We start from the raw sequence: 61,353 nt of genomic DNA, 5'->3' as shown, positions 1-61,353 counted from the left end.
TAAATTTTCGAATTATTTCGAGGACCCCTTATAATATTATCCTTTCGTCCCCGCTGACTTAAAATCTTGGCTCCGTCACTGATTGTTAGTGGATATGTATAATCAAATTACCCATAAACTCTTCCTACAAACCTACTAGGCTACTATAGATGAGTAAACAATGAATAAAACACTCTAAAATAAAATTGGTAAATAAATAATCGGAACGGAGAAAATATAAGATATTTTAAAATTACAAGGGTACATCTCAGAATACCAAACCTCTCCCAATCAACAAAGGACTCTTATTCATTATTCCATGTGTGAAGAAGAATGAAGAGTTTAAACTTGAAGGCCTCGTCTAGTGTAAATGTGTAATGATACAATAATGATAACAACGGATACAAAAACTAACTCAAAGTTTAAATCACAAATTAGTCCAATGATAATTAGTAAAAGATTGATGAAGATGTTTTGAAACTTGTAGTTTTTGGATGTTAACGCTACAAGTCTACGGCTATTCTTGGAATTGAAGTTGGTTTTAGTAAGACAATAAATAAGCAAAGATTGGATCTTCTAAAATTTACGTACTTGCTACTGTGCCTTTTCTGGGAGTCAGATCACACGGCCCGCACTTCGATCAACTCGCTTCAAACAATCCAAATTTTGCATTCATTCATTCAAATTTTGCATTCATTCATTCATTCATTCATTCATTCATCTACTTCTCCCTTCTATTTATCGGCATTCTTTGAAAGAATTCCAATATATCCGTCTTAAAATTAAAACAGACTAAATATCATCCATCATGAAATATAGGACAAGTCTTTTGCTTTTCTTTATACACTCTCACATGAATGGATATCTCTTTCTTTAAACCTCGTATGATGCAAAGATAAATAATTTTTTAAACCAAACACGGTAATTGTTTTACCGTACCAAATGATTTTTTTTTTTCGGGTCAAGGATATTATGAAATAAGACAATTTGAACTGTATGTTTCATTTACGAAAGTTTTGCGGTTGGTAAAATCAAGAGGTGTGGTAGTCATAACTTAGTTCAAACTCCGTTAGTATTATTTCGCTCTTGTGAGTCTGTGACTTCCTTTATACTCTTAAAAAAAAACTATAAAAGTCTGTTAGACTTCACTAGTGTAATAGATCTGAAAGTTTTAGACTTTGTCTCTTGTCAAAAACAAAAAAAATAGTGTGAGAGATATTGCTATTTGATTTGAATCAAGCAAAATAATGGGTCATTTGATTCGCTAAATGAATTGAAGTTTCCAGGAAGTAATAGTTCTCACGGTTTTGTAAATCATATGAATGGAAAAAAAAGTGTGGTTGGAATGTGGAAATTGAACTCCACGGGATTTATTACTTACCTAGACGAACTTACATAAACAACTTCCCCCATTATGAATGAATTATAGTATCTATAAAACTTTAACTAAACCTGACAAACGGGTCAATCGGATCTGATTTGGGTCGGTCAATCTCGGGTCAGGTCATTTCGAGTCTGTAGACTTCGGGCTGGGTTCAGGTTCAGGTCATTTTCAGGTCAGCTATTATCAAGTTATTTGTGGATAATAATCAGTTTGCAACAATAAACATTCGGGTCGGGTTATACTTGGTTGGGTCAATTCGGGTTCGGTCAAGTTTGGGTCTTGATTCCAGGTATTGGGTCGAGTTATTCGAATCGGATCAATTTTATCAGGTCTAACTTTAACTCATATAATTTGGGCAAACAAACAACCTACCAAATTTACAAATATAATGAAATGCAATTCATGGATTAGATGGCGCATGTTCGGCCCAAAGATACATGAGCACGTTTTAATCTGATTGGGTTACCGGTTACGTTTCTTTCCTATGTTTAAAAGGTATGAGCCTTTAAGGCACAAAGCTGTGTTAGCAACATATTAACGGCCCACTTTATAACAAGAACATATCAATAGCCCAATCCTTACATGGATACTTAGTACACTATAGAGTTTGGTTGATAGGGTCACAATTAGGGATGGCAATGGGTAGGGTCTGGGTTGGGTCCACCCGAACTCGGACTCGAGATTTTCCCTTTGGATCCATACCCGACCCAGACCCGCAAGGGTCTAAAATTTGAGGACCCATACCCGGATCTATGGGTAAGGGTCGGGTCCGGGTCTACCCGCGGGTCCGAGTTTCAACCACTTTAAAAACATGATTAACAGCTATGGGTCTATAATATTTTAAAAAAAAATTCATACTATTTTAACATTATGAGTTTATTAATCTCTATTGTACACTACCAAATCTAATATACATACCAAAGAGATTAAGAAAGACAAAAAAGACATAAATTAATTTTGCCTCCAAATACACGTGAAAGAATCAAACTCAGAACCCTAAAATCAATACCGTACTTAATAGCCATCTCCATCTGACCGTCGCTTGCCGCCGTCAATGGTGGTTGTCGGTCGCCGCCACGTATCAATGTTGTGGTGGTGGTTTTTTTGTGTCAGCGGTGGAGTGGTGGTATTGTCAGAAGAGTTTGGTTAGGTTTTATCACAGGGAAGAGAAAAAGACTTTAGTTGCTTTGGTTTCTACGGTTGCCAGTATTAATTAAAGAAAAGTTGTGATTTTTTTTATTTTTATTTTTTTAAAAAATAAAGGGTCTAAGGATCGGGTATGGGTCTAATAACTTAGACCCGGACCCTAAGACCCATACCCGTTGGGTCTGAAAAAATGAGACCCATACCCGACCCATTAGGATTCGACTCTCAGGGTTTGGGTCGGGTCCCCAACCCACTGCCATCCCTAGTCACAATATACATTAACGGACCACTCATAAATGGGTACTTAACGCATAATAAACATTAACGGGCTAGTCAAAAAATTTGTTTCTACCAGCACTCCCTACAAGCTATAGTCTCGTAGGAGTGATAATGAGATGAGACAGATTGCGAGCAACATGAACTCAGCTTGATTAAAACTCGGTTTTTGCTTGAACTTGTACGATTATGGAATATATTGCTCTTATTTTATAAAAATATTTACATTATGATTATATCTTTGTATCAACGTATCAAATGATCTCATTAATTCGTTTAATATTTTTATATATAATCTTCGAAACCTGTGATTGATAATATGGAAAGAAAAAAAAACTTTAATAGTTATTTATGGGCTCGAGCGATCTCTGGTTTAAACTCGCATACTTGATAATGAGAATAATTTTTTCAAGCTCGGATGAACTTGAGCTCGAGTTTTGCTTGGTAAGCACAAGCCAAAACTCGTGCTTGGCTTATCACCCATAATCCCTAGGATTCAACTTGGATCATGTCCCTTCTATCACTAATCCTACAAATTTGTATGGAGCTTTCAAATTAGATCGCTTTCTACATTCAAAAGAGAGCGTTTCAGTTAGTATACTCTTTCTGATTCACCGAAATTATACCATTAACTGAATATATGGGTGAGATATTTTATTCAAAGGTACACTTTCAGTTAATAGGAGGGAGTATAATACTACTAGTCACAAGAAAAATGTACATATACACACATTGTAGCAGTCCGACCTTGTTACTATTGTGGACTATATGGTGTGTAGAGTCTCTTATAAATATATCATAAGTTTCTCAATATGAGATAATATTAACCTCACAAATCTCTTGGGATGTTATAACTTTTGCACTTGAAGAACACAACATTTTCGTTTCGTAGAGTTGCTCTAATACGGTCTGTAGTAGTCTGAGCCAATACCGTCGTAAAACACCCTAATAAGATAAAATTTCACTGTTAGGCCCATATATCTTCTCTAAAGCCCAAAAGTGCAATGTTTTGTTACTAATGTGGTGAGTACCGAGTAAAATCTCTTATAAAGATACCATTAGTTCCTCAATTTTCAGATGTAAGACAACATTAACCTCACAATCACTTGAGGTGTTACACACATACCTAAAGTTCTATGGAAGTTCGTACAACAACCCGACCCGTCACCGTCATAACACAATATCAATAAGATGGGATGTCTATCTTTGGGCCCATTGTTTGTCTTCACTTAAGCCCAAAAGTACAAGGTCTTGTTACTAAGTGGTGAGTGAAAGCCCTTATAAATATCTCATAAGCCACTCAATTTCCCGATGTGGGACAACTTCCCTCTCAATATATTGGGCTGTTACAAACTTCCCCACTTAAATAACACAACGTCCCTGTTGTGCCCGGAGGCTGACCGCAGCCAAGCCCAAAATCCTCCCCCGCTAGGTGGGTGACTCGAGTACTCTTGACATCAGACTCACCACACGGTCGCAGAGTTGCTCTGATACCATTCATAACAACTCAATCTACCACCGTCGTAACACAACCCAAAAGCACTTAAGCCCAAAGCACAAGGCCTTGTTACTAAGTGGTGGGTAATTAATTTCATCCACCAATCAACTTATCTTAATCTGGATAAACCTAATAAATTCAGAACAAATCTACGAGATTTCTTTCAACTCTCAAACCTCAAAACTGTACCCTATTTCCTTTTTGAGCTACGCTATCCAATACTCTAAGTTCCCTTTCCAACCCTTTATTCCACCTTCTCCTCTCACACTCATTGTAGAGAGACAATTCTTCTTTTTGGCGTATACCATCCGGTTTAGTCCGGATTCAGGTCGAGTAGGACCAACAACGATAAAGCCGCCATTAATGAGTTTCAACACTACTACATTTTTAAAGCCCGAGTCCAAATTCTTTCATAAAACAATCCTTTATCAATTAATCTAAATACTCTGGAATAGAAAAACACTTCTCAAAAAGGTTAAAATGAGAAATTGGATATTAAAATTGTTCCTTTAATAATCCCTAATTTTGGACCTTATTATTAGACATGTTCATCCTCCCCCTTCTAATCTAATCTAAAAAAAAAACGTCAAAAGAAAAACAGTCTTTTGTTTCACATTGTACATGTTGCATCCCTAGATTTAATTTGTGTTATGTATAGTTAAGGAGAGAGAAAGGCACGATACACAAGACACAGTTAGACAGTCACCAAATATCGCAATTTCAACCTTCCATCCACTTTAACTCAAACTACCTACATCCATGGAATTTTAGGTACTTCTCATTTTATTTTACATTTCTTCACTTTTTTATTTTGCATATTATTATTATCTGCATAAATGTTGTTGGTAGAAAGACACATAAATTATTTATAATAATTTTATGTTATATGTCACATTCTACTGTCGTGTTGGTGTGACCATTTTTGTAACCCTTACCAGTTGATACTGACATACCAAAGCCTCACAGGGCAAAACCCCTTTTTCCGTAACACAAATTATAGAATAAGATCGTCTTAGAGTGTGAACGATATTTGATAGTGTTTAATCATGGGCATTACTTGTTTTGTCATGTTCATTTGTTTACCTTTTATTTATAAAGAGTATTTTAATCTAGGTAAACAAATTATTGAGACGGAAGGAGTACAAGATTTCGTACAATACCCAGATGTTATTCTAATGCAATTACAGCTGATAATTTTAAATGTGCAATTATACCTTTGTGAATGTTATGTGAATGTGTCTTCTAGGTTGATTACAAATTTCTATTTGCTAAAATGTGGATAAATTTAGTTTTAGGGTTTAAGCTCAATCTGCTTTTAAATTTTTTTGGTGGTTGTTTAATTTAGGGTTTGAAATTTGGTTGTCTATGTTGCAGAAAATTAATTTGTCCTAGGTTAATTTATGTGGGTTTTACATTCACGAGTTGTAGTATACTTGTGCTAATTATGTGAAATTTACTTGCACACTTGTTACTAATCACTGTAATCCGTAAAGCGTATCACCTTAGGTCGATGAAGATCTCTCTCAAGTGGACTTAGTTTTACTGTTGGAACTGTTTAGATGTTGCATTACCTGAACTCTCTATTTCTTTTAAGAAGAGTAGTTTTGTTAAAGAGATAAAAATCTAACAAAATTAGTAAAAAGGAGTTAGTTGAGAGAAAAATAGGATCTATGATCGAGAGGGAAGATATTGAGGACTGAGGAGCAACTGATGTTTTTGTCAGGGTCGTACGCTTCTGGGGCCATACCCTGCTTTGAAGCTCAATTGTGATAGACTATTGTTGACCTATTCTGCATAATTTGTGCCAACAATGAAGGACGTAGGAAAGGGTTTCATTTTGTGGTGTAGGGAATTTGTTTTAATAAGACTGTTAAACAGCACACATGATGAAATAAAGCAAAATGGACCTATTAAACAGTCGCGCTTCTTGTACTGTGAAGTAGCATCCAACCGATGCAATTCCCGACACAGTTATCATTATGGATCATTGAAATCGTCTTTTTTGGGGGGTAAGGTTGAGTGCATCCGGCCCCATTATTGTCCTTAGGTGGGATCCCTTGATACACTGAGGTAAAGCTGTTGTAATAAACTTAGTCTCAGTCATCTGTGGTGTTGCCAGGCAGATTGTTTTTCTCATTAAAATTGAGTTTGATTGAGATTCTCTCTGGCCAGATATATGACTATGTGAATACAATCGATGGCCTTCCGATTTTGTTGTTGCTGATATGGAACTTCTCGCTTGTTCTGCTGTCTTCTATGGTGAGAATTCTTGTCACTCTCGAGAGAATTCAGTCAGAGTGCATGGATTATTCAGAGTTGAACTGTACTGAGAATACTAAACCAGTGTCACGACTGTCACCCGCAGATAAGAAAGTCGATCCGTCTCTTGCGAGTGTGAAGGCTGTTATGGAACCAATGCAAGGTAATGTCCAAGAGACGGTTGGAGAACCTCTTATGCTAAATCTGATTTCCAATTGTAACCCAAAGTTTTGATGTAGGTGAAAACAGCCAGAAAGCTGGAGAAATTTGTGATCATGAAAATAGCTTAGAGGAACAGAATCAATTCAAAGAAGCTTGCCTTGATTTTCATAATTCACATGTTGATGTTCACACAATTGACAGTGAGCAACTTGGTGACAACAAAGATGAAGAGTTGTCTACTTCAGCATCCAATTGGCCGGAGCATGATGAAGCTCTGGCTTTATGGGTTAAGGTATGGTTTCTTAAATTCCTAAGATATGTAAGTGAAGATTGCCGCCCACAACAACATGAGAGTGTTTTTGTTAGTTACTTCTTAGTGGAAACATAATGTGTTGATCTGAGTATCTCAACAAGAGAAGTGTATTAATTCCAAACGAATTAAGGGAGTAATTACAATGGTGCAAGTCACATGTTGCATTCATCTTTCAAAAAAAAAAAAAGAAACCCTGTAAATTTTTTGACTTGAATGGGGAAGAGAGAGAGAGAATCCGAAAATAGTTGCAACACTTGGAGTCTGCACCCAATTGCACCCAATTTCGTACCAGTATATTTTTTCTAGCAGCTCTGCCTTTTTCTGTAGCTTTTCTGTTCAATTATGATATGTTGTGTGATCCTATCAGTTCGAAGATAATTTTGTTCGAGGAAATGAAAACAGGAGCTAATTTTGTTTCTTTGCATGCTGCTATTACTCTATTCTGCAAGTATAGTGGAGAGGGAAGTGGCAAGCAGGTATCAAATGCGAGAGAGCTGATTGGCCATTAGCAACTGTTAAAGCAAAGCCAACCCATGGAAGGAAGAATTATATTGTCATATTCTTTCCACACTCGAGGAATTATTCTTGGGCTGATACACTTCTTGTCTGTGCAATTGACGAATTACCACAGCCTATTGCACACCGGTCGCATAAAGCTGGAATGCAACTTGTTGAAGATTTGAGTGTTGCTCGGCGCTTTATATTGAAAAAACTAGCAATCGGTGTGCTGAATATTGTTGATCTGCTGCCTAGTCAGGTGGGATTTTTATAGTCTTAATTCTGATTGTTTTTTCTCACTTGTCTTCACCTTTTTTTACTTTCAATTCTTTTGGACATTTTGACCTATTTTTTTTTTTTTTGCCACTTACAGTTCCAACAAACTAACCTTAGTTCCTAAAAAAATAGGATCAGCTATATAAAAGTTGTCATAGGGAAGCCGCTAAAAGTGGAGGCCATGCAATAGTTTATTACAACAACAACAACAACAACAACAACAACAACAACAGAGCCTTAATCCCAAAATGATTTGGGGTCGGCTGACATGAATCATCCTTTAGAACCATCCATAGGTGAACGTACACCTCAAAAAGCGAATAGAAAAGGGAAAATGAAAAATAAAAGGGGGAACGAAAATGTAATGGAAAGTCAAGGTAATAAACTTACAGGTTTTAAAATCGAATTTCAGATTTCTTTTTTAAAACTTAAAATTTAAATCGAGAGAAAAGATTAAAACGATTTTGAAAACCGAAATAGAGTTAAGAATCCGGAATGCCTTAAAAGTAAATCAAGTAAAATATACTTCCTCCTATTCTACATAACCGTCTCATTGTGAAAATGGCACAAGAATTAAGAAAGTGAGTTTAGACCACACAAAACAGACAATGGGACAGTTATGTGAATAGATGGAAATGGAATTGAATTTGGACCACACAACACTTACCAAAAATAGACAATGGGACAGTTACCCGACTCGACGGAAATGGACAATGGGACGATTATCTGGAATAGGAGGGAGTATAAGAAAGTGGTAGGTAAAAAAATGTAATAAAGGAGAGAAGAACAAATAATTTAATTTTTTAAATTAAATATAAACACTAAATATGTCAAAAAAATATCAAATACTAGAAATCAACATGTATCCTTTCCCTCCATTGTGCCCTCTCCGTCACCATACTCTCCTCAAGCCCCAGAAATCTCATATCGTGCTCTATCATTCTCAACCATGTCTGTCTCGGTCTTCCTGTACCTCTAGGGACCTTTTCTGTTCTCCAAGTCTCCTACCTTCTACAAAAGGCGTCCATAGGTCTCCTTCTCACATGGCCAAACCATCTTAGTCGGTTTTCCATCATCTTGTCCTCTATTGGCGCCACTTTTACCTTTTCCCTAATCACCTCATTCCTTAATCGATCTTTCCTTGTATGTCCGCACATCCATCTCAACATACGCATCTCCGCCACGCTTATCTTTTGAATGTGACAATGTTTCACGGCCCAACACTCGGAACCGTAAAGTAAGGCAGGTCTAATTGCCGTGTGATAAAATTTTCCCTTTAATCTTTGGGGCATATCTTTATCGCATAAAAACCCTGAAGCACCCTTCCATTTCAACCATCCCGCTTTAATTCTGTGAGCCACATCTCCGTCTAACTCCCCATCTTTTTGAATAATAGATCCTAGATATCTGAAGAAATCTGACCCCTCAACAACATTCCCATAAAAAATAATACTCACCGCCTCTGTCGATCTCAACCCCGCCACTTTAGTGAACGGACACCTCAAATACTCTGTCTTACTCCTGCTCAACCTAAACCCACGACTCTCTAAAGTCTGCCTCCACACTTCCAACTTTCTCTCCACCCCCTCTTTCGTCTCATCAATCAACACAATATCATCAGCAAACATCATACACCAAGGGATGTCGTCCTGAATATTCCTCGTCAACTCATCCATAACTATGGCAAAGAGAAAAGGACTAAGTGCGGAACCTTGATGCACCCCGATGGTAATGGGAAATTCTTCCGTTCTCCCAACATTAGTGCGTACACTTGCACTAGCCCCCTCATACATGTCCTTTATAAGGTCAATATATTTTCGAGACACACCCTTTCTCGCCAAAGCCCACCAAAGTATTTCTCTTGGTTTATTAGTTTTTTTAATATTGACATTCTCCAAAAATGTAGGAATTTTTTCAAACATATTGGCCTTGGAAGGATTAGTGTGAGGCCTTTTTGTAGATAATAAGGGAACCTAAAACCGCTCCTTTTTTACCAAGTGCACGGTGGGTAAACCTTGGACATAAGCAATAGCCTTCAAGCCATGTGTAATTGTGTATCATGTCAGCCACCAACGCATGAACTATTTTCTACTTTTTTTTTCCTACTCTTGATGATAGTTCTAGAGTGGATATACGAGTAAAACAACTTTAATTGATAGCATAAATGTAGAAACATTGCTAACATTTTGGAGCATTCGAAAAGGTTATGCCAAGCAAACTAAGGGATATAGGGGGTGTTAAGATTATAGTTAGCACTTAGCAGCATCTTGAAGTTCTTTTGTGATTCATTCGGTTTTCTAACTGCTCAAATAGTCTATTTGTCTGCTGTGTATTAACTGCCCCCAAGTCATTTTGGGATTAAGACCGTCATTGTTCTTGCTGTCTATTTGTTCACGATCACTTAAAAGGAATCAATTGTAGGTGTTGTCAGAAACTGCTCGCAATGTAGTTGTGTGGAGGGAATTTGCAGCAGAGGCTTCTCGTTGTAAAGGTTATCCTGATCTTGGAAGATTGCTCTTGAAGCTTCAGAATGTAAACTCCTCATCCAGTGATATATTTTGAACTATTCCTTTGTATGCTGGTGTGGCTTACGAGTGTGCTCTATTATTTTGTTTTATGACCGCATTTGGTTGAATTGGAATAATTAGGTACATGTAGTGTCTGACAATGATAAATTTTAGAAAGTTTAGGGGCATATATATCACTGAAAGGTTTGTTCTCATGGACTTGATTTAAGAAGGGTGGTGGAAGCACGAAGCCATTTGGGACTTGATTTTCATGGGTTAATTTTAGTAATTACGCCTCATTGCCCATTGCAAGTGTGGCTCCTTCCCATTGCAACCGTGTATTTGTCATCGTAAATATACGTTGCTTTTGATTTTGCTGCCAAATTACTCAATTCAACAACAACAACATTACCCCAATGTCTCAATGGCTCCCGCAAATTGCGGGGTAAGGAGGGGTCGGATGTATGTAGCCTTACCCTTGTGTTAGCAACACAAAGAGGCTGTTTCCGAATGACCCAAGATGAAAATTGCGTCGAGAACTGCATCGAAGGACCGCTACTTCACAAAAGAAAGAAGCGTAGCCACTTTAGTGAGCCATTTTGATTTATTCCATTATAATCCATAACCAAAGAGTAATGAGTCTTTGGCTCCATTGGAAATATGGAAAATGCCAAATTACTCAATCAAAAAAAAAAAAAAAAAATGAAAACAATGGACTAGGTAGCAGTAGCACTCGCAGTGAGATAGACTGCTGGAGTGTTGATCAAACCCATGCTCGGAACTGAAATAGAGATATTGATGCAAATTCTTCCTCTTTGGACCCCAGATGCCATGAGTGACTCAAAATCTGGAACGAATTGGATCTCACATTCTCACCCGAATTACCAAAATTATGTATTGATAGATGCTGAACACGTAAGTGTCATGATGATCTTTGTCGTTGCCTACATGAACTATCTACACAGATGTTGAACATGCATATGCCTTGACGATCCTGTGAATTTTTTTATCAAATAATGCCAAAGTATATTGTCTTGTGTTTGTCGATGTGTGTACGAGTTTAAAAATAGATGTATCTGTTGGTTTTATGTCATGCACTTGTTTGATGTTGCATTTACAGCTCATCTCTAGTCTGAAATGTGGCTCCTTGAATAGTGTTTGAGCTCCTTCATTAATGTGCCAAACTGCAACTTTGTCAGTTCCGGCTGCCGAATATTGTCACTTATAGATAATGAAACTCTTTTTACCTGACAGATGTTATTGCTGGAGTATATTGATTCTAACTGGCTTCAGCATTCTTTTCCCCTGTGGAAAGAGAAGTGCCAGAGTGCTCTCAGTGCTGATTCTATTGAACTTCTGAAGGAGGTATTTTCTTATTAAAATTCTAAGATGTTAATTGAAGCACTGGATGTAAGCCCAAATACCCGAATCCTAAAGCTAACCGGTAATACAAACATGAAAGAGGTAGGACTGTAGGAGTGTAAGACTGAAAGGAATAGTACTTGCATATGTGTGGTGAATCAATAATTTAAGGCTGTTTGGTTCACTGTACAAATTTGCAATACTCAGGGACTTATATCCATGAAGTTTGAAATCAAAAATAGAAATTTACGCACTACTGAAAGACTTGCCATCAAATAAAGTGGTAGTTAGTAAACAAATTCCTTTATTTTGGGGTTAGAAATTCAGACGATGCTGTTATTCTGGTATTCTTTGTCAACCAAACATATGAATTCTGATGCTATCTGTGGTAAGCCAAATAACCACTAAATAATTATAGTGTGTGCTATGTCAGTATTTCGTTCCGTCACAAATTAATATGAACTGTGTTTCAAATTCTGGTTGTGGAATCAGTCATTGAGACGTCAAATTGACCGTTGGGCCTTAAATGTAGTTGGTAAAGCCTCAAATCAGGTCACGCTAACGGTATTTAATCTCGGTTTTGTCTTGATCTCAGGTTGGTAGTTTTTGAGTTTCCAGTACTGTGCGGTGAGTCATGGCTTAAATGTTCCCCGAATAGAAAGTAGGTTTTGAGTTTTTGCCAGTGTGCTGCGATAATTAGACACCTTACGAGAGGACGTTTGAACCCTGCCAAGAGGAATGTCAAAAGACATTCTTCAAAGTCCGAATATGTGACATTGTCCACTTTTCAGTCTTGTGGTAATGGTTGTTGGGTAGTGGTCATATTTTGATGATGTCATGCAGTGTGGGAGATGGTGGAAGAGTAGATTACTGTTTGTTTTGGAATTATGGGGCACAGGTTATGTTTGCCAGGGTGAACAGTATGAGAGACGAGGCTACAGTATTTTTGAAATTGAAATGACTGCAATTTATTTTATTAAAGGCAAGACAGTAACAGAGTAGGAGGTTTTCGGAGTATTAAATGGCCGAGTTATTACAGGAGATGGAATCTTATAGTAAAGCTAGTTATTTTCTTTCCTAATTGATGTCAATTATCTTGATTATTATGTGCCGACAGAGATCAGAAAATCTAATAATCAGATATCTATTAATCAATATATTGAAATTAAAGTAAAAACTTTCGAATTGAGCATCTGGAACTTCCCTTGTATATCCTTTGGTTTTGACATAATTATGTGTCCAACATGCTCAGGAATTCGTAGAATGTATATTGTGGAGCAAAGTCAGCTGTTTCCGAGATGTTGAAGGACAACCTGCTTTGGGATCTGAATGGAAAATGTGGAAGCATGAAGCTATGAAAGGCTTCTCAACTACGGCTTCTGTGTCTGGTGGCGGAGACACAGAGCAGCCAGGGAAAAACATGATGGAATTTTTGAATGGTGATACTTCATTGATATTAAGTCCTCAGGTTAGCCGGAAAAGACCCAAACTTGAAGTACGTCGTGCAGAGGCTAATAGCTCACAACTTGAAAATAAGTCCCCTCAGAAGATTCCACCTGTGGAAATTGATTCATCATTTTTCACAGATATGCACGTTGTCACTTCTGACAATGTGGTTGTGCCTCCTAAGATAGAACTAATAAGCCAGGGAACTCCAGATTTTAACTTAGGAAATAGGGTGAATCGATGGGACGAGGATGTTACTGAGACTTTGAATGCACATGCAGTTTCTAATAAAGATGCTAACATGGAAGACGTGATCGTGAACGGAGTGGTTGAGGCAAAATCTTTCGTGTCCAAATTCAGAAGCCAGCAATGCAGTGCTTTTATTGAAGCTAAGGGAAGGCGGTGTGTGAGGTGGGCGAATGATGGGGATGAATATTGTTGTGTTCATCTGTTATCTCGTGTTCCATCGAACTCTGCATCAGTGGATACAACGCCACCGTCTAACACACCTATATGTCAAGGAACCACAACTACTGGCCAGAAATGCAAACATCGCTCGGTACTCGGCTCCTCTTTTTGTAAAAAGCACTGTCTTGATGGTGATGGAATGACATCTCCCACTTTACCCAGAGTTCATTTAAAAAGGAAACATGACGATCTGTCTAACATATCGGAGTTGAATTCATGCAAGGAAATTGTCATTGTTCGTGAAGCTGAACAACTTCAAGACACTAATTCTCTCGCCCTAATAGCAGAAAATAAAGTTAATGGTAAGACTATAGAGACATCTTGCTGTGTAGGATTGGGATTGGATGACGGCAGGACTATATGTCCGGATAGCCCTAATCGACATTCGCTGTACTGTGAGAAACACTTGCCTATCTGGCTGAAACGTGCTAGAAATGGCAAGAGTAGGATAATCTCTAAAGAAGTGTTTGTAGATCTCTTGAGAACATGTGCCTCCCAGATGCAAAAAATTCATTTACATCAAGCGTGTGAGATTTTCTACAAGCTTTTTAAAAGTATATTATCAACCAGAAACCAAGTTCCTAAAGAGATACATCTTCAGTGGGCTTTGTCTGAAGTGTGTAAAGATTTGCAGGTCGCCCAACTTTTAATGAAGTTGGTTTCCAGAGAAAAAGAAAGGCTTCATAGAATATGGGGAGTTGAGCTATTTAACAATGACAGGGTTTCTTCTGCTAATGTCGATGAACAAGCGTTGGTTCCTGTAGTAGAGGATGCCAATAATGATGGTAGTTCAAAGTGTAAAATTTGCTCTGTAGAGTTTTGTGATGATCAAGCACTTGGAGCACATTGGATAGATAGTCATAACAAAGAAGCGCAGTGGCTTTTCAGAGGCTATGCTTGTGCAATTTGCCTTGATTCTTTTACAAACAAGAAGGTTCTTGAGGCTCATGTTCAGGAACGACACCATGCTCAGTTTGTTGAGCATTGCATGCTTATTCAGTGTATACTTTGTGGCAGCCATTATGGTAATTCCGAGGAGCTGTGGTCACATGTTCTTTCTGTTCATACTGAACGTTTTAGGCAGTCAGAAACAGGGGCATTAGCTTCCGAGCAGAAACCCATTTTTATGAAACCTCCCTCCATTGAGAATAATGAGACCCACAACAGCGATAGAAGGTTTATTTGTAAGTTTTGTGGTTTGAAGTTTGATCTACTGCCTGATTTAGGTCGTCACCATCAAGCAGCTCATATGGGGCCAGGCACACTTAACTCGCGTCCGAAAAAAAAGGGTCTCCGCTTTTATACGTATAGGCTTCAATCTGGACGACTAAGCCGTCCCAGATTGAAAAAAGGGATAAGTGGAACATCTTATCGTCTAAGAAATCCGGGTGGCATGATGTTAAAGAAACGGTTACAGTCTGCTAATTCCTTAGGTGGTGGACGTATTAATATGCAGTCTCGTGTAGTGGATGCTTCTAGTCTTGTTAGACTTACAGAGGCTCAGTGCTCTGCTATTGCTAAAATATTATGTTCTGAAGCCCACAAAACAAAAGCGCGGCCCAGTAACAACGAAATCCTATCGACTGCTCGTTCTGCTTGCTGCAAGGTTGGCCTTCATAGGTCTCTGGAACAGAAATATGGAGCACTGCCAGAACGCCTGTACCTAAAAGCAGCCAAACTTTGTAGCGAACACAATATTCAAGTGAATTGGCATCAAGAAGGGTTTAATTGTTCTAGAGGATGCGAACCACAGGATGATCAAAATCAGATTCCGAGTTTGACTTGTAGCAGGAATGAATGTGGGAGATTGTATTCATCTTCCTCAATTTTCAAAACGGATGAGTGTGAAATGGATGAGTGTCATTATGTCATAGACTCTCGCCATTTCAAAAACAAACATTTCCAGACTACCATCATCTTGTGTGATGATATAAGTTTTGGGCAGGAAAAAGTACCAGTTCCCTGTGTCGTAGAGAGACATCTGATAGACTCGCTTCATATCCCAGAATATTCCTTTGATGGTAAAGTTGTTTTCCTGCCGTGGGAGGGCTTTACATATGTTACCAAGCCTCTATTGGATCTATCCCGTGATGTCAATACGCAGGTACCTTAATGTATTGCGATTCTAAACATTTATGGAATGTGAGTATGTGACACAATAACATTTGCATGATAAATGTTTTTTCTTGATATTTTGTTTCATGCATCTTAAGGTAGGCTCAATATTGTGGATGGTTACTTTCTCTTGCTTGATAGTTTTACTTCAAAGCTCGATCTTTCTAATGCTCTCTCACACATTATTAGTTAGTGGGAAATTGAGGGGTAGGGAAATGGAGGGTTCCTTTTTCCTTCTGACATAAAAAGATATGGAGGAAAACTCTCCATTACTCCATTCCCCTTCCCTTCCGTTCCTTCTCTTCCCCTCCACTACATCTCCATCCTATTCTTGGTCTAAAACACCCTGAGTTCTAGTGAGTCCTACACAACTATCATCTTATATTGCCTCGAACTGGGGCATTGGGGTTACATTAAGAGAGGGGTAAAATAAATAACCTAGTACGTTTTTCAGATTCCTGGGACAGCAGTCTCATATTTATTAATTATGTTTGTGCAAAGATTTAAAAAGGTTATGCGCAATTCTTAGTCTGTTCTAGAATGTTCTCTAGCATTTTGCTTAGTTTGTATAGATAGATCTGAGCTGCAAGGGACACTTCCAAGCTGAGTAAAATTTTATTTGATGCTGGCATCAGAAGACTTGAGCTTCCTGTAATTGACATGCAGACAACTTTGAGCTTCTGTGTTTAAACCAATAGCTACTAGAAAAACTAACATTCTGGCACAGGGAAATCTAAGTGAATGCAGTTCATGTTAGAGTATAAAACTGATCTTGGGACTCCAACCATCAGCTTAAGCTTTTGGTTGAGATGGTTACACTGGCTCTGATACTATGACAAGAAACCATCTCAACCAAAAGCTTAAGCTGATGGTTGGAGTTCCAAGATCGGTTTTATACTCACTATGCTGGAGGCACTGAACATTCTTGTCGTTTTTTGTAGCCACTTCAAGAGGCGGACCTTTTTTTTTTTTCAGTGTTTCCCATTAATTTTTTAAGCACAAAATTGGTCCAATGCTAAAAAAACTTAACTCTTTGGTGTCTGAAGGTCCTACCATGTAGATCCGCCAATGGCCCTTAGCCCCTTCCTCTTTAATAGTGAGCTGTGTAATAACTATTCAGTGTCTTGGTATATGTTTTATCTCCAGTCTTTGGATTCAATTATCCATGACTTCTGTATAGTGTTCCGATTAAACTCTGTACTTTGCTTTTGTATCCCTGTACACTTTTAGCCAGACACCATAGTGGCAGCAACTTTATTACAGTCTATTAGTTACTTTAGACTTGTGTTCACGTGTTTCCCTTATTGAGACCTGCTAAGAAGAATGGTTCAAGACAGTTCCTTTGTGATTTGAATATGGAAGCAAGAAGGCATTATAAATACCCCTAATTTACTAATGAATTTTATGAGCCGTGGTGTTATAAGTCTTTATGAAAAACTCCTGTTGTGGGTTGTAACTCCTTAAGATAGTCCTGCTACGGAACATAATTTTGAATGCTTGGATACAGTTGGGATTTCTGGAACCAATTTTAACTGACAATGTGAGGGCATTATGTTCTACTTCCCGTGAGACTGAAATTCATTCTTGCATGGTTCTTTAGTCTTTCTTCTGCATAATGTAAGAATAGATCGTCTTTTGGTATAAGTTTCCGTATATTATTTTCTAATCACTTCTATCTATGTGATTGTAGAGTTTGCAGTTGGGGTGTAGTTGTTCACTGTCAGCTTGCTCTCCTGAGACATGTGATCATGTTTATCTATTTAACAGTGATTACGAAAATGCAAAGGATATAAATGGGGAGTCAATGGAAAGACGATTCCCATACGATGATAAAGGCCGATTAATATTGAAGGTATAGAAAATCATTAATTGTGCACTGTATGTTATACGGATCACCAATTCTTTACCTGCCGCTTGAATTGTTTATATATGAAATAATTTCCACTTGAAAAAAATATATCTTATGTTGAATTTCGAGTATTGTAGTTGTCTGTTACATTCCACATTTTTTCATCCTCCAACTATCATCTAGTCAATAAAAGACAAAGTACCCGGTGTTGAGTCATTCTTTGTCTATTAAATCCTTAATTCTCTTCCCCAAAAGGAGCAAGATCATTTCAAAATAACTTGCTGCACCCATAATGATACATGGACCGTCAATGTTATTTATATGGGTGATTATTGAAAAGAAAATAGGGGAAAGAGATAAAAGAAAGGTGTTTTTTTTTTTTTTTTTTTTTTCTGCTACTTGTCTTTTACTTCATTCATAGTTTGATTTGGATGGACACCTTTTCATTTTAACATTGTATCATTATCTGCAGGATGATTATCTTGTCTATGAGTGCAATAACTCGTGCAAGTGCGATAAGAGTTGTCCAAATAGGGTTGTACAGAATGGGCTGAGAGCAAATTTAGAAATTTTCAGAACTGTTAAAAAGGTAAAACTTTCAAATAAAAAATTAAATTCATTTCAATTATCACGGGCAAAGGCTGAGTTATACAAACTTAATAACAGGGTTGGGCAGTCCGAGCCAGTGGAAAAATTTTGCGTGGTACATTTGTTTGTGAGCTCATTGGTGAGGTTTTAAGTCTTGTGGAAGCCAATAGAAGACGTGAGAGGTTCGTACCATAAGCTCATTCATCGGTTTATAAATTTGCTAATGGGCACCCATTTCTTTAATTCTTTGTATTTGTAAATTAGGTATCGGAAAGAAAGCTGTGATTATATATTTGATACTGGTGCTCATATGAAGAATATGAGTATGTTGCTGGGTGAGCAATCGGAGTATGTTATTGATGCTACTAGATATGGAAATATTTCACGATTCATAAATCACAGGTGAGGAAATGGTTGTGTAAATTTCTTTTGGAAAACACAATGTCATCTTGCAAATTATACCTAAATTCATATGTTGGCGGACCCACATGATATAATAAAACTAGAATTTTTTTTTTTTTTATTTGTACATTTTGGCCATTTTTCCTTCTTTTTTTTGTGCTATTAAAATTTAAATTTTATTCCCTTTGTATATTATACTTATAGGTTTAGAATTTTCATCAGAACACCAAAAACAAAATATTCTGAACTCATGCACTGTTCTTTATCAGCTAGTGTAAGCTAGCTTAGGAAAATTGAGCATCCTGAATTTTACAAGTCGTTTAATACCTACCTTCAGGAGTTTGATTATGTTGTGAAAACAAAATTTGGTACTGTAGCAAAGTCGCCCAGCCTCTAACAAAATATTCTGAACTCATGCACTGACTTTTTTCATGTTCATACCTCTATACTGATTTAAGTTGGATTTACTCCTAAAATTGCTCTCATACATCGCTGTGTTCTCTCGTGTAGCTGCTCTCCGAACCTTGAAGCTCACATGGTTCTTGTGGAAAGCATGGATTTTCAGCTCGCCCACATTGGACTCTATGCAAAGCAAGATGTAAGTTATTGCCTTTTCATTTCAACCTTGTACTCTTTAAGTGAAACTTCTGTTTTCTTTTGGCATAATATGATGGGCAAAGGCTGGTGCAATAGGGTAGGGTGATTCAAACCTCAGACCTGTCATACCCAACAACTCAACAATCTTAACCATTAGGCTAAGACCTCAATGATAAATTGTGGAGTCAAAATATCGTCGTTCTATAATTGACATACAACAATCCTGCTATTTTTAAACGCGCTGTAAGAGGGGTAAACGACCAGAGCTCAAGCTTGAATGGCGTGAGTTGAGATTGGATACCAATTTGAGCTAATGGGCTTGACATTGCTTCAACACAGTTCAAGCTGAACTTAAACTGAACTGATTTTGAGAGCATGTCTAGCGGGTTTAGCTCACTTACACCTTTACGTGGCTCTATGCATAGTACATTTGTGTGTTTTTGGGTTTTAATTACTATCACATTACTGAGCAGATAGAAGCCGGTGAAGAATTGAGCTATGATTATGGCTATAACCTACAACCCGAAGAAGGGCACCCTTGCCTGTGCGAAGCAGCAAATTGCAGGGGACGTGTCCGGTGATAGCAAAAGCTGTTCTTGTCATATAAAAGGCTGTTTATGTGCTGACTGACTGACCGACTGACCTCTCTGTTAACTTTGAGGGTAGACCTGGGCGGTAATGTGTCCGGAATGTATGATCTCTACCCTTTAGGTAGATTTCTCTCTTTTTCTCCGACACTATATATTTCATTTTTAATTTAGCATTTTCTGCGTAGCACCATCCGGGTTCGTGCTAGACATGGATGTTACGCAACTTCTCGGCCTTTTCAGACATCAATCCATTCCCTTTAGTTTTTTTTTTCCTTCGAAAGCCTCAATCTAAAATTTTCAATACACAATTTGAAAAACTAAAAATTAGATACAGTAATCCTTGTTTCCTTAATCCGTCACGCTTATCCTTTAAAAAAAAACAAATAGGAATTACATTCAAACTTTGAACTAGGAAGCTTATGAAGAATCTTGCTTTGGTGTGGCACTTCAAACACCACTGATAAGAAAAATAAAAAATAAATCATGGTGGGTTCAATGAATATGAATATGCTTATACAATCGTATAAAGAAGGCGATACGTTACGAGCTAGCAACGAAATGTGTGTCCAGAAAACATGGCACATGTGAAACAAGAAGTGACCTGGTTTGTTACATGACTAAGGCATGGGTGCATAATATCGTCTAGCCATTTTTGGTTTGATGTTATGTCTTTTCATGTTTGTTCATGTTGGGTTTTAGTAAATGTCTCTAATGTTTGGATACCATTGTAAACTGCTTCAGTCGTCGCCTTTAAGTCCGTCACAAAATCTCATTGAAGACGGGCACTATCCGTCACAAGCTGTGACGGATAGTGCCCCTCTCACAAGATGCAAGTGCAACTGTGCAAGGTGCTCCATTTTCCCTCCCACTTGCCAACCCACTTGCTTTATTGTGAGAGGTTTTCAGCTTGTGACGGATATTGTCCTTCACAAGCAAGACGCTTTGTAAGTCCGTCCATCTAAGAAGCCAAGTCTGTCATTCGTTCAATGATAAGTGTCAATTTTTCAAAGAACTTCTCGCCACCCTTATTTATCGGTTCAAGATTTGTCAGAAAATATATTCCTCGTGAGATTGAACCATGCATTCCTAGGCTTGAACCACAATGTCATGAAATTAAGCGATAGATATGTCAACGAGAAGGCTCCGGGTATGACCTAGGTTGAGGACTTGAGGTTTTAGTAACACTCTTTCTGTATGAATGAAATCACAATGACAATTTTGACGTTGATTGATATCAAACTCGGATTTACAAGGTATTTAGTAACCCCGATTAAAACTTTTATCAACTGATTAAGCCGATATATGTGTAACGTGAAAAACCAGCAAAATAGTTGTTGCAAGGTATACAAACCATATGCAAGCCGAAATAATCTCCTTAAAAAATGGAAATTAATAAAATTAGAGAATGTGTATGATTGAGTTGAAGTGATGCTGCCAGGTTGGTCTAAACACCATTATTAACAAGTCCCCATTTTTAACATTCTTTTTACAACTCTATGATGGTTGTTAAGCAGCACTGCCTTTGTATCTTTATTTTGCCTGCTTATTGGAGAGTATCTGACCCATCCTTCGTCTCCAACATCGCCTTTTTAATGATTAAAGAGCAATTACACAAAGTCAAATCACAAATTATTCGGGCTAGCCGACCTTGCATGGTTTGTTCGGGTTGTTACAGACTTACGGTTTGATCATCCAAATTTTTTAAAAAATCGAATTTGGCATATATAAGAAAAAAATTGAGAAAATATTTCGTAATTAATACGTCGGGTCAACGCCAAATAAATTGGTACTCCCTCCGTATATTGCTCCCTTTGATAGATGAGCATTGTCCAAGGGGGTGTTTGGTAAACAGCGGATTGACAAAAAAATAGCATATTTGGGACTTTTAGCATATTTGACCAAATAATATCTTTATTTGGGGTGTTTGGTAAAAATGAAAGATATTGGGATAGTAGATTGGGGCGAATCTCTTTTTTTACAATATCTTTCTCCCAAAGATATTCTAAGAGTAGATTGGGAAAAAAATAAATTCACATTTTTACCCTTAGGAAAATATAACCTTACCTTTATTCCATAGTTAATTCATGTACTTACTTGTCATTTTACAAAAGATTGAGATAATCTGCTAATTTAAATCTGCTACTTACCAAACACCTTTAACAAAATCGCTAATCGAATATACTAGTCAAACTCACAACAAAATCTGCTAATTATAATATCTTTCACAATCTAACAAATATTAATCCGCTTGCTTACCAAACAGAATTCTCAAAAGAAAAAAACTGAGCAACTCAATAGTTTATAACTTCAGATAGCGTAAACGGCACATTGCATTATCTCACCCACCTACATGTTAATGCTTGTACCAAAAAAATTGTGTAACAAGTAATACTACAAAAATTAATAGTCTTATCGACTGGAAATTACCGACTACCCGAAGAACAACACCTCATCGAATTTTTCTTTTTAGTATAACGTCTTATTGTCGAGAAAAAGGAACATACATCGGATGTACTACCTCCAATTTTTTTGTTTTTTGAACATAGATGTATTTTTTTTGAGCTTATTACCTCAAAGTTTATTTGTTTTTGAGCATATGTGTATTTTTTTGAGCATACTAAAGTTTATAATTTAGATTTTAATATTTTTTCCGTTAAAACTCAAATTTAACTAAACTTATAGTAATGTTTTTGAGTTTTATTGTAATTTTTTAGAGTTTAATGTTTAAGTGAATAAACTCAGAAACTTCATAATAAAACTCATAAACTTTGAAATAAAACTAAAAAACTTTATTAGAATGCTCATAAATTATAAAATTGGAGGTAGTACATCAAATATATAATCCTCTTACTGCTGATTGTCTATACCATATAATTGTTCACCGATTTTATTTGCGAGGATGATTTTAATTAAATGTGAAAAACTTATGTTAAAAAACGCTCGATGTAGGATGTACGATGAGAAATAGAGTGAGTATTTTAATACTACCAAATTAGAAGGCATGAACAAATGTCTGACAGCGTGTAAATTGTAAATTATTCCAAATGATGATGACTGAGATGCACACCATATTTATTCCCAATTATTCTAATTGCTCTCAATCATAAATTCATTAATAAATTAATAAATGAATGCAATTAATTAAAAGCAAGAGGGCAATTTCTCATTAATATTAATTCAGAAATTAGTGTGGTGGTTATTTGCAGACGACGACGTCTTCATTTATGTGAATTAATTGTGTAATTTATTAGCGTATTGCTGCAACTGCTCCAGCTAATTTACGTCACAATTCATCCTGTCAACCATATTTGTACTATACTACTTATAGCTAGTTTCTATTGTGGAACATTACTAGATTACTACATAAGGGTATATTTGGAATTCCCGTCTTTCCGATAATTCATTTTAAAAGGTCACGATTAATAGTTATCTTTTGGTGTTAAACGAGTAAGATAACACAATAACGGGAATGAGGGTTATAAATGTGGATTATTATAGAATACCTTCATCTTAATCATACGACATTTTTTAATTTGGTGACTTTAATTGACGGATATAATAAGTTTATAGCCATGGTCCATGGTTTATTACCATTGGATTCCAATTTTCAAAGGTGGTTGATCACGGAAAGTTCACCAGATGACAAAAGGTTTGTATTAGCCAATACCCATATGCCATACACATGATTGCATGAGTAGGGCATGAGTTCAACCTAAATATTGTCATACTATTGTCTAGTATTTCACCAAAAGTAGATTTTTTAGTCTAATATGTCAATACAAAAATTATTGTTGTTTGATAAGGATACTCCTTAAAAAATAAATAAAATAATTTTCAAAAATGAAAATAATTTGTAGTGAACAAGTAAATAATAAAAAAAAATTGTCTTTACAATTACTCACTTCTTCAATATCATGATCATAATCATAAAATATTAAAATTTTTATGGTATTATATTCTAATATTAAAAATTTACGGTATTATATTCTAATATTTTCCTATTTTAAATAACTCAAAATAAACTTTATCCCATTTTAGGACCACCCACTTGCATCCAAAATATCTAATTTGTCCCTAACACACCAAATTACTCCGATATGAAATTGACGATAAAAGCAATCACATTTATTTATTTGTCTATACTTCTTATTTTTTTGTGTAAAAACAATGCAAAATATAGAGTTGAATATATATGATGCGGAGATAATATGGTTTAAGAAAGGTAATAAGATCAAACATTAACAAATAATTGAGACAGCTAAATTAAAGAAACTTAAAGAACAAACGACTATAAAACGTATCACTCCTTTCATCCGATCAATTCTTTATTGTTTTTGGTTTTAGACAAAAGATCAACAAAAGAAGAGATTTTTTTTAAAAAAAATACTACTACAACAACAAGAGCAACAACATTACCCTGGTGCTTTAATGAGTCCCGCAAATTGCGAGGTAAAGGGAAGGGGATTGGATGTACGCTGTCTTAATTTTGTGTTAGCAACGCAAATAGGCTGTTCCTCAATGGCCAACATGAAAACTGGGTCGATAACTGCATCGAACAACTGTTATGTTGCAAGAGTAAGAAGTGCAGCCACTTATTGAGTCATTTTAATTTATTCCATCATGATATATTCTTCAAGGAATGCAAAGCCAAAATAGTACCGGGTATATAAGAAGAAAACGTAACTTACGAAAGCATACTTATAAATAAGAAAAATGAGTATTCGAAATTGATATGGTTCAACATTTACAAATAGTTAGATAGGATAAAAGTTGAATGCCTTGACAACGACAAAAAGCGTATCACATCTAATCTGATAATATGAATTATTGTAGGGCTGTAAATGAACCGAGCCTGTTTGACAAGGCCTCGGGATCGGCTCGGTCAAAGCTCGGTTCTAGATCGGTCAAATTGAGCTCGAGCTTGGGCTCGAACTAAGCTGAGCCCAAACCGAGCCGAGCTCGAGCACACTAAGGCTCGGCTCGGGAGCTCGTTTGAGCTCGTTATTTTTAAAATTACTTAATGTTTTTCAATATATTTACCTAAATTGTATCAATTTTAAAATAAATAAATTAAAATATTAGTTTATAAGATAAAATTACATAATAATTGTTATTATAAGTTAACAAAAAAGATAATATTCTCGTTTGAGAATAGATGAGTGGTGAAATGAGAGGGGTAAGATGGGAAAAAGTGTACTCTAATGAGTAAAAAGTGTACTGCGAAAATCAACACCCTTAAAATAATGCTCGAAAAAAAAGGGTACGCAAACAAAGCTCGGGCTCGGATTCGGGCTCGTAAAATATTATATGAGCCGACCCGAGCCTTGATTTAAAGAGCTCGGGTTCAAACTCAATTTTTACAATATGAGCCGAGCTCGAGCTCGGCTCGGCTCGGTTACACCCCTATAAATTAGTCTATATTTAACCCGTTTTAAACTTAAAAACGATATTAAGGTCTACCTAAGACCAACATTTAATGGTCATTCTCTAGGAGATATTGTTGGGATGAGGTGCCATGGGGGCCAGAGGAATCCAGCTCCAGTCAACTTTCTCAATATTTCATGGTCATTAAAAACCAAAAGCCAAAACCTGAACTGTTACAGATAGAGAGTGTAGATAAACAGCACACAAACAATGGAAGAAACCCAATTTCTTAACTCAAAAAGCCATAAACTGAGCGTGCTTGTTTCATCCCTCTCACTTTCAAAAGTAAAAGCATAATCATACTCTTTTAATCTTATGCACTCCTTTAAATAAATAAACAAAAACACCTTCCCAAATAAAGCATCCCTATTACAGTTTCCCACACTTGGTAAAGTCTTACATGTTCTTGTATTATTGTTCTTTTCTCTTTGTTTTTTCCTTTTTGTATTTTATTGGGTTTCCAATTTTTGCTCTTCTTGTGTGTTTTTTTATTTAAAACTCAAACATAATCATCATTTTTTGTGGGTTTTCTTTGTTGGGTTATTTGATTTCAAACATTGTTAGCAATTTGTAGTAATTATTCATGTTTTTATGCAATTTTTATGAGTTGGGTTGGTTTAATTTATGAATTTGATTCATAAAGTTGCTATCTTTGTTAATTATTAGTAGGTAGTCTTTCTTATAGTATATGTTGATGTTGTATGGACTGTCTTTATAATTAAACCCCTTACCCACGTAAGTTTAACCAAAAGTGAAATCGACCCGTTAAGTTTACCTAAGTTTATGATTCAAAAATTTGAGCTTTTTTTAATTTATGTTTGAATTTATGATTGTATAAAGAGAGATAAAAGATTGGAAAGATAAGAACTTTGGTTGTTGTGGGAAAATGGCAGAAATCAAATTTCCAAAAGGAGAGACTAAAATTAGAAATGTACCAATTGCTGTAACACCTGAGGGTTTCTGGTGTTGTCCTTCTCCTGTTGTTTTCCAAAAGAATCTTAAACAACATTCTGTTGTAAGCAAATCAAAGCCACCACCGTCACCTTCATCTCCACCGCCAGCGCCACAGTCGAATTCTTCAGCTCATAAGAAACAAGTCAATTCCAATGATAAAAAACCGACTGTTTCCGATGAACAGAAGAGCTCTAATGCTGTTAATGCTGTTAATGGTGCTGCTACTGAGTCAAATTTGCCTGTAGGAGGTGATAAGACGGCAAAAAATAAGGGTGAAAATTTGCCAAGAAAGGTTTCTATTGAGTTTGGTGAGAGTGGGACTAGTGATGTGAAGGTAGTGTTGTATGGGAAACATGGATTTTCGGTCAAGTTGAATGTTCATAAGCATGTAATGGTGGAACATAGCAGTTTCTTTGCTGAGAAATTGGGTGAAGGGGAGTCTGATGTGTCGTGTCTTCGAATTGAGGACTGTGAGGATGTTGAAATTTATGTTGAGACTGTTGGTTTGATGTATTCTAAAGATATGAAGCAGAGGCTGATTAAGCAAAGTGTTCAACGAGTACTTCGGATTCTAAAGGTATATCTTGGAAAAACCTATTGTTGTCTCTTATTATATTTTTGTGTTTTGGACTCTTGCTTATCTAAGATGCTGAAGTAGTTTTTTTGCAAATATGTTTACCTTTTGTCCAATATGGGTTCAAGGCCAAAACTCAGTATTCTTTGACTTTGGCTTTGGAATTAGATGGAATGAAGCACAAATTGTCATTAAACTTGTCATGATTTTTGAACAGCAAAGTAGTAGCCGGATGATGCAACAATTGGCGTAGTTAGCAACTTATCATTATAGGTTGTTTGTGAAAAAAACACTCTGTGTTTTCTGACACTGGAGTAACACCTCATATATACGCAGCTCCGGGTGTTTAGTGGCCAATCATAAATACCGGGTTAGTACAATCAAGGGAGAGTAGTCCAAAATCGGGACCTAATGTACCCAATGCCTTAATAATAATTAGTAGGCCAAGAGTGCCGGACTGCTGGGTTGTTTTTCTGCAAATATGTTGGACAAAGTCTCTAGATCTTTCTGATTGCATATATGAATTACAAAATGTTTTGTTAATCATTGCTTGAATGAATATAATCACTAGTGTACAGCCAGTCAGCCACATTTCTGGTTAGTAGCTTAGTTTGCTCAGGATACAGATGCCAGATTGCCAATGAATCACAGTTAAGGCATCATTTGACAAAATATTTTATAATAAGCCTGTTATTTACTTGAGTTTGGTGCACTAGACGATGAATACAATATGTAAACTCAGAGTCTATCATGTCTTTCTGAATCCTGAAGCTTACTATATTTCACGCCGCATTTGTTTCCTTCAGAAGTTTTGTGTCAGTTAGAGCAACATGATATTATTGAGTTAGTTAGCTGCAGCTTGAATTCCCCTTAAGTGCATTTGTGGACTTGCCTCGTCTTGTTTGGCCTCAAGATGTATCTAATATTACTCCATATTTACTGTTGCATGTTATCTCTTGGGTAAAAGTCTATCCAAGTTTTCTTCTGACTCACATGTTACGGTTTGTGCTCAACCACTTTAGTTCGGATTGTTGTTGGTGATTTAAGTGTAATTACCGGTTCATTTGACGTAATTAAAGATTGGTTCAAGGATGGGTAATTTCTAAATAATAAAATGCTAGTTCGGGAAGTACGGAGTGTACGCTTGCATAATTATTTACGGGATTACGGAATAGTTTTCGTTCGAATAACTATGCAACCCTTCAGAATTCATTCCCCTTTCCCTCTGCTTTCCCATTCTTCTCCTCTATAAATAGAGTTTGAGGGACAGAAGGAAAATACAGAAAAAATATAACTTCTGCATTCCTGAACAAAGAACACAAACTGCTTAAAAATACTTCTTAATTATATCTCTGTATTCTGTGCCGAATACAGAGGGCAACCGTCTTATCTCAATAGAAAGTTCGATACAACCCAGGCACTAAAGTAAGGGTCGAATTGTTCTATTAGGAAAGCATAGCGATTCGGTGCGGTTTTCATTATTGTCTTTTCCGTTCGTGTACAATTTCCTAACAATTGTTAGTTCTATCTAAAGATTAAGATTAGTATTTGGCTCTAGGCAAGAACTATAGGTGCAATGCTATGTTCACCGGTGGAGCTAGCTTTAGAAATTTGTAGGGTTTTTGTCCCATCGGGTCACTTATTAATGCATATAACGTATTCAGTATTCTAATTCGATATTAACATTATCGTGGTGTTGGTCTGAGATCTGCGGGTCCTAGTGTGACCTTACTACCAATAATGTATCTTGCCGTGTCATAATGTTGCGAGTGTTGGGGACACACAAGTCGCTGCAAAAGTGTAGTGTCGAAGTATTTGCTTCTGAATTGATATTGACTTCCTTTTTTTCTCAACCACAAATGCTTCTTACTGCAGGTTGCGGAAGTAATTGGATACAGTTCATGCATCAAGTCATGTTTGGATTACTTGGAGGCCGTCCCATGGGTTGGGGACGAGGAAGAGGAGAAAGTTGTATCCTCAGTTTTAAGACTCAAGAGCGAGGGCGTTGGTGTAAATCCAGTGTTAAAACGAGTCTCTTCAAAAATTTCCAAACCACCTAAAGACACTTTATTCCACATTATAGAACTTGTTCTTAACAGCAACGACGAAAGAGGACGGCGTGAAATGAAATCCATTGTTCTGAAGCTCCTTAAGGAGAATAACAGCAGCTCAGACAGTGAAGCCTCACCTGATATCTGTTATGAAGCCATTTACGCTTCTTGTGGAACCTGCTTAGATTCATTACTAGCTCATTTCAGGCGGGCAACTGAGCCTGAGCCTGAACCGAAGGAGCCAATCGCTAAGCAGATCGCTCTAGATGCCGACAACCTAGCTTGGTTGCTAGACATTCTAGCCGAAAGGCAAGTTGCAGACGAGTTTGCCCTTATGTGGGCTAGCCAACAGGAGTTGGCGGGCCTACACCATAAGCTGCCGATGATGACCCGATATCACGTGAGCTGCATCACGGCAAGGGTATTTGTGGGAATAGGCAAGGGTGAGCTACTGCCATCGAAGGACACCCGGCACATGCTATTACAAACATGGTTAGAGCCGCTGATGAATGACTACAGTTGGCTTAATCATGGGTGCAGATCTTTTGATCGGAGGGTTGTGGAAGAAGGGATCGGAAGGACCATTTTAACCTTGCCGTTGGAGGATCAACAGAGTATTCTGCTCTCGTGGCTGAGCAATTTCCTAAAATCGGGGGATAATTGCCCTAATCTTCAAAGGGCATTTGAGGTATGGTGGCGGAGGACCTTCATCAGGCCATACACAGAACCACGAGTAAATCACAGTCAGCCAGAAAACTCTATGGCGTTGTACACTGAACCACGAGCGAATCAAGGTGAGTCGTATAATAACTCTATGATGCAAGAGGGTGTAGAGTAGAATAATAGGAGTAACAACATCTAATATTTGTAAGGGTTGATTAAGTTTGTTGTGTGATGAGTTGCGCGGTTTTACTTAACACTGACTAGATGATTTGTATTTGTAACGTTAGTAAGTATGCATTTGTAAATTAAACATGTTGATCTTCTTAGTGAACCTTATCTCGACTCTCGATGGGTTACGAGAAAGGAAATTGTGGAAAGTTTTTACTAGAAACATATGTTGTGAGTCATATGAAGTAATGAATAACTAAAGTTTGCGGTTTTTGGGTACGTTGGTCATTTTGTTGTTCGGTTCTAGGTCTCGAACTTGAGACTTGGGCCTATCCGCAAATCCGTCCATGTAATTTGTTTTATGTGTATGGAGGGGTTGCTATTTCTGTCTGTTAAGCGTTATACTTATGTGTTCACAAACCATATGGCTGCCTGCATGAATTTCACCATAGCAACCAGTTCTTTGAATTCCGGTTTCATATGCCAACTAAATACCGGAGTATTGATTTATTCAAAAGCATAATTCATAAGTAGTACAACCTTGATCCAGTTTATTTATTTGAGCTGAGCTTGATTGAGCTCGAGTAAAGGTCTAGTTCAGGCAAAGATCGACTTGAGTCTCGCTTGGGTCTTGGCCTCGGTAGAGGATTTCTCGAGTAGTCCAGTTGGATTGAACTCGAGTAAAGGTCTAGTTCAGGCAAAGATCGACTGTTGGACACCTTTGTCAGTATAAATAATTTAGCTTCACTAAATCACCAAGCTCATAAAATACAACTCCGTTATTCTTAATATCTTGGGGTGTTACAACTATTGCTAGCTTGGACCTATAATAGAAATGAGAACTTAAAAGTGACAGCGTTGTTAGTTGTTACCAAGTCTTCCAACCCGGAATTCATTCTTCCTTTAGGAGGGATTATTAGAGGGAAATAATCTCTAAGTTTGAATGGAAGGATATTCTACTAATGAAAGAGTTACTCTTTACAAGTTAACAGAGGGAGATGATTTAATTTACAGGTTAGAGATGACAACAACTCTACAAGGGTTAGTTTTTTGGGTCCATTTTATGTTAAGGAGTTTGATATTATGGGCTTAGTTTGCCATATGGAGTTTTAGTGACATTTAATAGCATCCCCTTTATATGGGTGGTCCATCGGTGTCACTCGTAACTTGTAGGTGTGTACATATTTTAAGTTCAGGCCTTCGATTTCTGACTTTTACGAATGAAAAAGTCAAACTTGAAAGGAGTCAACCTATTAAATTGTGTTAAGTATCCCAAAGAAAATTATTCCAACTGTCGGTAGGAGATACTCCTCATCAACACCCAAAAAAAAAGACCTTTTTAGTTTGCTCAAATAAAAACCTTAAGCGCAAATTTGCACTTGAGTACTTGACAATGCAATGGCGTTAGGAAGCTCATGCGCCTAATGGATGTGCCACACATGGAGCTGACAAGTCTGGCCCGACTTGAATTCGAGCAAAACCGATTTGATAGGACCTGGAATTATTCCAACCCAAAATTGACTGATCTGATGATGACCTGTAACCCGATTAAGGCTAGAGCTGGTAAGTTTGTCCCGATTCGAACCCGAGCAAACCGACAGAACCCGAGAATTTTGCAACCCGAAACCGACCCGACCCGTAACCCGACATGACTAGATGATTAGTGACCCAAACCCGACCCGATTAAATTGATGACCCGACTATTATTAAGCTTAATATTGATCAAAATGAAAATGATTTTGTGTTCAGATTTATACGTCTGACTTAATAATGAAGTTAAACCAAATAATGGTTGAAAACTAAATTTAATGATAAAAAATTGAAGTAATGTGATAAAATAACTGGACCGATAATGACCCTACCGAACCTGCCACGACTCGATACATCACTTGACTTGACCCGATAACGGCCTGAACTCGACCCGATCCGATTCAAACCTGACTCGATTGACTTGATTGCCACTTTTAGTTAAGGTTGACCCGAGACCGAACCATACTCGATATGACCCGTTATCCGAGTCAACCCAATTTATGTACTGACCCGATCCGACCCGAATGATAATTAACCCGAATGCTGACCCAATCCTAAAGATAACTCGAAATTGACTCGAAATAAAGTAACAATTAAATCATTACAACCACCACCACCACAACATCAGAGCCTTAATCCCAAAATAATTTGGGATTGACTGACATGAATCATCCCTTAGAACTCCTCATGGTAATTTTTTTAAAATATAAAATTAAATCATTAACAAGAATAAAATTTAAAATATTCCGTCATTTTTCTACTTCTTGTCCGATTTTTAGCCACTTTAACGATTTTTTTATTTTATTTTCCAACCTTTTGTAAATTACTTTTAAAATAATTTTAATACTATGAGTATTTTGTCAGGTCAACACATCCGAAATTACTCGACCTGAAATTAATTCATCGAAATCTGATCCAGTTAACCTCTTTATCAGGTCTAACGGGTCTAACCTTTGGCATGGATGAGAGAAACTGAATTAGCAATATCTTTTTTTTTTTTTTTTTTAAAAAAAAAAAACGAGCGTGCTGCGTATTAGTCCAAATGTCCGTACAAGTGTCCCCGGTTGTTGTTGTTGCCACATCTCAACGGCCATATTTGAGCAACATCCTTTAACAGTCATATTCCCAAATTCCCACTTAAATCTCAACCGACTCTTCTTCCCTCTCTTTCTTTCCAACGGCCATATTTTACCGACACCCTTCCAACGGTTATATTCCCTCAATTCCCACCCAAATCTCAACGGCCTATTCTTAAAAAGCTTTTGATAGTGACATCCCCCTTCCATTTCCATAGCACGCAGGTGAGTGAGAGTGAGAGAGAGTCTGTGAGTGAGAGTGATAGATAGTCTTTCTTTCTTTAAAGTGAGATTAATATATAAAACACAACGGTCCATTTTGGCATGTTGCTCTTCTTCTTGGGTTTGATATGGGATTCTTCCTCATTTTTCGGTTTTCCGGTTCCACTTCCTTTCTTCCTCAGAGTTTAAGCTGCTGCATTCTTCATCAATCAAGTATGTCTTCCTCTTTCATTTCTCTTCTTTCTTTTTTAATTATGAACTTTCATTAAATTTCTTAGGAATCCGATGAATTTTTCTTTTTTCTTCTATTCATTTTGTTTATAAAAATTCATTCTTTGCTATGTTATAAATTTCATTCATTCATTCATTGTAGTTAGACATTATTTATTCTTTCATTCATTAATTCAATCGACATATATATAATTCTTTGCTGTAGAAATCACAATCACACAATCACACACACGGTTTCGCTTTAACTCATCGGATTCCCCTTGAAACTCTCTTCATTTTTCACGGACACAGACACAGACACAGACACAGACACGTATTAGTATTAATATATATTACTATTATTATTATTATATTGTGCAAGCCTTGAAAGCTAAGAACAGAAAACAAGCATTAAGGAGGAAAAGGGAGGAATTTAGTGGTGGTTGGTATAAGCAAAAGGAGGAGGAAGGTTTCGAGTGGCGAAGAATGTTGGCCGGGTGTTCGTCGACATTATTGTCTCCGAGGCATAGATTAAGGAGTGAAGCATCAACACAATTTCAAGCCTGTCATCCAATGAGCACACAGAGATTGGACTTACCTTGTAATTTCCCAAGAAAGGATGTGTCCGTCTCTCGACCGCAGTCATCTGTCCGTCCAGTCGGCCTATCAATTGATAATAAAAGGATTGAAACTAAGGCACTGAAGCAGCAAAGTGTAAGAGGAAGGGAGATCAAGACTGAGTTTTGGGGAGAGAAAGGAGGTAAGGGTTTGAAAAGGAGGTTTACTGATGATGATGATCAGGATGGTGAGGATTCGTCGTGTGTTGGCCGAGTTAAAAGGAAGAAAGGTTGTTTTGATTTTGAGGAAAATGTTGAAGGTGGTTTAGGGGGGAATTGGGTTCAGCAGCCTGATTTTGGAGGAGTTGCCGGTTTTCCACAGATGCCGTATTCTTTGACTTCTTACACAGGTGAAGAAGAGGGAGTATGCTTTGTGCAGCAAACTGATCATCCTTGGGGTGAATCAGAGATCACAGAATATGGGGGAGATAATGATGCGGAGACTAGTCATGGTCCGGTTAGGGAAACTGTTACAACTACATCCGGTTCCAGCTCCTCGTCTGACCGCAGCCTTAGTGTAGGGCTAGGGCGGGATCCTACGTCTCAACGTGGGTTTGGGAATGGATCTTCTTTCCCTAACCCGGGTAATGGAACAAGGAGTATTTTGTATCACAATGATGGTCAGACTGAGCAACAAGAGTTTGAGCTTATCAGTCTGCTGGTTGGATGCGTTGAAGCGGTTGTATCGAGGAATATTGCAGCAATTCATCACTTCATTGCCAAGTTGGGGGATCAAGCTTCTCCAAAGTCTCGGTCCACTATTAGTCGTCTCGTAGCTTACTTTACTGAGGCTTTGGCATTGAGGGTCACTAGGGTTTGGCCTCATGTTTTTCATATTAGTGTTCCCAGGGAGTTTGATCGGTTTGATGATGACTCTGGTGCATCGGCTTTGAGGCTATTGAATCAAATTAGTCCCATCCCAAAGTTTGTTCATTTTGCAGCTAATGAGATGTTGTTGAGGGCTTTTGAAGGGAAGGACAAGGTGCATATTATAGACTTTGATATAAAGCAAGGGCTTCAATGGCCGGGATTTTTCCAGAGTTTGGCGTTGAGGCGTAACCCTCCAAGTCATGTTAGGATCACAGGGATCGGGGAGTCTAAGCAAGATTTGATCGAGACAGGCGAGAGGCTGGCAGGGTTTGCTGAAGCATTTAATCTGCCTTTTGAGTTCCACCCGGTTGTTGACCGGTTGGAAGATGTTAGGTTGTGGATGCTTCATGTCAAAGAAGGTGAAAGCGTGGGAATCAATTGCGTTTTCCAGCTCCATAAGACCCTTTATGACCCTAATGGAGGTGCATTTCGGGATTTCATGGGTCTGATTCGAAGCACAAACCCGGTAGCTATGTTTATGGCTGAACAGGAAGCCGATCTTAATGAGGCAAATTTGGAAATGAGAGTCTGTAACTCACTCAGATACTATTCTGCCATATTTGACTCAATCGACTCCACCCTTCCTTACGATAGCCTGTCTCGAGTTAAGATTGAGGAGATCTTTGGGCATGAAATCAGGAATGTAATTGCTTGCGAAGAAGGCGACAGGGTTGAAAGGCACGAGAAGTTTAGCAAGTGGAAGAGGAGAATGGAGCAAGAAGGGTTCATGAGCATGAGGGTTGGGGAGACGGAACTGTTTCAAAGCCAGATGTTGCTGAAGATGTACTCCAGTGAGAACTACAGTGTGGTAGCACAAGCAGAAGAAGCCATCACGTTGAGATGGTTGGACGAGCCTCTTTACACCGTCTCTTTGTGGGTCCCGGTTAATACTATTTCAGGAAGTTCTTCCGGGTTTTCTCAGGCCACTTAAATTCCAGCTTTGGAGGCGGGGTTTTGTTGGTCGTACAGCAAGTACAGTAAGATTGATCGGATTCTTTGTAGGTTATATAAATTCTTTGATTCTTTGGTGAAGATAGACGATTCTTTTTCAGTGATCAGTTAGGATTCTTTTCCACAGCATATATAGCATTTTTTTTTGTACACAGGTCTTGCTAGTTTTCATCAGTTCATACATATTGGTTTTAGCATAGCTTTTGTAGTTACATCATTCATTCTTCTATGTAATATGTACTTGAGGAAAATCAAACCATGAATAAGAAAAGTGAAGCGCATTTCAAATTTATTTTTTCCGTGTTCATATATATATTATGTAGCCTATGCACGTCAAGGCCTAGGCTGAGACGTGGTTTTCCTGGTAAAAGCTTTCTTAGTTTCCCAAAATGACTGGTTTTCCTGCAATTTTCCTTTTGTTTCGTTGTCTGCTTCTCCTGCAGCATTCCTCGCCGCTTCCCTTATGTACTGACATGAGTAAGCCTTCTTTCCAGGTCCCTTTAGTGCATGTTTTCCCTTTCATGTTTCTGTTTTGGTTTCAAAATAGGGGCACCAATGAAAAGGAACTCATCACTACGATTTTGCGAGTACAGTGTCAGTGTGTGTTGTGACTTGATTAAAGATAAGCAGCTGCACAATCAATTTATAGGCATGAACGTCTCTGATCATACCTGTGCTTCCCTTGTTAAATCTGTTCTTTGCGCGGTAAGGTCCTAATCCAAAATCATCTGATACATGATGCTAACTGTTGTAGATGCAACTGTAAGATAATCCAGATGTAACTGTTTTAAGTGTCAAAAAAGAAAAGATTTCGGTCATTTGCAGGCATGTGATCCGTTTGCAAGACGGAAACAGGCGATCAGCAACAGCGACCAGTTCCGTTACTTTGCAACTCAAACTAATTCCGGAGGCTCATCTTCATCAAAACAATCCTTAATTTCTGAGTCCTTTAATCTTTGGTTTTGACCCAAAAAATGAGGAAAAGGTAGGAAACCATTTATCAAATTATCCATTAAAAACATTCCCAAAATAGAAAGGTAAATAATTAACAGAGATATCCAAATTAAATATGTAAACAAATAATCAGGACACCGGTGTATAATTTAATTTAACCCATCACTATGAGTTATGACCGACGTAGGACATCAGTCATGAGTCATCAGCAATCAATTCGTAATACCCGTGGCTCGTGGGCCACAATTGGACCCAACATGACATTGTATATTCACCATTATTCTTTTGGCACTCTTTTCTTGCAAGGACATGTGATATACCGTAAGTGACAAGGATTAACTACTTCAAAACCAACAATGATTTTAAGAAACAGTCCGTCTTGCTTCAGACCGCCTTATTTCAGATCGTAATAAGACCTTTTACAAGTGAGAAGCATATGAATAGTGGGACACCCCATGTGCTTTCCCACTCACACCCTAAATAGATTTTCTGTGAGAAAAAATGGTATCCGTCTGACCATTTCAGACGGATATAACAGCCTGAAATAAGAATTTGTATTTAAGAAATATAAAACACCAAGAATTTCCCATGTCAATTCTAATCCACGTAAAGCTTATCTTTTTTGATCTATGTTTTAAATTACAATTGGTCTCCCTTGTGACGGGTTACCATTTGTGACGGATATTTTGTGAGATAAAATGGTAACAAAATGGGTTAGTGGAGAAAGGGGATCACATAAATAGTGTTGCAGAGAGAGAAAAAGTGGGTACATTGTGAGGTAAAATGGTATCCGTCTTCAACTTGTGACGGATATGTCATGTCTTCAATGAGAATTTGTGTTTAAATTATGCTCTAAATTTTTTTTACTCAATATCATCTTGATCGAACAAAAACTTAACTTTATTTGTTAAAGAGGGACGTGTTTCTTTCAATAGAGCCCTTATCGGGCAATTATGAATGTAAATGAGTTAAGCAGCTTTAACAAGTCCTTGAAATTCGAGCCAAACCTAACTAAATTTGAGCCGTTTGTGAGCACAATGAGGCTTCGAACAAAGTGTGTTTGAGCTCGTTTATATTTTTCTAGAATAATTTCAAGGCTAAATCATCAATTACTCCCTTTTATAGTACACTTTTTCAAAATTACTCCCTTTTATAAAAAATTTTAAAAATTACACCCAGAAAATTGCTGAAATTTTTAAATTGCTCCCAAATCCCTATTTTTGTACATTTAGGACGAAAATGCCCTTGATTCGCAGAATTGGGTCATTTTGTTTGCTTCATATCTGGAGTTTTACATAGACAAAAATTACGTTCTTTATACGGATAGAATCTTGAAGAAATCTACTTTCCAATGACGTTGGAATCAATAAGTTTTACCGTGTGAATTTTGCCCAACAAGCCTTCAAAGACGATACGATTTTAAGACCGAAATTCCTTTTTTCCGTTTCGTGTCCGATATTGAGGAGCCATTTCCATGGTGTTATTTTGATTTAATGTAAACGCCCTTTCACATGGTTGTAGCCCTTTGAGTCTAGTTTCCGAATTGGTAAGGTAGACTTCGGGTGATTTGTAGTTTGTCGGGAATCGCAATTCTCGTGAATGACGCAAAATCTGTCTTAAAATCGTATCAATCTTTGAAGGCTTGTTGGGCAAAATTCACACGGTAAAACTTATTGATTCCAACGCCATTGGAAAGTAGACTTCTTCAAGATTCTATCCGTATAAAGAACGTAATTTTTGTCTATGTAAAACTCCAGATATGAAGCAAACAAAATGACCCAATTCTGCGAATCAAGGGCATTTTCGTCCTAAATGTACAAAAATTGGGATTTGGGAGCAATTTAAAAATTTCAGCAATTTTGTGGGTGTAATTTTTAAAATTTTTTATAAAAGGGAGTAATTTTGAAAAAGTGTACTATAAAAGGGAGTAATTGATGATTTAGCCTAATTTCAATAATTTTTAATTAAATTAAATTTTAATATATCTTAAATTTATATTTGTTATATCTTTCGTTTTACTATTTTATTTTAATATTTTGTAAAGGGGGACAAATATAAAGGATATAACAACAACGGGTGCTCGAACTTCAAGTTTGTAAGACTTAACGAGCTAAGAGTCAAACCCGAGTTAAATCATAAATTTGAGTCATTCTTGAATCTATCAGTTTCTGTTAGTATACTTTTAATCATGCTCAGGGAAAAACGTTCGAGAAAACTTGAGTTTAAGAAAAATCAGTTAAGATTGAGCTTTAATTCCAAAAATTCGAGCTCAAGCTTGGTTTATTTTTTCTTTTGTACTCGAGCTTAATCAAACTTGATACTAAGCTCGATATTAATTCGTCTTAGTTGGGTCATGTTATATTTGGGTAAATATCATTTTCATTTCCTTGTGTGCTTAAGTTTGCATTTCAAACATGACACTTGGAATGTTTGTCTACTCCGAAATAATCACGTAATATGATGTATTTACGACAACTCATGTTCATATACCTTTACATCGATCTTAATTTGGCACGTAAATTTTGATTCAACCCGAAAAAGTTTTTATTTATTTAGCATTAGTTAAGGAAAAAAAATGCATTTCTTCATTGTTTAAACTTTTTTAGAACAACTAGTCTTGCTATAGACGGATATATCCGTCTATAGTTAAAAACGACGGTCAAATAAACAAATGGTGGTGACATATTTAAATTTCCCACCACTCCACTTTCTTTGTTGTCATCTATTAGGAATGTGGTATTGTATTTGACCCGTTTTTAGTTATAGACGGATATGTACCGTCTACAATGAGATTTTGTGTTTTTAGAATGTTACTTAATTCTATAAATTGATAAAATTGCAGAATTTTGAGTCAATTTTTAGGTGAAGTTGAACCAAGAAAGTCCATTTCTAAGACCCCACAAAAATTAATATTTTATAGAAAAGAAAATTACCTAATCATTAACACAAAATCTCATTGAAGACGCACTTTTATCCGTCATGTTCAAGACGGATAGTCATCTTCTCTCAGGATCGCAGTGGCAATATCGTAGGTCTTTCCATTTTCCTTCCACTTGTCAACCCACTTCGCTTTTATCATGTGAAGGTCTTGAACTTGACGGATATTGTCATCATCAAAGCAAGACGCTTTGATTAATTAATTATCTGCTTTGTCTGATAGTTCACATACTAAAATACAATGAACAGTAGAAAAAGAGGTGAGGCTCTCCTTTCAAATTGATCTAGAATTATGTACTCTAAATTCTAATCATGTTTTTCTGCAATTTTCTGATCCAACATCATCTTTTTTATAGGTGGTGAGTTTAATTCTCTGACATTTATTTTTATCAATTTATAGCATCTTACATTCTAAAATAAATGTACCATTTTTTCATGAAAACATAAAAGAATCACTTTTGCTGCACTCTTGTCTTACCTTTTTAAGGATTACTTAAGTTTTGTAGTAGTACACTCGTACTCCCTCCGTCCCGATTAATAGTTATTTTTTCAAACGTAGCTAAAGATAACTATTGATCGGAACGGAGGGAGTGGGTACTTTTGCAGTTGGTTTGTTATCAATTTTTGCAAATTTGGGTTTTTGAGCATTTTTAGTTAGCATATGCAATTCAGGTGATTGTTGTAGCTATTCTTTGAAGATAATCATTGTTACCCATAATTACTTTGTAAGAATTCTGATGTATTTACTGTGAATTTTGACTTTCTGGGTTACATTATGCAACTGTATTGCCAGATTGCTGAATTTTCTTCCTGTTAAGTTGGTGTAGTTACTTAAAGATAGTTGCTTTAATCTTTAGGAAGTGCAGACAATTTATTTTAATTGTTTTGAATTCTTGGATTCTGTAATTTGATGATTGATTAAAGTTTTTATTGTTTGGAATCGGGGTTCGGGGAAATCATGTGCAGATTGTATTATACCTGCCAATCCATCAGAAGAGAGAATTTCATCTGTTATGGGTTGGCTGAGTAAAATTTTTGGAGGTTCTGGCCATCATCATAGATTTTCGGAAGAGCAACAATATCCAGGGAGATATGGAGAAGATCCACATTGGGATGGTCCGACCACTTCCGGGGTAATTACTATTATCCTCATTAACCTCTTGCATCAGTTGCATTCATTGTGCATTGTAGTTTTAGTTGTTGGTTTTGTGAGATAATATGTTCAGCAAATGAACTTTTGATGGAATTATTTTACTATTATCCTCATTAACCATCCCTTATTAGCTAAGGGTCGATTGGAAACAATCTCTCTATTGATGCGAGGAGAAAAGTGGCATGGTCCCGACTCCCCATACCCTTCTTGGAGCGGGGGCAAGGCACAAAGCCTGTGATGGTAATAATAATGATGATGATGATGATAAGGAACTAATGTGCAGATGAAAATCTGACACAATGTAGGATTGTAGGCATTATTTAGACTGATGATAAATGAAATAGCGAGACTGGTTGTATGACTTACCATATCCTCCATATCTGCAATCTCATTTGTCAGCAGCTTACAATTTGTTATTGGGGGACACCAAATGCAGGATACATGGTCGGATTATGACAATGAAGATATTGATCGTGCAATTGCACTTTCTCTTATAGCAGAGGAGGAGATACAACATGAAAAAAAGGAAGAAGATCCCAAAGGGAAGAAGGTGATTGGTAAGTTATCTCCTCCTTGTGTAAATTATTTCACAGTATGATATCACGATGTTCAATTGTCAGACTCTTTGTTATAGCTTACGTGATGCTATAACTAGTCTCTTTAGCTTGTTTGTTTTTTCAATGCTCTTTTTTTCATTCTAAATCTTCCTCTTAGTGATTATGGGTTGAGGAAATCTTAGTGTGGTTTCATGAGCTAATGGTCATTTTTCTATGCGTAAAATGAACAATTTTGTTTGAATCTTCTTCTAGATCACGATTGTCAGTTGGAGGAAGATGAACTACTTGCCAAAGCTCTTCAAGAAAGTCTGAATATGGAGTCTCCTCCCAGATCTCCTCCTCATCCTCCTGAATCTCCACCAATATCCCCTCCTCCTCCTCCGAAATCTCCATGGCGATCTCCTCCTCCCAGATCTCCTCCCCGGTATGATCGTGGAAATATGGGGCAACCATATCCTTTCTTTTCCTATGGATCCAGGTCTTATACCAGAGTTCTTTATCACCTTCTTTTGGAATAATTGTAAATTATCCTAGCCCTCGCATTCATGAAACAAACATCAGCTCTATAGATTTTTGCTGCTGGTTTAAGCAGCTTGAAGGGGACAAAAAAAAAACATTACATTTTCTAAAAGAAGTGAGGGTAGTGAACCTTCTTGCCAAGGGTGGTTTGTGGGCTGGTAGGGGCTTATTTGGAACATCGTACTTCATGTTTTGTTGATGATATTTGGCACAATTAAATTTCATTTCAGAAATTTGATGAAAATTTTAATTAAAAATCTGAACCCTGAGTTGTGTTTTGTCGCAAAAAATGTCTACAAAGTACAAATGATCTGCTTTGTTAGTAGAGGGTACGAGACAATGTAGACACGTAATCTTGAAGAATCTATTCTTTTTTTCTTTTTGTTTTTTTGAAGAATCCATTCTACAGTAATCCTGAAGGAGAAATTTGCCTATATCTTGTTCTTAGTTTGCTTGTGGCATCAAACTTGTGTGGTATTCATTATACTCCACTCCTTATTTGCATGCATGAACTTCATGAAACATGTGTAATGGACGCCTCTTACGGTCTTACTGTTAGTTGATAGATCATCACATTGTTGCATCAAAGATCTACCTTGAAAAATGAATAGTTACATTCCTCTTCAGTAAATACATATTTCAATATTCAGAACGAGTGATGGACGGTACGGTGTTTGATATGGTTTGGGGAATGGTTTTGAGATCATAGAATGTTGTTGGGTTCATATTTAAAGCATATGGCTAACTAGTTCATGAACCAACTCTGTTCGTATGGACGATTTGGTTTTGAGGATTGGCAACCGACCCTGAAGTCCCGACTGCCGAACAGATATAACTATATAAGTTTTTTTAAAATCCTAACTTATTGTCTTGAAAAACTTTTAAGTATACCAAATGGTGTGGCAAAGAACTTAATTCTCAATAGGAATGGCTAGGATATTATTTTCCCATTTAGAAGGTTTTTTATTTTATTTTATTACATAGACCATTTAGAAGGGTTTTGGTACAGTTGCCATGGCTAATGTTCAAGCTATGTTGTAGCAGCAGGAGCTGTACTGGTTGTGGTGCTGATATTGGTCATGGACGATATTTAAGCTGTATGGGAGGGTTTTGGCACCCAGAATGCTTCCGTTGCCATGTCTGTAGCAAGCCAATATCTGATTATGAGGTTAGAACCACTGTCAACTGTTATTAGATGTTTGCAGATTGATGTCTATTGTTCTCTGATGATTTTCTTTACCTAACCAACAACAAAGTTCTCATTGTCTCATAGGCTCCATTGTAAAGGCAGGTCGGAAATTAGCAGCCTTTCTTCTCTGTTAACAACACAGAGGGGTTGTTTCCGGATTTACCCAGTTTTTAAAATTATATCAAGAATTATATTACATGGCTGGTATTTCTCAATTAAAAAAAAAAAAAAAAAAAAAAAAAAAGCTGAGCCTAGTTTAGTGAGCCATTTTGCTTTTTTCCATCATAATCTAGAAATCATTTTCGTTACCTAAATGTCACATTTTCTTGCTCCAGTTCTCCATGTCTCGGAATCGTCCCTTTCATAAGTCCTGCTACAAGGAGCAGCACCATCCAAAGTGTGATGTCTGCAGAAACTATGTAAGCCTCTGAGTCTCTCATTGATTATGATTGCTTTAGTTTGTAGGTCTAGTTCTCAAAATTTGTTTCTTTTTTCCCCCTACCTTTGTTCAGTTGTTCTAAATATGAGTTTTACTCAAGATAAAAAGAGTGAATCTAAGGCAGGCAATAATGAAAGTATGAATAAGGATGGCGTACGTGACATGGTTCTTTATACGGTGCTGAGGATATTCATTGTGTAGCATGATGCCCGTAAACTCTATTTATGGCTGGTGTCCTTCGAACAAATATATGCCTAGAAACAATGGGAGATCCCGAAATTGAGATTGAGGGGAAAAATACTATAGGACTTAGTAACATAGACAAAGACACACAAACAAACTGCAAAAGTAAGCTTTTTAAGGCTCAAACTCGAGTTCCAGACCTAATGTCATACTGAGTCATGATATTGGGGTGACAGCCACTACTAGCCCCCCTGGCTATTGTTTCTAGAAAAATTGACCTCATGAGTCATGATGTTGCTGCTTTTGAATAAACCAGTCAAATGGATCACCAGGTCGCATATGAGACTGGCATCCAAATATTATGCACTTCGGAACAGGTATGATCATTTCGGGTCCGGGTCTGTTACTATCTGGTCAATTGGATGTTCTACTTTTGAAGATATGTGCAAAGTATTTCTGTATCTCTCTTCTCTCGACCATTAAGACTGGAGCATTAAGCATACAGAACTTTTGGCTGTCCGTCTGTCCTTTTATTTGCCATATTTTCCTTCTAATTGCATAATTTCCACCAAATTTTGGGAAACGTGTGTTCATGTGATGAGAATCCATTATTACATCAGTTTTGGTCGGCACCGAGCAATGCTTGTTTTTAGTCAAGAATTTTTCTGTGTTTACAGATCCCAACAAATGCAACCGGACTGATTGAGTATAGAGCACATCCTTTTTGGATGCAAAAGTATTGCCCTTCTCATGAACGTGATATGACTCCACGGTGTTGTAGCTGCGAAAGAATGGAGGTTAGTAAAAAGACGTCTTAACCCCTCTCAAGGATCACTATCATTTGCAATTGATCTTAAACTGTGAAGAATCAAACTTTAGTTTTAGTTACTTGCGGTGGCTAATTCCATGAGACGTGTCAATTTTCATACAGCCAAGGGACACTGAATACCTGGTACTTGATGACGGTAGAAAGCTATGTCTAGAGTGCCTTGACTCTTCAATCATGGATACTAATGAATGCCAACCTCTCTACATTGAGATTCGAGAATTCTATGAAGGACTAAATATGAAAGTGGAACAGCAAATACCCTTGCTTTTGGTGGAGAGGCAAGCACTAAACGAGGCTATGGAAGGGGAAAAACCAGTAAGAGACTATTGCATCTCCTAGTCGTGTGAAAAATAATCACACTTATTTTGTTCATTATCTCGCTAATTAATTATTATCTCCATCCTTTGTAGGGGCATCATCACTTGCCGGAGACAAGAGGGCTCTGCCTATCAGAAGAACAAACTGTCCGCACGGTGAGAAGCTCATTACATCTTGCATTTAGAGATACTGCTATAAACTCAGCTCAGGTGATTTGAATTAAATAAATGGAAATTCTAAAACCAGATTCTGAGGCGGCCAAGGATTGGAGGTGGTCACCGAATTATTGACATGATAACTGAGCCATACAGGCTGGTCCGTCGTTGTGAAGTCACAGCTATATTGATCCTATTTGGCCTTCCTAGGTATGTTCTTCAACCACTTCCTGACACAAGAATTGGTTGGCCTTTTACACCACTGTTTCACCTTCAAAAGTCCCAACTTTCATCAAGTATCTATGTTACTCAGACCTAGGATAGGAGATTAGGGCATTCACAATGGTAGCTTTTTAGCTCGATCCTTATTAATGTGATGAGTTGAATTTTGTAGGTGGATTTATTTTTTAACTGATGAGGTGTATCGATGTGTCAATCATAGTACCAATGAGCTACTACCATTGCGGATGCCCTTAATTAGAAAATTGAAATATTAAGGGTTTTTAAAATGAAATGGACATATGTTCGACAGGAGGCTGAAAATCGTAATAATCATCTAATTGCACCTTTTCCTCTACTTTTGTCATGCAAACCTCCTGTGTCTTTATAGGATAAATGTCAGATTAAAAACGGTCGGACCCTTAAAGCAAAAAGGCTAATGTCAGCTCGTATCTTGTGGCTGCTTCTGTTTCCTATGATGACAGACTGTTGACCGGATCCATCCTAGCTCATGAAATGATGCATGCATGGTTAAGGCTTAATGGATATCCAAACCTGAAACCCGAGATTGAAGAAGGGATCTGCCAAGTATTAGCTCATATGTGGTTGGAGTCCGAAATAATGGCGGGGTCTACCAGTACAAGTGTCACACCATCGTCATCATCGGAGTCTGGATCATCATCATCAAGCGGTAACTCTTCGAAGAAAGGTAAACGATCTGAGTTTGAGAAGAAACTTGGTGACTTCTTTAAACATCAAATCGAGTCTGATACATCAGCTGCTTATGGTGAGGGATTTAGACTGGGTAACCAAGCAGTGCTTAAGTATGGACTGAGGAGGACCCTAGACCATATGCGATTGACGGGAACCTTTCCCTAATGTTCGAGAAATAGTACACCATACAACATATACTTGTGTAATATCTTGTTATACCCATATATATATACCAAAAAAAGAGGAAAAAAGGAAGGCATAGGAGTCGAGAGACGTTACAGATTGTATAGATTATACATGAAGTTTTCTGTTGTCGGTTGTGAGTGTAAAATGAGTACCAAATGAATATAACTCATTTTTCCATGATTGTTGATGTATGAAATAAAGCAAAATGATGAAATTAACTGTCTTTGTTGTATATTATGTTCTAGCTTGCCAATGCAATTTTTGCTGCAATTTTCATTGTAGCATCAGAGTGACAGGATACAATTTGTGTACAATGTGCATTATAGTTCACCCAGAAGGAGCGGGTATATTCTGTGTTTGCCCTAGTGCTATCTCGGTTATTCTATAAAGACCGTGATGTGTTTGGCTTAAAATGAAGTGTCTAAGTGTCATAAGCCTTTGATTGTCGAGCGGGGGTACATCAGACATGGAAAATGCAAAGTTCAGAACATGCACAGACTTGAAAACTTTTGTATCAAGAAACAAGAGAAAATTGTTGATTACAGCCTTTTAAAAATCACTTTTTGAAAATTACAGCCTTATATAATTTTTTTTGAAAATTACATCCAAAATATTACTTTTCTTCTAAAATTGCACCAACTTGAGGTTTTTGGTGATTTTTAATGATGTTTTTATGATGTTTGGGGTGATTAATTGGTTTGTGTCAAGGAGAGGTAAGAAATCTGGGTAAGTAGGCTCTCAAATAATAAAGGATACATCATGAAAACATCATCAAAAATCACCAAAAACCTCAAGTTGGTGCAATTTTAGAAGAAAAGTAATATTTTGGATGTAATTTTCAAAAAAAATTATATAAGGCTGTAATTTTCAAAATGAGGTTTATAAAAGGCTGTAATCAACAATTTTCTCAAGAAATAATATGTTGAAATTTCCAAATGAGAATCATAAACTAGTACTATTATCTTTGGTTGCAAAAAAAATGGAAAATGCAAAATTCTAATATCAACAAAGTACAGAGTAGACAAAAGAGCAGATATCAGCTAACTTAGCTGGTAAAGTCACGTGTATATAAAGTCACTATACGGTGATACCGCATCAAAGCGACATTGCAGATCGTTTTACACCAAAAAAAAAGCAGACAGGAGAAGAAGCTTGATGGGTCCTTGAAATTCATCTGTCTGAAACTCAAATGGATGATTCCCATGTCATTGAAGTATTCAATACTTTGGCTAGAGACTTTACAACTTCCTCCATGTCGGGGCGGCTTGACGGATCTCCATTCAGGCAGATTTCTATCAGTCTAGCAACTGATACAGCAGTTTCTTCAGGATAATTTTCCTTCAAATTTGGATCTATCAGTCTTCTCAATGACTCTTTTTCACCTAGTAACATCTCTGATATATTCCCATCAGCTTTCTTTCCTGTAAGTACCTCAAGCATCAATATTCCGAAACCGTAAACATCAAGTTTTGGTGAGACATGTCCTTTATCTCTGTACTCAGGAGAAAGGTAAACTTTCTCTAATGTTACAGGTGACTTTTGCCCTTCTGCAGATTTTACAGGGCTGAAATTACCGATTTTTGCCCTGAAATTACTGTCGAGAAGAATATTACTGCTTTTCACATCCTTCCACACATAAGGAGGGCTATTATAACTATGGATATAGTTTAACCCTCTAGCCACATCTAACACAACTTGCACCCTTTGAGTCCAACTAAGGAACTTGACATTCGAATTGTTGCTGAAAATCCAGTCACTGAGGGGACCATTTGAGGCGTACTCGTAGATGAGATACCAGTACCCTTCATTGAAACAAACACCTAGAACTTGAATAATGTTGAAATGGCTAACCTTGGCTAAGGAATTGACCTCCTTCGACATATCCGCTTTTGTCTTCTTGATAGCGGCTAACTCACCGTTCATTTTGCCCCGGTAAACCGAGCCCTTGATTAAGGAATTAGGGCTAAACTCATCTGTTGCATATTGCAGCTCAATGAAGTTATAGACTTTAAGAGATTGAGCTATATTGGCTAAACTTTCGAGGGATTCTCTGTGTTCGACCTCTGTCTTTTTCCAAATCGGATTCTCGTATGCTTCGAACGTCTCTGTGGGTAGAATGTCTGCATTTGTCTTTGTTTTCTGTGAGAATACACAGTAAAGTATAGTTATGATAATCAAGACGATAACTACACCTACAAGACCCCCAACAATGCCTACAACAGACATTTTTTTCGAATATATATTAATTATCAAAAATGGATTTTTTAGCAGGTAAATAATAAACTCAGAATGCTTTTTACAGACAGAAATTCTGAAGAAGATACAAAAGACAGCTGAACTATTCAGATGACAGCTGAACTAAAAAAGAGACGAAAGATTGCAAGAATCGATATGTTGTTCGTCTAGGGACGATTTTCAAGACATTTTCAAGAAAATCTGATGAAAATATTTTGGAAAAAATGGAGGTGAAATGAGAGATGTATTGTGCAGACTGTATGGCGTTGACCATCTGTAGTTATATGTAAGTATTCAAGTGAACAAAATCCAAGCTGTAAGGGACGTGGGTTGAGTTAACATGCAGAGCATTATACATTTTCCAATGTCTAATAATACACAAATATTCATTTTATTCAACTACATAAAAGGACTAGTTCTCCACTAATATTTGGAACTCATATATATCAAAATGACTGATTAATTCAACAACTTTCTCAATTATGTGTATGCAGGCGCGGAATAGGAATCGAACCCGAGGCATGGTGGAAATTGCTCATCCAGTCATCCTCCAAGAAAGGAAGGATGTTGATCAAGTTACATTACATGACAGTATTATTTCCTATTAAATAGGAGTATTTGGATAGTAAAGACGGTAACAGAGTAAAATGTGTACAAATTACTCTATTTGTATCAAAAGAAACTTTTCGCTTAAATTACCATTTCACAAGGATCGGTAAATTCACTATATGTAAGATACTTTATATACACACATTCCATTCGCATCACATAACAAACAATTTACTGTATTATAGAAAACACAAGGCTGCGAGGGCTGAATTGATACCCAATCTCGGCTATCTCTGGTAGACGGGTAACAACTCAAATCATTGGCGGACACAAGGAAGACTAGGAGGCACGTGCCCTAGTCGTCATCTAAAATTGTTTCATAACGAAATAAAAAGAAACATTTGAAAAAGAAGTACAATTAACATTATAACTATCCTGTATGGAAATACAAATAAATATTAACATATGTGCATGCAGCAGTGCCACAGTACAGTACTAAACAGAGTACAGTTAATTCAGACAGTATCATCACCACCATTATCTTGGGCAAAATAAGCACCAATCTTCGTATTAGACGATTTCAACACAGATCCTGAGAGCTCAGGGCAACAAGTGTGTTCACAAGTTCCATAGTAGGGACAAAAATACAGGCAATAAGAAGAAATTGGTTACAGTTAGTCCAGTTCTGACCTAGTGGTGGTGTTAGTAGAACTAGACACCCAGCTGAGTGATTCCGTTTCAGACAATGTCTGACAAAACTCGGACAATGTCCTCCATGGTTGGACGACTTCCCGGGTCTTTCCTCAAACAGTGATCAGCCAATACCACCATAGACATGGCCACTTCAGACGGGTAATCGTCTCCAAGAGATTGGTCAATGAATTCTCTCAACTTGGCATTCCCTTCTCCCTTACTAACCAAAGGGGTTAAAACCTCTAGTAAGTGAACTTTAACCCCTTCTTCATAAAGACGGACCACATTTTTTCCGGTAAGCATCTCTACCAAAAGAACGCCAAAAGAGTAAACATCAAGCATAGGGGAGATCAGCCCACTCCGCATATACTCGGGAGCTAGATAACCCTTTGTTCCCACTATATGTTTTGTTATAGTGAACTGACCATCGGTTCCACTAACTGATCTCGAGAGGCCAAACTTGCTAATTTTGGCCCTAAATCCAGGATCTAGAAGAATATTAGAGGATTTAATATCCTTATGGATGAGTGGCGGGCTTGTGTAGGTGTGAAGATAATTCAGACCCATCGCCACATCCAAAGCCACCTGCATTCTGTTCCGCCAACTCAAACTTTTCTGCGGATCGTCTCGGTTGATCCAATCGCTCAAGGGTCCATTTACAGCATATTCATAGACCAGATACAAAATTCCTTCATTGAATCCAACCCCCAATAAACTTACAAGATTAAAATGGTTGATCTTGTTCAGAACACTAATCTCTTTACCAACATCACCAATAATCTTCTTAACCGCCACTTGATTACCATCAAGAATGCCCTTGTACACTGATCCCTTAATCCAGTGATCAGAGCTGAAACTATCAGTTGCTGCCTGCAATTCTTTGATGCTGTATACTTTCAAAGAAGCAATTCCAGATATATCTTTCAATTCAAAGCATTCAGTCTCTAGCGGAAGAAGAGCTTTTTCTTGAGTTTCAAACTTTTGTGACGAAATTACAATATCAGTTCTGTTCTTACGACACCTCAACAACACAAAGAATACAATCATCCCTACCATTAAAACAAGTACGCCTCCTGAAACTACACCTACCCCAAAATAAGCCCATTTCTTGTCTCCACCCTTAGCAGGCGGTGGTGTTGGGTTAGACGAGAGTGGTGGTGAGGAAGATAGTATTAGAGGAGGATACTCCATAACTGAACTATCTGGTGGGGCTTTGAGAGGTACAAGAAGGGTGGAGATCGGTTGAATGATAGAATCCTGCTCGGATTTCTCATTGGCCTCAAGGGTTTGACTTAAATTGGCACCAAATTTATTAGCAATGCTCGAAATACTATCACCTGATTGGACTGCAAAGCTCATAAGGTAGCTAATCCCTTCACTAACTTGTTTCTCTGTAGGACAAGCACACCTTAGAGGCAGAGTAAGCCTTTCATTAGGAGATATGTTTGGATCAGTTATCTGACTTTTTATTGCATCACATGTGGTAAGACCGCCAAATATGTCTATAGAGAGGGCATAGTAATTATCACCAGTTTGAACAACATAAGTGGTGTTGGCTTGGTAGAACTTACCTGAACAAGAGCACGTGACGGGGATGATGACCTCGGTGTTTGTGGCCATGGTGAAGGTTTCTGAGATGTTTTGGTTGATAGCGGATATTTCAGACGGTTTGACAGACATTAGGGAAGCAATGGTAGACACGTTGTTGTACGAAGGGACAGTCCTGAAAATGAGGTAAGATTGGCATGTTTTGTTTACACCATTACAACTGTAGCCGAGATCAGAGGGGTTTTTATCAGAGGTATCACAGCTTTTTGAAGTGTAAGGCTGCTGTGCAGTGACCAAAGAAAGATGGTAAATCAAGCCAAAGATAAAAACACAAACCAATGAGAGACCACCCATATTGGCTTCAATGAAGCTGGATTAAGCACTAGTATATGAATAATACGACTTCATAGAAATTTTGTAATATGTAAGATTATACTCCTTTTATATATACCGTTTTCACATTTGAGAGACCTAGTTTTCTATTCAACAACTGAAATTGTTATTCAGAACTTCAATTTTTTGTCAAATTTTAAAAACTAAAAATTAAAATGTCATACATATAAGAAAAGCGTAGCGTGTTACACACACAGAAGATTTTCCTTGATAGCAACGGGTGATGCATGCTATACTATGATTGATACTTGAGGATTTTATAAGAGAATGTTTTAGGAATTTGCTAGGCTGACGAAGTTTATCTAATGAGGAAGCAAAGAAGTGTGATAGTCTGCTTTTATTTTTGTAAATTGATATAGACAGAAAGTCAGAAAGTGGTAAGTTTGTTTTGAATATACTTCACAATTGACACATTCATCAAATAACGGAAGTTTCAAAGGCCATTCATTGTCTCACCTCATAAAAACCAAAATTTTTAAAATGACAAAATAGTTGTATTATTCTGAATATATTTCTCTTATTACTTTTCTAAAGGGAAAAGTAATATATATACAACTTAGAAGAACTTCAGAGCTTATTTTGCCATTTACAAAGTCAAGAATAAACAACACAGTAGCAGCCTAGCAGGTCAAACCTGATCACGATTCACGAGCTAGGAGCATGAATGTAATCGGTACATATTAGTTGACAGTCTTGACATTTCAACTTCTCGTGATATATTCTTGCAAATTTTTCTTTATATAGGTTATTACTTATTAATGTGTGACTTAAGGGCACATATTAAAAAGCCGATGTAATATTATTAACGAACTTCAAGTGGTTACATTTAAATGAGAAAATAAAGAGCCACTTGAGGTCTGGGCTTAGAACAGTTCTGCAGTAGCAAGTAGCAACTGGCTCGGTCAAAGAGCATTTTCTTAAAAAAAAAAAAAAAAAAAAAAATCACGCAGCACACATATTCTTACAAACAGGAGAAGGGAATTTGTGGATACGATCATTACTTCCTCTATTTATTAGTAGGGTTACAAATAAATTTAATTTTAATGCGAAAACACACATTGACAACTTAACACAATTACAATACTAACTCAGTGCTTCAATAACTCCATAAGTCCCGCAAATTGCAGGGTAAGAGGGAAAAGTGGAAAACAACACACATTGACAAAAAGAATGACACGTCTTAGTAGCACGTACAAACATGTCAAAGCCTCTAAGGCCGCTTAGAAGTATTCATCAAGCCTTGCTCTCCGAAGGAAGCTAACAATTAGGATACGGCAGCAGCAGTTGATTTCTACTCTGCTTTGACTTCATTTCAACCCAGAAAAAAGTATGAACTTGGCACACACATCAGAAGAAAATATTCTTGTTAATATGCTTATCTGATGGTTTGAAAATTTCAGAGGTTGACTAGTAAGAGATAATAGAGGAATAATTCTGATGCCACATGTAAAAATAACAAAACCTACAAAAATACAACAGTCAAGTCATTACCTCGAACATGTTTTCCAAAATTGTTTCCCAAGCAAATGCAATCTATACTCTAGTCTATAATCTATATGATGGTTTTAAATATCGGTCACAGCACTGACTGACGATTGAGTCATCAAGGTTGGTTATAGAGGTTACTGAGGCTACATTTTGAGGTCGTATAGAACGCATTTATAGAGAAACAACTGAGATCCATCCGCAATGACCAAGTTCAAGATCAATTCTCAAATCGAGATTTGATACCAATACACAACAATGACAGCATTACTCAGGTTTCGAGTAGCAAACGGCTCCCGCCAATGTCAGGGGTAACCTATACGTTGATTCAAAGAAAAGAGAGTTTTTGGATGACCAATCTATACAAATAATTAATGAGCACATATACAAAATTTACAGTGGAACCAAAGTTTCAAAATGAATTTCATTAAGGAAACAACCTAGTTACCAAAAGAAATCAAACTCATATCTAGGATTGCACATTTGTAGCATCTCACCAAGGTTCTAAACATAAGCAAAGAATCGTAAAGAAGAAGAGAAGAACCATACTGAACCAATATACTAAGCAGCGCCAATTGCAAGAAAAATTACATCCTCCCGTTGCATGAACCTCTGTTATGATGAGCAAAACGGCAAGTATCAAACAGAACACACCACCGACAACGCCCTCTCGTAATTCGTAAGCCAGCCAGTCCGGTATAACAACGAATAGAAGAAAGCGTGAAACTGCACAAATGAATTTCACATCATAACATGTATAGCAAGTACTTCTCCATCCTATTTTTATCATCCATATTTGATTTTGATGGATAACTGATGCAGACTTTGACAACTATTTTCTCTAGACATGTACAAACACAATGTAGAATTAGTCATGTTTTTATTTTGAAAACAACAATTTTCCTGTTGACGTTTTAGGACAATAAAAATGGATGGAGATCGTAACAGAATATCCAGTATGACAGTTGATTCTTTCTTACCTATATTAGGATAAATAGAAGGAAGAAAGAAACTGGCAGCGAAAGAAAGAAAAGCAACCCAGCAACCAAATTGTCCTCTGAAACACACGGAACATGTTCATCAGTGACATTGTTTTACAAACACAACTTTAATCTGACAAAACCATAGGCCTGCAAAGGAATGTTGAGAACCACCTTAATATCTGGAAAATCACAGCTGGGAGACTCGTAACAAGAATCAGCGCCAGAAATGTAGCTTGAAGCCCTGATCTTCTCCCAATCAAGTTCAAAGCTAAAAGAACCCTGCAATGGTTATTCATGGCTGTGATCAATGGGTCTATATTTTACCTTGAAAGCTAATGAAAGTTGTTGGTTATTCATCTTGATTAGATATCCATAAATGAATACACATCATTGATGTGAAATGAACCATCTGTTTCTCTTTATGTAAAGAGAGGATCTTGATAGGATTAAAAAAAAATGTACACATGGAGAGAACTTTACTGAGAAATCTGACTAAAACGAACAAAGAAATTGGACGATGAACTTCAGATCCAACTATCCAAGTAACCTCAGAGTTAAAATAGCAAACTATAAACATGAGTTTCCGAATTTGGTGCTAAAATTTTTACTGAACAATCCTCTAATTCATTGGATGATGTTTATAGCAATTAACTCTTCCATTATAAGATAGCAAAGCGCAACGATTTTCTGTGCAAAACTCATCAATTTCACTCAAATTCCTATTTAACCAAAAGGTTTACTTCATTTCATGAAAAGCCTGTGTGCCTGATGGTTTCAAGCAAACGCCTACCCTCATATCGTCTCCTAGTTCCTAATATCTTTTGGGGATACAGACAAGGTATGATGAAACAGTATTCTACTTAACAAGTCTGTTGAGTCTCGACTGGTCGACTCCATAAATGATGAAACAGTTTCCTACTCAACCCCTTCTCTTACCGTCACAAGGTTCAGTCTGCAGTTGGGGAAAAATACTTGAGTTTGTTCCATGAGTTCAACTATAAAGAATGCTGACAACCTAGTCCACAAATGGACTGTTCCAGTACAGACAACTCGGTACAAGGGTCAGTTGGCCGAACCTCAAACCATGCGTGGCAGCGTGGTAGCTTTAGAAAGCTTGTTAAAATTCGGTCTCATTGTTCTAATCTTGAATTATCATTGTTCACGATGTTTCAACATAATACGACAATTTGACAAACGTTTTTCATGAATGCCAAAAACATGAAACTATTTCATGAATTTATGGCATTCAGTACCCGGATATGAACTCGTATTGCACACTTTTGATTGAGCCATGATAAAAAGGTATCAATGACATATTATGCACATTCCTAACTATGCATTAAAGTAAACAGTGAAGATTACAAATAACTACAGCAATTATCCGATATCAAAACAAGGACGTTACGCCATAAAATTCCACAAATTCTCAAATAAAACCGCTTAGGCAACATACTATGACCTTCCCTTCCAGTTTATAGACAATACATCAGATGTAGTACATCTGATTGTGTGCTTTCGGAGTTCTATTCTAAAGTTTTTGAGTTTTGATTTAAATATTACTGTATACGAGTTTTAGTATAAAATTTATAATATTGCTCAAAAACTTTTTGAGCACTTTCAGCTTAAACATTAAACTAAAAATATATATATAATATTGCTCAAAAGCTATACATATAAATTCAAGTATGCTCAGAGAAAAGAAAAAATACATGTATGCTCAATAACTAAAAGCGGGCCCGTAACTAAAAGGGTCTGAGGTAATCAGATGCGTGATCCTTTTTCTCCCTTTAATAGTCTGTTCACCCTTTTTAATCGCTATCGTACTGCGGTCTAACAAGGAATCAACTACTCTAATAACGGGAGATAAGAATAATACAGTCCATTCCGTCTCAATAATTTATTTACATTAGATTAAAATACTTTATACTCCATACAAAGAATACAAACGTAAATAAATGATTGGGACGGGGAAAATAATAAAAACAAAGAGAGAGAGAGAGAGATAGAAAGTAACATGGAAGAGAAGGAAACGCCCCAACGAAACGCAAGTCTGGTACCACTTTCCGCTGCATTTTCACCAGTCGACACCAACATTTCACTCGCCATCTCCATTAATTCCATATCTACCCTTCAATTTATTAGTTAATCAACTCCTCTTAACTACGAAAACCGGGTGTACCAGATTTCCGTACCTTACGATAACGTGGTATATTGGGTGTAACTGAGATTTTATTATGAAAATCAGGCAAAAGGGGTATATTATTAGTTAGAGCGTGATTTTGGGTTATGGAGAGAGAGGTGAGGGTGACTTGACCACCGCGACACCTACTCACAGCATTTAGTAGTTCTATTTTTCTTCTTGTCGTTTTTCGGACGAATGTTTGGCTTACAAGCATTCCATCATTCATTTCGTAGTACTGTACCCGGGGTTTATTCGGCCAAACTTCCTTATGCCACCGAATATGCCCATTCCCTTCTTTCCTTTTTCTTCTTCAATTAGTCTTGCTGAAGACAAGACGGGTCGGAGCAAGTGACGGATAATGTCACTCACAAAACGGATATGGGGGACAAGGTGGGGGCACCCCCATGTACTTCCCTCTCTCCTCTATTTTCCAAAGTGACGGATACGTGCCGTAATGAGATTTTGTGTTTCTTTTTTTCTTTCTTTCTTTTCAGGTTACAAAAATAGCTAAATCACAAAAATGAGACGGAGTATTGGATATAGTCTATAAATATAAACTTTTTAAAATCAATTTTATAAATATATATATTCAGTTTTGCATTTTTTACACTTGGCGAAGATTTGTATAATTGTATGGATACTTGAAGTAAAAGAGTATAGGAGATGATAGCAATAACAAGCGAACGCGGTAGAAATTCAATAAGTCTGGTTTGTGATGATCATAAGCTTAAGACCTCTCACAAGCCCCCTCCTACTCACTTTGATTCTAAATTTTGGTAGAAATAGAGACTCCGCAAACAAAGCGTCTTGCTTGTGACGTCCACTATCCGTCACAAGTTTGTGACGGATAGTATCTCCCACAAATTCTTTGTGTTCTATGATTGGGCTGACTCTTTTATTTAGGACAGCTTATGTTATAGGACGTACTATAAAAGAATTAAGATTTGTTGAAAGTATATAGATATCCACTAGCTTAACTGATAAAATCGCAAAATGTGGTACTTATAACCTAGGTAGCACCGACACGGACACGTGACACGGCATCCCATGAAATTTAGGACACGGGACACGTTATTTAAATTTAATAAAAAATATATTTTGTAGTTATATATGTGTGATTTTATTTTTGAAAAAGTATTTGATATTAAATTTAAATAAATGAAGGTAAAATTTGATGTTAAATTTAACTTATTCTCATTTCTAAAACCAAAAACCAACTTATAATCAATCTATTTCGACATCTCATTACTTGTCTAAAGAACATCATTTGCCCACCAAATTCAACCATATAACAATTCACGCCATTTACCTTAAATTCAACTTTCCGTTTGAAGGTGTGTTCAAATACCATGGACACGGCTCAAAATACCAAGAACACGCGTCGGACACGTGCCCAAATAAAAGATGAAAGTTAGACACGGCTTTACAGGTGTCCGACACGGGAACACCGATTATGAGGAGTGTCCGTGCAACCTAGCTTATAACCTGGTTTATCCACGTGGCGTCGTTTACAACAACAAAAAAATATTGGCTCAAAATTTAAAATATGCAATTAAGAAAAAAATTCTGCAAACTTTACTTTTTCCGTTTGAATACTATTATGGTCGCGTAAATGTCTGAAAAACCAAAAATAAAGGATTGAGAATGAAGTATATAAACTACAGTCTAGTTACTTCTTTGGCAAAGTTATAGCGTAATGATTAATTTTACGACGACACAATCCGTTCGTGTACAAAGTCATACAAATGTACGCCTGTTTCAAAAATGACTTGTTTCAGAATGACCAAACTCAACTGTAATGATAATTTTGTGATCACAACCAAGATAATTTACGTCGAAATTGACAAAAACCGCCATAGCATAAACTTTGACGTCCTAATAAATGGCTATACTATACCCGACGTAACTGAAATGGAGGAAAATGGATCTGACTTGCCCTGAGAAAACAGTATACTAAAATGAATTGACAAAAACCGCCATAGAAAGACCTGAGAAAACAGTATACTAAAAATAGACTTGAGATCGAATCTGACTTGCCCTAAACTGACCAAATTATGCATTTGTCCAGCCTAAATGAATCACAACTAATCTTGGGGATAGTTTCCGACGTAATTCCGAGTAAAGAAGTCTAAACAGCAAATGGATCTAGCAGCACGGCAAGCCAGTTAAAGGTTCTAATAGTGCACCATGCCAAGCCCTCACAAAAACAGGACAAAGACAGCAACGGACACAAACCCGCAGTAACCCAAGGAATTGTCTACTACCCGAGACCTTTGTCTGAAGAGAAGCAAATGAAGGCAAAGAAAGGGATCTATTTTCCGATGTTTGGATAGAAAAATTGAGTCCGAGGAAAATGTAAGCACAAATAGACCTTACATCACGGCCCTGCAAGCCAAAGTAAACATATCCAGCCTAGGAAAGATCGGGAAGGAACTCCCATAAGTTACCCTCATCCCAAGCACCCACTATGTATGTATCTATAGATCAAACAAAGCGTTAATCTCTCCGTCACTCCCCTTCGTTCTCTCCCTTACTTCCCTAATATCACCAGAGACTCACAGACTGACGTATTCACTCCTACCTACCTACCAGTTACCACCCTTTGAAACTCCAAAACTGGCACCAACGCTTGTGCCACAACTGTGCTCAATAAATAACCCACATCCTGATCCTGCCCATTCCAGTACAACTGCAAGTGAACGTGGCTGGCACGTTTACATTTCAACTAATGTCTGAAAAACGCACACATGCAAAGTCCTGATGTATAATGTGTACGAAAGAACTATGTAGACGAAGTGACAAACACACACAAACAAGTTGCAGAGTTAACTATCAGGGTGAAATCAGGACAAGTTTTCACAATGTATGAAAATCTACTGAAATAAGACAATAGAATCAGGACAAGTTTTCAACATGCTACCTCCACAAGAAATAACAAAGGATCAGGCTACTGAATAATCAGCGATATAACTAATTGCAGGAAATCTGATCAGCATGCTACTCGTATTAAATCATTTCAAATACACCCCAACATTTTTAACAATAACATACTTTTCATATCACCAGATACTCATTTACACATTTTTTTTATTTAATGACCAAATGTGTTGGTCTACCAATAATTGTCATATAGACTTGTGCAACAAACTTGTAGAGTAAATACATGAACCAGGTGTAACTGACTATTAACACCAATTATATGTTCTTCCGATCTTATGCAAAACCATACACAGTTCTTGCATGATGTCGACAACACAGTTTTTCCATCCATCTAGGACATTGCACGTAAACGAGGAACAATTATATGATACCCCACCCCCTCTCTCCCCCATGTTAAATATCTTCCTCATTATTTTTTAGGGAACAAAGTTTAAAATTTTTGATCATGATTAAGTAAAAAAATTAGAATGATTATGACGTAGTATTAAGATATTTGCATTTGGTATAATACTCTTTCATAAAACTAAATTTTCAGCCGAAAATAACTATATATAAATGCCGAAAATCATAGTCAAACTTCCACACTGAAAACCACGCAAAAGCAACGTGGAAAATTACTGTCAAGGAAAGGTCTATTATGCAAAATCATACACAAGCATGGCCAGAAACAGTGAAACATCTTTAAGCAAAACTAAAATGGTAGCCAATGACAGCCACTCCCAAGCAGAGATATTCTATACTCTCGCACTCTCGTCCATAAGAAGTACCAATTTTTAGATCCCCAAGCAAAGCATATCTTCCCAATATAAAGCCTACATATGATCCTTAATTCTTTCATCATCAAATAAAACATCAAAGAAGATCTCATCCAAAATTTCCCCTTCAACATAGCCCTCACTTTCTCTCTTTTTAAGTTTAGATGTGCCTCTCCTCAACAAAAACAACACAAACTTGTTCTAAATTTGCAAAATCTTTCAGTCAACATTGCCATTTTCAAAAAGTTCCTCCATTTCAGTTAGCTCCATCTGACTTTCAGCCTCCACACATAAGAAGTCAAGCGAGACTAAATACCGACTAATTGACTAAATGAGGAGAATTGTGTACTTACATATCACTTAAAGGAAAAGCTTACTGAGGAAACCAAGAATAAACCATATGTGAAATAATTATAGACTATATTATATGTAGTTGTGAAGTACCGTAGGTTGGTGTCTGTCCTTTTGAGAAGTGGTGGATAAGGATGGCAAGAAAATGCATTTTTTCTAGACGACGGAGTCTGCAAGCTTCTGGCAACTTTAATACTTGAGAGAATCAGAGAAGCATAGTTTCTTCTTGTTCACTATGCTTGCCCTCATGATTCTACCTTCCCTAAGATTAGTATTCCAAACCCCCTTCCAAGTGATCGGCACACACTCTACCTACATAGTCCTAAACTCCAAATCATACTGGCAGCGTACTCCAAAAGAAAAAGATGGGTACGCTTTAATTAGTGAAAAAGCAATAACACTGACATGTGAACAAACATCTTAATTTGCAGAAGACAGGATTACCGGGGAAAAAAAGGCGCCGATAAAAAAGACACCTAAATCTAACACGCAATTGAAATTTATAAAACAGTGACGGTATCAAAGAAGTTGAAAGACCTCAACCTCTCCTGCAATGAGAGTAGTGTCTAACTAGCAGCAGTCATTCGAGTGCACTTTAAACTCACCCATTAACACGCCAAGGAACATCTCAAACCGCCGCCCTTCTTATGATTAGTCCCTACCAAGCACGCCAAGTATGCACTTATTACTAATTAGTTATTAGCACTGAGAATCCAAAAGGCCAAGTACACATCTTTTTTATATAAATAGTACTGTAGTACAGTACTATCAAGCTTTGAACATTCTCCTCATAACTTAACCTTAAAGCCTTGTTTCGATTGAATAATTTGGAAGGAATGGGAGGGGAGGATAGAGGGATACAAATTCCTTTGTTTGGTTAGTAAATAAGAAAAGAGGGAAATGAAGGATCCATTTTCCTTCTCAAGACCAATCGAAATCCCTCCAAACATGAAAGATTTGGAGGGAGATTCAATCTATACTCACCTACTCCATCAACCCTCACCTTCCCTCTGGTTCATTTCCATCTATTCCCTTCTTCCTGTTTCGCTCCTAAAACTGTCTGCCGGACAACGCTTAACTCTCAAACTATATCCTCAATGACTAGGGTATTAAAACATATAACACACATCACAACCAACAAACCACCAAGTATCCAACTAACTACCCCCGGCTTGAATACCAGGCTCATCGTTACAAAACTGGCAGCCGGGAAAAAAAAACACCAAGTGTCTAAAACAATAAACACGAAAAGACAGTTTAGCAAGAGGATACGAACATAATTGTCAAAATAAGATCGTCACACAATACATGTCCAAGAAATCCAAATGAACAACAATGTGAAGATGTTAACTGTGATTTTTTATTTAATCACATCACACAGTAAACCGAAATCCTACCTATGAATTACAAACAACAGTGACTAAACAGGAATCAAACACTGACTTCCTGCACTATGAACAACTCACTCAGACAGTCAAGACACATAAGAACTGACCAAAAGGGTTATAACTTATAACCTGCAACAGAAGCTAACAATTACCAGACTGGCGTCCACGACCACGACCACGTCCACATCCAGCAGCAACTAAAGGGTCATAACTTATAACCTGCAACAGAAGCTAACAATTACCAGACTCGCGTTCGCGTCCACATCCAGCAACAATTATCCATCCTCAAGTAAAAATAAAACTAAGCAGCACAAGAAACCCAACTATCAAAAGCAAATTCTTAAGAAGAGCATCTTGTCGTTGACTCGACCCGGGCGGATACTGCTGAAACCCATGTCCATGCCCATGCCCATGTCCAACCCCATGACCATGAACATGTTGCGGAAACCCATTCGGAAACCCATGAGCATGACC

General features: G+C 37.2%; 8 protein-coding genes across 24 annotated transcripts in view; 4 read left to right on the top strand and 4 right to left on the bottom strand.

The window, feature by feature from the left end:
* Positions 1–4,810: 4,810 nt before the first annotated feature.
* On the top strand, positions 4,811–19,987 carry LOC141643732 (histone-lysine N-methyltransferase SUVR5-like). 2 transcript variants are annotated; one of them, XM_074453020.1, is made up of 14 exons: positions 4,811–5,054; positions 6,456–6,542; positions 6,649–6,705; positions 6,782–6,996; positions 7,472–7,774; positions 10,213–10,323; positions 11,553–11,663; positions 12,913–15,678; positions 17,380–17,541; positions 18,011–18,127; positions 18,205–18,308; positions 18,391–18,528; positions 19,039–19,126; positions 19,599–19,987. In XM_074453020.1, exons 2-14 carry the CDS (start codon positions 6,509–6,511, stop codon positions 19,704–19,706), a joined length of 4,314 nt encoding a protein of 1,437 aa, XP_074309121.1. In that variant the 5' UTR covers positions 4,811–5,054; positions 6,456–6,508; the 3' UTR covers positions 19,707–19,987. The 2 variants fall into 2 exon arrangements, with proteins under 2 accessions (XP_074309121.1, XP_074309120.1); XM_074453019.1 differs by lacking the exon at positions 4,811–5,054 and having other exon boundaries at positions 6,460–6,705.
* A 5,230-nt stretch (positions 19,988–25,217) lies between these two features.
* LOC141643731 (BTB/POZ domain-containing protein At3g50780) lies at positions 25,218–29,828 on the top strand. The gene is made up of 2 exons (XM_074453018.1): positions 25,218–26,670; positions 28,543–29,828. The coding sequence occupies exons 1-2, from the start codon at positions 26,026–26,028 to the stop codon at positions 29,554–29,556; spliced, it is 1,659 nt and encodes a 552-aa protein (XP_074309119.1). The 5' UTR covers positions 25,218–26,025; the 3' UTR covers positions 29,557–29,828.
* Positions 29,829–32,164: 2,336 nt separating this feature from the next.
* On the top strand, positions 32,165–35,317 carry LOC141643730 (scarecrow-like protein 28). The gene has a single exon (XM_074453017.1). It carries the CDS (start codon positions 33,074–33,076, stop codon positions 35,003–35,005), a length of 1,932 nt encoding a protein of 643 aa, XP_074309118.1. The 5' UTR covers positions 32,165–33,073; the 3' UTR covers positions 35,006–35,317.
* Positions 35,318–39,095: 3,778 nt separating this feature from the next.
* On the top strand, positions 39,096–45,595 carry LOC141643727 (protein DA1-related 1-like). Of its 14 annotated transcripts, none has more exons than XM_074453004.1 (11): positions 39,096–39,176; positions 39,883–40,049; positions 40,506–40,626; positions 40,879–41,050; positions 42,193–42,313; positions 42,670–42,753; positions 43,634–43,753; positions 43,888–44,100; positions 44,196–44,258; positions 44,350–44,468; positions 44,963–45,595. In XM_074453004.1, exons 1-11 carry the CDS (start codon positions 39,158–39,160, stop codon positions 45,354–45,356), a joined length of 1,593 nt encoding a protein of 530 aa, XP_074309105.1. In that variant the 5' UTR covers positions 39,096–39,157; the 3' UTR covers positions 45,357–45,595. The 14 variants fall into 14 exon arrangements, with proteins under 14 accessions (XP_074309105.1, XP_074309104.1, XP_074309103.1 ...); XM_074453003.1 differs by having other exon boundaries at positions 42,190–42,313; XM_074453002.1 differs by having other exon boundaries at positions 42,187–42,313.
* A 967-nt stretch (positions 45,596–46,562) lies between these two features.
* LOC141641778 (lysM domain receptor-like kinase 4) lies at positions 46,563–47,300 on the bottom strand. The gene has a single exon (XM_074450426.1). The coding sequence runs from the start codon at positions 47,298–47,300 to the stop codon at positions 46,563–46,565; it is 738 nt and encodes a 245-aa protein (XP_074306527.1).
* LOC141643729 (cold-regulated 413 plasma membrane protein 4-like) lies at positions 47,278–55,665 on the bottom strand. Of its 3 annotated transcripts, none has more exons than XM_074453014.1 (5): positions 55,278–55,665; positions 53,435–53,542; positions 53,261–53,337; positions 52,830–53,006; positions 47,278–47,516 (listed from the first exon to the last, which is right to left on the bottom strand). In XM_074453014.1, the coding sequence occupies exons 1-5, from the start codon at positions 55,382–55,384 to the stop codon at positions 47,386–47,388; spliced, it is 600 nt and encodes a 199-aa protein (XP_074309115.1). In that variant the 5' UTR covers positions 55,385–55,665; the 3' UTR covers positions 47,278–47,385. The 3 variants fall into 3 exon arrangements, with proteins under 3 accessions (XP_074309115.1, XP_074309114.1, XP_074309116.1); XM_074453013.1 differs by lacking the exon at positions 47,278–47,516 and adding an exon at positions 51,780–52,257; XM_074453015.1 differs by lacking the exon at positions 47,278–47,516 and adding an exon at positions 51,959–52,129.
* LOC141643726 (lysM domain receptor-like kinase 4) lies at positions 48,852–51,333 on the bottom strand. The gene has a single exon (XM_074452998.1). The coding sequence runs from the start codon at positions 50,754–50,756 to the stop codon at positions 48,900–48,902; it is 1,857 nt and encodes a 618-aa protein (XP_074309099.1). The 5' UTR covers positions 50,757–51,333; the 3' UTR covers positions 48,852–48,899.
* A 5,082-nt stretch (positions 55,666–60,747) lies between the features above and the next one.
* Positions 60,748–61,353, bottom strand: part of LOC141643724 (uncharacterized) — a 1,491-nt gene continuing 885 nt past the window's right edge. The window contains exon 2 of the mRNA XM_074452997.1: positions 60,748–61,353. This exon is cut by the window's right edge and continues 580 nt beyond it. Coding sequence (XP_074309098.1) covers positions 61,165–61,353 — 189 coding nt within the window. The 3' untranslated portion in view covers positions 60,748–61,164.

The sequence above is a fragment of the Silene latifolia genome, chromosome 2 (assembly GCF_048544455.1).
Source record: "Silene latifolia isolate original U9 population chromosome 2, ASM4854445v1, whole genome shotgun sequence".
NCBI lineage: Eukaryota > Viridiplantae > Streptophyta > Magnoliopsida > Caryophyllales > Caryophyllaceae > Silene > Silene latifolia.
This window is presented reverse-complemented; position numbering and strand designations above follow the sequence as displayed.

Bases quoted from the DNA above. Each gene is read 5' to 3' on its own strand.
- LOC141641778 (XM_074450426.1), bottom strand. From the start codon at position 47,300: ATGAACGGTGAGTTAGCCGCTATCAAGAAGACAAAAGCGGATATGTCG.
- LOC141643729 (XM_074453013.1), bottom strand. From the start codon at position 55,384: ATGGAATTAATGGAGATGGCGAGTGAAATGTTGGTGTCGACTGGTGAA. The intron at 53,338-53,434 runs GTGGTTCTCAAC...CGTGTGTTTCAG, and splicing joins GTGATTTTCCAGATATTAAG to AGGACAATTTGGTTGCTGGG. The intron at 52,258-52,829 runs GTATGGTTCTTC...GTATTTTTGTAG, and splicing joins CTGCTTAGTATATTGGTTCA to GTTTTGTTATTTTTACATGT.
- LOC141643726 (XM_074452998.1), bottom strand. From the start codon at position 50,756: ATGGGTGGTCTCTCATTGGTTTGTGTTTTTATCTTTGGCTTGATTTAC.
- LOC141643730 (XM_074453017.1), top strand. From the start codon at position 33,074: ATGTTGGCCGGGTGTTCGTCGACATTATTGTCTCCGAGGCATAGATTA.
- LOC141643732 (XM_074453019.1), top strand. From the start codon at position 6,540: ATGGTGAGAATTCTTGTCACTCTCGAGAGAATTCAGTCAGAGTGCATG. The intron at 15,679-17,379 runs GTACCTTAATGT...ATGTGATTGTAG, and splicing joins CCCGTGATGTCAATACGCAG to AGTTTGCAGTTGGGGTGTAG. The intron at 18,309-18,390 runs GTTCGTACCATA...TTTGTAAATTAG, and splicing joins GCCAATAGAAGACGTGAGAG to GTATCGGAAAGAAAGCTGTG.
- LOC141643731 (XM_074453018.1), top strand. From the start codon at position 26,026: ATGGCAGAAATCAAATTTCCAAAAGGAGAGACTAAAATTAGAAATGTA. The intron at 26,671-28,542 runs GTATATCTTGGA...TTCTTACTGCAG, and splicing joins GAGTACTTCGGATTCTAAAG to GTTGCGGAAGTAATTGGATA.
- LOC141643727 (XM_074452999.1), top strand. The intron at 41,105-42,186 runs GTCTTATACCAG...GCTATGTTGTAG, and splicing joins TTCTTTTCCTATGGATCCAG to CAGCAGGAGCTGTACTGGTT. The intron at 44,469-44,962 runs GTATGTTCTTCA...CTATGATGACAG, and splicing joins ATCCTATTTGGCCTTCCTAG to ACTGTTGACCGGATCCATCC.